Source organism: Malus sylvestris, chromosome 11, assembly GCF_916048215.2.
Source record: "Malus sylvestris chromosome 11, drMalSylv7.2, whole genome shotgun sequence".
Lineage (NCBI taxonomy): Eukaryota > Viridiplantae > Streptophyta > Magnoliopsida > Rosales > Rosaceae > Malus > Malus sylvestris.
Window position 1 is genome coordinate 33,225,640 of NC_062270.1, and position 70,798 is coordinate 33,296,437.

The window sequence follows — 70,798 nt, forward strand, 5'->3', positions numbered from 1 at the left end:
TCCTGGTTTGCTGCTAAGGACAGAAGAACACGCACAGTATTAAGTTTGGCAACAGGAGTAAATGTCTCCTGATAGTCCACCCCATAGGTTTGAGTATAACCCTTAGCAACTAATCTAGCTTTATACCGGTCAATAAAACCATCTGCTTTGTTCTTAATAGTAAACACCCATCTACATCCAACGGCTTTTTTCCCGTTTGGTAAAAGAACCAAATCCCAGGTAGAATTCTTTTCCAAAGCTTCCATCTCAACTTGCATGGCATTAGCCCACTCAGGGTCAGACAAAGCATCTTGCAATTTTGTTGGAATTGATACACTAGATAGCTGACATATGTAAAATGCATATGGTTTATATAAACGATGAGTAGAAACATAATTGTTGATAGGATATTTGGCTTTGGCATGCATATCAGGCTCATACTGTACTTTAGGTTTTCCACGATTAGCTCGTGGAGGCAACTGATAAGTAGAAGAATCGTCAGAATTTACCTCATGTATGCCACCATCCTGTACCAAACTGTTAGAAGAATCATCACTGGACGAACCATCATCAGGCAACTCATTAGACATATCAGCAGCAGGCAACCGATCATTAGAAGGTAATTCGTCAGACATACTAACAGGCAACTCGCTGGGCACATCTGATATATCGTCAGTAGAAATAGTTCCGGGAATAACAGGTGACCGATCACTATCTGTAGTTGACTAATTAGAATCACGCAACATAATAGATTCTGTTCCCAACTCTGCCTGTAACACATCATCCATACCATCTCTTCGAATCTGCATTTCACTCCCCATCCCCCCCTGAAGTGGAGAGTCGGAAGAGGGCTTCACAAAATAAGAAATTTCCCCATGGAAGGTAACATCCATGGTAATATTGGTAATATAAGTTTTTTGAGTCGGAGGATGATAACACTTATAGCATTTTTTATTGTTAGCATACCCAATAAAGACACACCAAAGAGCACATGCATCAAGTTTACTCCGCTAATGAGAGTAGACATGCACATACGCAATACACCCAAACACTTTCGGAGGAAGCTTTGATACAGAAACAAGAGAAACATGTTTTTGTAGCACATCAAGCGGTGTTTGAAAATCAAGAACCTTACTTGGAACACGATTGATCAAATACACAGCAGCCAAAACAGCATGACCCCATAAATGATTAAGAATACATTTATCCAACATCAAGGAGCGAGCAACTTCCATTATTTGACTATTCTTCCGTTCGGACACACCATTTTGTTGGGGTGTAAACGGAGTAGTCGTCTGGTGAATAATACCATGATCACGAAAAAAAATGCCAAAGTGTGCTTCACATATTCTCCCCCGTTATCAGACCTGAAGACCTTAACTTTGGTCTGAAACGGAGTAGACACTATTATACAAAATTCTTGAAGAAGTAACGGAACATCACTCTTATTCTTCATCAAGAACACCCAAATTAACCGAGTACAGTCATCAATAAAAGTAACAAACCAACGAAATCCATTAAAAATAACTTTCGCTGGACCCCACACATCATAATGTATCAAATCAAATAGCAAATTAGCTTTAGAATCACTTACAGGAAATGAAGCACGATGACTCTTAGCCATGACACATGTTTCACACTTGAACTCTGAATCACTACAAGTGCGAAACAAAGAAGGAAATAGATGTTTCATATAACTGAATAATGGATGTCCTAATCGTTGATGCCACAACCAAATTTGATGTCTTTCATCCACTTTAGCACTTAAAACTTGATGATTATTTGAACCATAAACAACAGTATCCTTCATAGTCAAGATGTACAAACCCCCTATTCTTTTACCATGACTAATTATCTTCTGAGTTTGAATATCTTGAAAATAACAATACGTAGGGTAGAAGTGAGCAGAACAATATAAGGTATCAAGAAGTTTTCCTACCGACAAAAGATTGCACTTAAGATCAGGAACAAGTAAAGCACAGACCAATGATAAGGTTGGAGTAAGAGAGATAGTGCCTTCACCCTTCACAGGGAAATATGCTCCATTTGCACTAGTAACATACGGATCACGAACATAGTCACATAACTCATCAAACACTCTAGGGTCACTAGTCACATAATCAGTGGCCCCAGTATCTATTATCCATTTATTTGTTCCACCAAGATGCATAACAACACTATGATTATATTGAGTCATTGAACAAAAATCACGAACAATAAAGGCACAAAAGATACGCAGTGGAATGAAAACAATTTACCAGAGACTGTAACAGAGCACTGTTTACGGCACTGTAGCAGCAGACTATTCATGGCACTGTAGCAATCACTGTTCACGTACTGTAGAAGACCACTGTTCACGCACTGTATTGTAGTGCGCCACTATTCACTTTTTTTTTTTTTTACGAAGGAAATCACGAAAAATGTGGGCACAAAATTAAAGCACACATGTCACCAAGAGCGAACTGCTCTGATGCCATATTGAACTAAACATGGTAAATACCAATATTAAACTAAACATGGTAAATACCAAAAATATATATGACAATATTTGGGAATTTCTTATATATTCATTAATCTCCAAAGTGGAGTATATATAGGAGTTACAATTGGTATTACATATGTACTTCACCAATGTGGGACAATAAACTACTATTTACACTCTAACTAATATATAACTCGCAACAATCAAAACGTTGACCCGTGGGTGAGGATTGGCTGCAGGCAACCTCTAATGATGAGGACGCCGTGGAAGACATCGAGGTTTTTGGGTTTGAACCTGGAGCCCATGGCTTTGATGGTCTCGCAGATTAGCGCAGCCACACAAGATGCAAGCCTACTGCTGGTGGCTCGACACGGCATGGCTTGAAAGCCAGCGGTTCAGGGTGTAGGATGGTGACAGGATAGGTTTTGATAAACCCTAATTTTAATAATTTTTTTTTAATTTCCAGATTGTAAATTAATTCAATTTCATGCATATTCAACATATAATTTAATGCATGGACAGATATATGATGCAATTCATGGCAATATCAATTTACATAATTCAATAATTATGGATATAATGCATACACAATTTATGTAGAATCTAAAATTCGAAAAAAATTAAAGTTGAGTCATGCATTATGGTGAATGTTCATGCTATCAGAGCTGCAAAAATATTGAGATAAAAACCGTTGTTTTGAAAGAACCTGATTGCGTGATGATATTGGTGAACTGGTTTGATGCAAAAAACTTTCACGTCAGATTCCTAAGCGTAGCGGTAGGAGCGTGCTGATAACGTGTTGTGGCCTATATTTAACTGACAAGGAGAATGGGGCCGGCGGCATAGAGCAAATATAGAGAGAGATGTGTTTGTAGAGTTGTGTAGAGGATGTGTTATTAGCCCCTTTATTTATAGTAATAAGGGGGGTCCAAGGAATACAAATCCTAATAGGGAAGAATAATTAAAATCAAATCTAATATAAAATTTACACAATTACACTTAAATAAAAAGTTTATAACAGATCCCAAATAGTAAGGATAAAATATGGGGATGTTTAGTCACTACTTTGTCTGGTCGATCAGGTGTCGGAGATTGGTACCCCGTACCATCAAGTCACTCCCCGTTAAAAATCAACATATATATACGTATGTTTAATTTCTAGTAATTTTCTGGAAGCTCACAGAAACCATAAGTTCTCTCAATATTTATCAGTATAATTAAGCATTCAGCATGCAACGACAGAAATTATAGCTGCCCCAATTTTTTAAATTTTGAGCCAGCAGGAAATTAATGTACCCTGATGATTTTTTTTGCAGATTTTGTTTAGTGTGGTCCAATCTCTTTGCACCTAAGTTCTATTCTCTTTTTATAATTTGGATAAATTTAGCATTGTGATCATAGAATAAAAGACATGCTTTCATTCTTACATACCCTTGTGGACTGGAAGTTTACTTTGCGTTTTCTTTTTTTGCCTCCATAAAATCTTGTGTAGCAATCAGAATGTGTCATTTTTCGATGGAACTCCTAATATTTGTTAGCATGGCATGTCACGTTAGTCATAAGAAATCACAGCTGGATCTGATTTGCACAATAATTTATTTTCGTCATTTGGCTTTCAGTAGGAGAGAGACAGCACGATATAGGCCATTGTCATTACAGCTAATTTCATGTATATATTGTATTAATGTTTATACGTCATACTTTAACACATATATCAATAGCATCACACTTGGAGAATACAAATCAATGATTGTGGCCATTGACATATAGCCCCTCAAGGTCATGACTGGCTATTCTGATTAAAGATTGGATTTGGGGCAAAGTTGTTCTTTTTAAGTAGTGAATGTACATGCTAATCTAATGCTTGAAAAAAGTGTCAAAATTTGTGTTAAAAATGTGGTGTTACGAATCCATTCTTTTATATGTACATTTTTTCTTTCGGATCCTTAGCTAGCTTAAATAAACTTATTTTAGGGATGGTCCAATAAGATTGGATCGTCGAAATTTATTGTAAATTAATATACAACAGATTTTGATGAACCAACCATTGAATGTTCATCTCTTAATTCATAGATTGTACTTGAAAAAAAATTCATCAAAATCCCCCAAAAAGTATCCTCAAACAAAGTTATTTGAGAGATCACGGAAGGGGAGTACTGTATATATTATAAGTAATAACTTTATGTGTGTCAAAATAATATTCACATTTACAAATCCTATGTATTGACAATATGATGCGTCTTGTGACGTGTTTAAATAAATGAAAGTTTTAGCTAAGTTCTTTAAAACTCGATTTCGATCCCATTTTGCCTTCTGAAATTGAAAAGTCGTCACTTTGCTTCCGGAAACTCGATTTCAATCCTAATTTGCCAAACTCAAAATTCACCACTCAAACTCAATATCACTCCACTTTGGCTTGTTTATATATGTATTAAGTTTACTTATATGGCATAATTAGGATACACTTATGGCTGACATGGCACTAGTCTAAAGCTCACACATCCAATCAAATGGTGCTACATGGATTGAAACACAAAAAGAAAAAAAAATTCAAACACTATACAACATATTACGAAAAAGGAAAATTAAGAAAAGTGGTTCTTAATAGAGCTGGTTGGTGAAGAGAGAAGATAGTTCATACATTCACCCCTACTTAAACCCCCCCCCCCCCCTTCTCTCTCTCTCTAATCGTTGTTCATGCATTCATCACTTCCCTTCATCTTCTATCTCCAACCACCTTATCATTAGTTCCATTGATTTCGTTACTTCTTCTTATGTTCTTAATGGAGGTGATTGGTAAAGAGAGAAGTTTTTTTTTTTTTTTTTTTATGGTTCTTTTTTACAATGCATTTCGCATATTACCAATTATATATTTTGAACGGATGAGTACTTATTCAAAAACACAGTGTAAAGCAAATTTTGAGTTTTAAGAAATAAAGTTGCGAGTTTTGAGATTTAAGAGCAAAGTGGGATCAAAATCGAGTTTTAAGGAGTAAAGCGGCGGTTTTTGAGTTTCAGAGGGCAAGATGAGATCAAAATCGAGTTCCAGAAAATAAAGTGGCCAATTTTGAGTTTCAGAGAACAAAGTGGGATAGAAATCAAATTCTAAAATCCTTGTCGCTTCATAATTTGCAGCAAAACCCTGGGGTCCTCAATAAATGAAATTCTTCATTCTGAATAGCTCTCACACTAATGCATCTCCATCCAGTTGCTTCTGGTCGTACCCTTGCGATGAAGCTAGAAGAAACCCTCTCCTAGCTGCCAAAGCTTCAATCTGACGAGGAGAAACAAAAGAGAGAAGGATATGCATATTGTCCAAAAAAAAATAACCTGCACGTAAAGACTTCATCTTCTATTAAGTAGTGTCTTTATAAAGACCTAATTATGAACAAACGGGAAAGCAATTGCAAACCCCAATAAATAATAGAAAATCACACAATACTTGCTAAATACTAAAAATACTCAAACATAAAAACTAATTTAATTACTAATTTACTAACTTTTCCAACAATGTATATATATTTCACATATGGAGGGTGTGTGCGGTAATAAGTTTTTTTTTTTTTTAAATTACTATAATTAAGAGTAGAGATGGGAGAGTTCAATAATATTACAATAATTTAGGAGAGGGAGAGTTTCAAACCTATAAGTAGAAATCTAACACTTTATTCACTAGGATATTAGACCAATGATATGTGTGGTAATAAGTAAAGAAGTATAGGTTAATTAGCAAAACTAATCAAGGCGGTGTTGGTAGCCGGATCTTGCTTAGCCTCATACATAGTATGAGACAGATTACGAGGTTGCTTTCCCTAATTGTCGGTTTTTAAGTCAAATTAGAAATATTTGTTGCATAGTCCAATCACTGCCAAATTCTGTAATGAGGACAACATAATAGCCCACTTTCTTGAGCAAAGATGGTAAGATCAAATAGATGAAAAGCGTCTCCACGTTGAACGCCATCGATGTACCTTTCAAGCTGACCATAAATGTTGTCTTGTTGTTTAGGCAATAAAAATTCGTCCAATTGACAGAAACCTCCAATAAAACTGAATATGACTTGGTTTTTCGGTTGATGAGAGAGACCTTATCTACCAATTGGCGATCTTCACTCCCGTTATTTCTTTCGAAATAATATTTTGTCATTTTTGTATCAAAATACGGGGTTCAACTTCCATGCTAAGTAGTTTTAAATGCTACGAGTATTGGATGGTCTGAATTCACCGATCGTAATAAGGAAATAACAAACCAATCTAGGTCATCCAAATACTTGTAGCATTTAATGCTACGTGGCATGGAAGAGCTTTTCAAAAATATAGTGAAATTATCGCTTATACTTGTCTACTCTTTGCCCTTGCGGCCCAAGCGTGTACACGTCCAAGAAGCTGAGGTTGACTGCTCTTAACCTTTTCCATCTTTTCAGTGGGCTAACGTAGGGATATAAATAAGCGGATCCATAATACTTGGCCCAAAAGGATATTAAGATGTAAGCATCAAGGCTTAGCCCACATAACAAGCCCTATTTATTAGGTTATGAAATAGTGTTGAAGTAATTGCAGGTGAACTCAGATGAATGTGGAGTTTTAATAGAAAACTTGGCAAAAACCCTTTTCTTAATTATAGAAATATGATATTTTACTAAAGCATGAAATTCGGTTATTTTCACTAGCTTAGAAATATTATAACAAGGTGGATATGGAGAAAGTGTCATCAACATGTTTATAAACACTAATGAATTGAAGTGCTTTCTAAATAAGCACTTTCAAACAAGTTCTTAAACTTTCAATTGAGCTTCTTAATGAAGGATTGTGCTTTTTGGAAACACACTTAAATTTTTAATAAAAATTTCTAGCATAAGCGTTAATAGACAAAAGTGTTTTTTGAATAAACTGTTGGAATTACAAAAGACCTCATGCCACCCTCTAGTCGTAGACTAATTATGTCTTGGTCGCCATTGATTTTTAAGGCAACAATTCTTGATACTCACACATAGTAAAATAAGATTTAGGATTTAAAATTTCACCTAACTCCAAAATCAATGTTCGACTCTATCACCAAAAATGTACTTATCCATCATGCAAATAAAGTGGTGGATTATCATTAGAGCCGGCCTTGAAGGTGTGTAAGTGGTGCCATCAGATATGCCCCTAGTTTGGGAGCTCCCCCCATTTACGATTTTATTTTACCTATATATAGAGTATATATATTTAAAGGTGCACCAATTAAACAAATTAAGCTTTTAGCATAAGTGTTCTCGAGCTTCATATCTATGTACCTCAAACTACATTCGAATACCTATTCTGGCACATCTTTTAACGTTTTATTTTAATTTTTTTAATTTAAAAGCAAGGAGTTTACTAAAAAACCATATGAAACACAGATAGGTACCTATTTGAGTCTCACACATAATGTATGCTTGCCTAAAAAGTAAATGAAATTGCAATAGAAACTAAAGCGAACAAAAATAATGTAATCATTTCATGATGAAGTCAAGATTACAAATGTTTACAAAAGTAAAATCTAGGCTAATGGCCGAACTACATGACTAGAAATGTAAACAAAACAATATAATTCTATCAAGATTCAAGCCATGAAAAACAAGATAATGTTAGATGAGTCCACAAAGATCACTGATGTCAGATTGGACGTAGTACAAAACATATGCCTCAGAGAAGAAATCAGGGTGGTTAGAATGACACATCAACTGAATCATACATTCATACCACATGTGGCAGAGCTGTAAAAGTTTTCGATCTCAAAGATCATAGGCAGTGTCTACTTTGTCTACTTCGAAGGAAGGATTTGAGATTGTAGTTGAAGAGCTAAAGATGTGCTGAAGAACAATTTGGTTGATTGAAAAATCACTCAAGGATTTTTTTTTTTTTATATCGTAAAGATTGAATTTGACGAAGGTAATCAATTTGAAGGCCTTATGCTCTATTTATAGGTAGTAGAGAATGAACAACCTCGATTATATTGCTAAGTTGAAGCAGGGGTAGATTGATCATTTGCATTGACAGTGAGTGTAATCCCAGGTATATGGCCTTTAGTGTCCTGTGGCATTCGCATGATTGTTATGGTGATGCCAGTGTGTTGGATGATGCATGCATATGCATTTAAGGAGGCAATATATTTCCAAGTTTGATCATCAGCGTGGTAGGCACTCTTAGAGGATAACCCTATCCGAGCCCCCAAACGGATTGAGATGAGGCGGTCGTCCGGGTCCTGGATAAAATCTCAAAGCGAGCTTCCAGGTTGATGGACTAGAATCGTACAACTTTGCATAAATAAAAATAAAGAAAAACTAATGAAAATGACTTCAAATTTTGAATCTTAACCAAAAACCATGTTGTAACTTTATTTAATGATTAGGATAAAGCCCAACAATAAACCAGTCTAATTTAAATAGCCCAAATATTGAGTTTCCGATTTTGCCCATGACTGCAAACTTTTGTCTGTTTAATATATTTTTTCATTTATAGATCTCTCTGCTATTTTGTCTCCCTCCCCCATTTCTTCCCGACATTCAAAACCTTCCATTTTTCTTTTTAATCTCGCATCGCAGTGTAAGGATATAGATATAGACAGTGGCTAGGATTATGCCATCTGTCACAGGGTTATAACTCTTAGTTAGTTAAGTTGTTAGAGACTGTGTTCTCTCTATAAAATACATCATTGTAATAGATTTGAGTTTTAAGCAAAAACAGAAATAATAAAGATTCAATAGTTTTCTCTCTCTAAATCTTTCCCTCTCTAGTTCTTGAAGCTCTGTTCTTTTCTCTTGATCTCTTCATTTTCTGTATTAACATGGTATCAATTGCCATTGTTGCTCACGCTATTTTCTTCGATTCTTCGGTTGCTTCCGCTTGATCTCTCGATTTCTCATCCTTTCTGTTTCTTGACGACGGTACATTGCTACGTCTTGGTTGCCTTCTGGTATTCTCTTCTGTGATTTCTAGGGTGTCTGGTTTTCTTGATCTGCTTTTTCCTGCAAATTCAAGATTGTGCACACCAGGTGTTTGTGATATTTCCTCTGTTGATTTTTCATCTCAAGTCTGCAATTATGGTTACTACTTCTCAATTACAACTCCTTCAATCACCTATTACTGGTCTTATCTCTACAATTTCTACATCTGTGAATGTTAAGCTTGATGATTCTAATTTCTTGAATTGGCAATTTCAAATGCAATTGTTGCTTGAGGGGCACGGTATTATGGGTTTTGTTGATGGCTCCACTCCTTGTCCATCTCGCTATCTTACTGGTTCGTCTAATGCTTCTGGTGTTGGTGCTGAGACATCCTCTACTCCATCTGAGAATGACGATTACATTGTTTGGAAGATGCACGATCGTGCTCTTATGCAATTGATTACTGCAACTTTGTCTCCTGTTGCGATCTCCTGTGCTATTGGAAGCACAAGTGCCTGTGATCTTTGGACCAGGTTAAAGGAACAATTATCTGCCGTATCTAAAACTAGTATATTTCAGCTCAAGTCGAATCTTCAAACCATTAAGAAAAGGGCTGATTCAATGTCTCGATATCTTCAAAGAATTAAGGAAGCTTGGGATTATCTCTCTGCTGCTTGAGTGATATTTGCAGATGAGGATATTGTTATTTTAGCACTTAATGGTCTTCCTCCTGAGTTTAATACTTTTCGAAGTGTTATTAGGGGTCGTGGGAGTGTTATTTCTCTCCAAGAATTTCGGGTGCAACTTCTTGCTGAAGAATTGATTGTTGACAGTAATGTGCCATCTCAGTTTATGTCTGCCATGGTGGCAAATGACTTTGGTGGTCCTAAATTCTCTACATCTCCACATCAATATGGGGGTTTTTCTCCTGGTGCTTCCGGACATAATTCTGGTTCCTCTGGTGGATATCGCTTTTTCTCCAATAATAAGAAGGGTAAAGGAAGATCTAATCAGGGATATAGGTATCCTCATCCTAATCCAAGACAGCAGCTTCCGGCTCATGGATCTCATCCCGCACCTGTATTCTCTGGGGTTCTTAGACCTTCTTCGGCTCAGTATCTTGGTCATTCCTCTACACAGCAAGTTCCTTGCCAATTGTGTAATCAACTTGGTCACACTGCTCCGTTTTGTCATTCAAAGTCGTTGGAACGACAGGGTTGTCAAATCTGTGGTAAGATGAATCATACTACCTGGTATTGCTTCTTCAATGACAAAGGTCCTAATTTTGGTGGTTCACACTATCCTCATATGTCCAGCAATGCTTCAGCTCCTTCCGCACCTACTTTCTCTCCTGAGTCCAATATTCAGGCTCTGCATACAGTCTCTTCTCAATCATCTTCAGCTACCACACCTCATCATCAACCACAAATTTGGCTCACTGACTCGGGGGCCACAAATCATATGACTACAGATTTCAGAAATTTGTCATTGGCCTCTCCTTATCCCTCTCATGAGACAGTGCAAACTGCTAATGGTGAAGGTTTGGCCATATCTCATATTGGTAGTTCTATTATTCAAACACCTGTGCAGCCCCTCAAATTGAACTCAATTCTCTATGTGCCTAAACTATCTCACAATTTGTTATCAGTTCATTGCCTTTGTCTTGATAACAATTGTTGGTTAGTGTTTGATGCTTTTTGTTTCTGGATCCAGGACAAAGCCACAGGGAGGATATTATACAAAGGACAATGTAGTAATGGACTCTATCCTATTCCTTCTCTTGTCAATCATCATTCTCTTCCTTCTCACGGCAATTCTAAAGACTTTTCATTGCTTGGACAGCTTGTTAGCTCTCATCTCTGGCACAATAGGTTAGGACACCTGTCCAATAATGTTGCTTCTCTTATGCTTCGTAGGTCACACATATCTTGTACCAAAGATTCTGCTCCTATGCTCTGTCATAGTTGTTTAGAGGGCAAGTTCACTAAATTGCCTTTTCAGTCTAGTGAACACAAATCTGTAATTCCATTTGAAATTGTACACAGTGACCTATGGGGTCCTTCTCCGTGTAATTCCATTGATGGATACAAGTACTATGTGACTCTTATTGATGAGTGCACTAGGTATTGTTGGTTGTTCCCTTTTGTTAATAAATCAGACTTCTTTGAGACTTTTGTTGTCTTCTACTCCTTTGTACACACTCAATTCTCTGTTTCTATTAAGATTTTACAAACTGATGGTGGTGGGGAATATAGCAGTAATAAACTTACCAACTTTCTTCACAGTAAAGGGATACTTCACCATAAGTCTTATCCACATACTCCAGAACAAAATGGCTTGGCTGAGAAAAAACATAGACATATTGTTGAAACTACTGTCACCTTATTACAATCTGCCAAATTACCTTCTTCCTTCTGGACTTTTGCTTGCCAAGTTGCTGTCTACCTTATAAATCGAATGCCTACCCCAGTTTTGAAACATTGCTCACCGTTTGAACAGCTTTTTGGGACTCCGCCTCTTTTAACACATCTTAAGGTGTTTGGATGTTCTTGTTTTCCTTTATTGCGACCTTATATTCAATCCAAGTTACAACCTAAAACCACAAAGTGTGTATTCCTTGGGTATGCATCCAAATACAAAGGTTTTATTTGCTTTGATGTGCTACAGGGTAGGTTCTACATTTCTAGGCATGTAGTGTTTGATGAATCAAGATTTCCCTACACTCATTTGTCTTTATTACCTAAGCACAACCCTGTACCATCTTCTTTCTCTAAGTCATTGTCATCTCTTCCATTCACAACTATGGATAATATCTTAGTTCCATCTCCAATAGCCTCATTATCACCACCATCAGACTCTTTATCTACTGAGATACTATCTTCACCCTCAGTTTCTTCTCAGTCCATTACTACTACTACATGTGATGCTCATCAACTCCCTGTGGACTCTGATTTTAGTCTTGATTTACTTCAAGTGGTGTTACCAATTGCTCCTCTTAATTTGCATCCTATGCAAACCCGAAGTAAGAATGACATTATCAAGAAGAAAGTGTTTTTGAGTCATGTTGCTGATTCAAGCAATGTTGATTTAACTTTGGTAGAACATGCAACCTATAAATCTGCAATGAAAGTCCCAGTTTGGTTTCAAGCTATGCAGGCAGAAATTGATGCATTGCATCATCAACACACTTGGAGTCTTGTACATTTGCCTCCTAATAAGAATCTTGTTGGCTGCAAATGGGTTTTCAAACTCAAAAAGAATTCAGATGGCACAGTGGCTCGACATAAAGCTCGACTTGTTGCAAATGGGTTTAGTCAAGAGCCTGGCTTGGATTATGGTGAAACCTTTAGTCCCGTGGTTAAACTAACCACTATGAGGTTAGTTCTAGCTTTGGCAGCTCATTTTAATTGGAATCTTCGACAATTGGATGTCAAGAATGCGTTTTTACATGGATTTTTAAATGAAGAAGTGTATATGGCCCAACCCCTGGTTTTGGAAATGATGCACATCCTGAATTAGTTTGTAAACTTCACAAGTCACTGTATGGGTTGAAACAGGCTCCTCGAGCCTGGAATGACAGATTTACAAGCTTTCTTCCCTCTCTTGGGTTTCAATCCACTTATTCCGATTCTTCTCTCTTTGTTAAGACAGTTGGTAGTGATATTGTGGTGCTTTTACTCTACGTTGATGATATCATTCTCACTGGTAGTTCTACTCCACTTATTCAACAGGTGATTCATTCTTTAACTGCTGAATTTGACATCAAGGACTTGGGTGTGCTTCATTATTTTCTAGGCATTCAAGTTACCAAAACTGCTCAGGGGTTATTTCTCTCCCAGTCTAAATATATTCAGGATTTGTTGCAGAAAGTTGAGATGATGGATTCTAAAGCTTGTGATACTCCTTGCTTACCTAATAATAGGTTACTTAAGGATGATGGTACTCCTTACAACAATCCCACAGTTTATCGCAGTATTGTTAGTGCCTTACAGTACCTCACGTTTACTCGCCCAGATATTGCATTCTCAGTTCATCAAGTTTGTCAATTTATGCAATCTCCAATGATGTCACATTTTACAGCTGTGAAGCGAATTTTGAGGTATCTCAAGGGGACATTATCTGTTGGCATGGCCTATACTCGGGGAGATTTGACACTGAAAGCATTCGGTGATGCAGATTGGGCTGGTGATCCCAATGATCGGAGGTCCACTACTGGTTTGGTTATCTTTTTGGGCAACAATCCTATTTCTTGGTCTTCCAAGAAACAAAACACTGTTTCTCGTTCTTCAACCGAAGCAGAATATAGAGCCATGTCTACTACATATGCCGAGCTGGATTGGATTCAACAGGTGCTAGGATTTATGCATGTCAAGTCTACTACTACTCCTGTTCTCTTCTGTGACAATCTTTCTGCCATAGCGTTGTCCTTTAATCCCGTTCAACACCAACGGACGAAACATATTGAGATTGATGTGCACTTTGTGCGTGAAAGGGTCGCTAAGAGGCAACTGGTTGTTCAGTTTGTATCCTCTCGAGAACAGTTTGCCGATATTCTGACTAAGGGTCTCAGTGCACCTCTCTTTCGGTCTCATTGTTTCAACCTCATGCTTGGATCATCCAATCATGCGTTTGAGGGGGCATGTAAGGATATAGATATAGACAGTTGCTAGGATTATGCCATCTGTCACAGGGTTATAACTCTTAGTTAGTTAAGTTGTTAGAGACTGTGTTCTCTCTATAAAATACATCATTGTAATAGATTTGAATTTTAAGCAAAAACAGAAATAATAAAGATTCAATAGTTTTCTCTCTCTAAATCTTTCCCTCTCTAGTTCTTGAAGCTCTGTTCTTTTCTCTTGATCTCTTCATTTTCTGTATTAACACGCAGTTCCATCTATGCACTATGCAAAAACTACAGATTTAAACCCCCAAACTTCATTTTAAGCTGTCTCCATCTCGACGGCGAGGCAGTACGGAGTGACCAACATTGATTATCGGGCCGACGGAAGTCAATATTCAGAGGACATTAAAGTTGGAGAAGGTTTGTGATATCGAATTTTAATCCATTCTAATCTAGGGCTCGTGGACATCTCCCGCCACAAAATTCAGAAATTCTAAGAAACACCTTAAACCAGACCTCGTTTGCGCCTTTGCTCAACGGTACTGTTTCATAGGCCCTCTCCCAACTACTTTATTGAAAGCCATTTTCTGGGGTTTTCTTTGCCGACATTACCAAGCTACAATTGCAGCAAATTTAATTGCTCATCAAATTTAATTGTATTATTGTTTGGGATAAAATCTGAACTTTGGGCCAGAGAGAAAGTCGGCCCAAACCCAAAGCCCAGAGGAAAACTTAGGAGGCAGGAAAGAGGCTTTCGGCTGGGCACAAGTTACAAAGGCCACCTGCTTACCTGCTCAAAGACCACAGGGGGTAGGTTATTCAGTCACTACACAGCCCAATAAAGTACTTTATTGGTGGCATTCATGTAAAAAAGCTAGTGAGTCATCACCAAACCGCATTCGGGCAACCTCTATTGCTACAGGAACCCAAGCTGAAGTCGTCTATAAAAGGAGGAAGAGAAGACAGAATTAAGGACACTCAAACAAACAAACAAAAGCCAAAACTCTGCTCAAGCTAGATTTGCCTTCAACGAAGCTGTAGTCAGCACAAGCCTTCATCCCATTCGGGATAAACCTTCCCAAACCCCTGTAATAGCTCTGCTACCTTGTTCATGGTGGTATCGATTCATTTTGTATCCTCTTCTCCCCCGTCAACCCCTCTAAAAGCTTTCAGACCTCTGACAGAGCCACAAAGATAGATTTTGTAAGAAGTTCAGCCTTGGCCGATAAGGTTCAAACTTACCCGACTATCTTTGCTCTGTCTTTGTCTTTTCTTTCTTTTAAAAGCACAATAACATGTTATATATTCCCAGTTATATACAAGTTATTTCTAGCAAAGTCATAATGAAAATGAGTCTTCAGCACTTGGATCCGATCTGAATCGTGTCAGAGTTCAAATCAGATCTAAGTCTTAAGCCCGGTGGGCGTGTAATTTAAAGATCAGTTTAAAAGTCCTTGGCCTCAAGGCATAAAAAAGAACTCTATGTGGACTCAACCCATCCACGACAATCCTTGATAAGCGAGAAGTCCGAAGTTACTTGGGGCGCAATTAATCAATCTATTTCTCCGTTTTGTTGCTATTATATCTTGATTCGTAGAAAATGCTTAAACAGGGAGTGAATTCTGATAGAAAGCCTCAAGGCCTACACCTAAGGCCCCACGAAGGCATCTATTTAGCTTCATTTCATGTTGTGGTCTAGTTGGTCCGAGTATAAGGATTAACTCTGATGGGAAGCCTCAAGGCCTATACCTAAGGCCCTACAAAGGCACTCATTTGGGTTCGTCCTACCTCTTGGATTCAGATAATCAAAAGTATAATAGTGATAAGACTCTGGCAACCATAAAAGACCAAATATGATACATCCAAGCGCTGGTTTAGTTTGACAGGAAGCCTCAAGGCCTATACCTAAGGCCTCACAAAGGCACCTGTTATATCTAAACTGGTTTCTCGGGCGTATACATATTCAATCAAAGCTTAACACCCATTCAACATCTGCCATACTGAAGATGGCAGTGGCACGCCTGAGCACGACAAAGTTAATCTTGATTGTGAGCCTTAAGGCCTACATCTAAGGCCCCACAAAGGCACCCTTTCAAATTAACTATGTCCTTCTCTTTCAGAACTGCCCGACGAGCCTTGCCCGAAGTGTGTCTTGCCCGACCAAGATCTGCCCGACAAAGGCTTGCCCGAGCGAGCCCGAGAAGAAAGCAGAAGTACGACAGATACTCTCAACCGACGCCATTCTCCCAGGGGAGCTGTGTGCTCGTCCGCCAGGAGATTCTTGCGACGAACATAGTTTTGGCACGCTCGGTGGGACAAGAAACAGCTACACTTCTAAGATCTTACATGTCCAAAAAGAGAAGCTATAAACTTGCCAAAAAAGAAGCCAAGAAGGATCTTTTCCAGATGACAGAACAATCAGAAAATCCTTTATCCCCATCCGGACAGGTGGTCTCAGGTAGTTCGACTACATCTGAGAAATCACAGGGGAAAGAGATTAATGAAGAACTGCAAGCTACAATGATCCAAGTGTTGAAAAGCATGGAAAGAATTTCCTTGGAGACTAAGGGAGAAGTAAGCAGACTCTGTATGCTTACAGGAAATCTACAAAGGAGGCTGGATTTGGAGTTCTCTACTCCAAAGGGTGCTCAAGGAAGTGGAATGAGTCCAGTTGTTATAAGAAGTGAGCCAATCATTCCTTTGTTTCCACTACTAGAAGAAGAAAATGATAGGGGAAAGAAGAAGGTGATACCTGAAGGAAGTCAAGCAGTGATGGAGTCAGCTTCAGAAAAGGAGTTTCTCAGCTTCCCATTATTATCATTTAATAATAGGAGGCAGAGCGAACAAGAAAGAATGAAGTTTGGACTGCCAGCCACGGCTGGAGAAACTAGCGGGAAAGAAACAACCATTACTACGTCAGATAAACCTCTACCTTATAGGCCACCCCCGATGGTCAACAAAGGTGGAGGATCTAACTGGAGAAAATCTGAAACCAGGAGGGAAGCAAACGCGGGCAATGACCGGAGTCCGAAGATTGAGTCAGCTATCCATGGCCAGAATGATAATTTAGCTACTCAGCAACTAAGAGAAGAATTGGCTGAGTTAAGAAGAACGGTGATTCAAAACGTCCAGCCTCGAGTTCGTCCAGTATTCAGGGTTACCTACCAGAAGCCATATCCTGAATATATCGATGAGTTAAATCCATTCCCTCTTAATTTCAAGATTCCCACATTCCCGATTTTCACAGGGGAAGATAGCAGTGTGTCCTCCAGAGATCATATTTTCAAATTTTCTAATCACTGTGTGGCGTATGAGGACAATCCAAACTACAAATTGAGGTTGTTTGGAAATTCACTAGCAGGATTGGCATCTCAATGGTATTCTCTATTACCCCCCAATTCCATTGCTAACTGGGGGCAAATGGAGATGGCTTTCCATGAACAGTTCTACAGGATAGAGCCAGAGCTCACCATTAATGATCTGGTAGAAGTGAAACAATATGATCATGAGTCCACCGAAGATTTTATGATGAGGTTCAGAAGGACAAGGATGAGATGTCAGTTCCCTGTCAACCAGGCACAGCTCATATCCATTGCTCAAAGGGCTTTAAAATTACCTTTGAGAAAAAGGTTCTATGATGCACAGTTTAATGAGCTACAAGAGTTGGTGATTGCTGCTACTAAGTATGAGAGGCTGTTACAGGAGGAACAGCAGGTAAAACATACTTCCAAAACTCCTCCGTTCTACAAAAATAAAGCTACTATTCACCATGTAGAGGTAGGGGAAGCCGGACCCGAATGCAAAGATGATCATGAGGAGAAGAGTATAGATGTGTGTGCTGCTGAGATGACCACACCCTTCAATCCATTGACGATCAAAGGGTTAGTCCAACCAGTCAAGGACCAGAAGATCGTGATGAATGATGGTGGGTTCGTACCCATGAAACCCCCAAAGTATCAAAGTTATTCTTTCGATCTAACCAAGGCGCCAGAAATCTATGAAGAACTTGTGCGGGCAAGAGTCATTTTGCCCGACAACACCAAAAAGATGCCCAAGCCCGAGGAACTCAGGGGGAAGAAGTATTGTAAGTTGCATTATACCTTCAACCACTCTATAGTCAATTGTGTCCAGTTTAGGGACTGGGTACAGGATCTTATAGTGAAGGGGAAGTTACTACTCGATTCACCTCAGGCTAGTATGATGGTGGATACTAACCCTTTCCCCAAAGCTCCTATTAGCATGATCGACCTCGTTTTCAAGGAGTCGGGGTTATCAACAGAGTAAAATGCCATTGAAAGGACCCGGGGGCAGGGGCTAAGATTGCCAACAATAAAGATGGAGGAGAAAAGCAGGTAGGCAAGAGGGCATAGATTTGCCTGAGGCCTATCCAAATGGAGCAGAACAGGAGGAATGTTACATATCCATTCTAAAACAAAAAGAGATTACAAAGTAATTCTATTCCAAAAACTTTACATCTTCACATAAGGTGATTATTCTAGAATGGTATGTTCGCATGATGGTAAAAATCCTATTTGGTTCAGCCAAAACAGTATGGCTGTTTACAAGTTCAGACTTGGTTTGTTCTAACTCTGAAGTCGCTTTTTCCACCCCTTCGATCTGTTGCTCAAGGTTATCCAGAAGAGTTGTTTGCTCCGCCTTAAGGATCATCAGTTGTCTCTCCAACTTCTGAATTTCAGAAGAAACAACTTCAATCCGTTCTTTGGTCTGCATACTCTCTTCCATCAGCCGACTAACTTGGGTAGAGGAGCTCGATTCTCTCTCTATGAAGCATTTTGCCCGGTTAGCCAGCCGGTCTGCTCTCTGATGTTGCTCCCTGAGGGCCCTCAAGTTTTCAAAGAAAGAAAGGAAAGAATCATACTGAGGCTTGGATAAGCGATCGTTTTTAAAGAACTCAGTAATGACTCTCTCGAGGTCACAGAGAGCCTTGAGGCTAAATGATGCAGTGAATTCTTTTTTTGCCCATGTTTGAAAGATTTGTTGCTGCTCCGAAGACATATGTTTTGTTGAAGCCTACTTTGAAGACTTCAACCGCGTCTCAAGTCGCCCGAGTGCTTCGAAGAGTTTGGGCAACTTGGCAGGATCAGAGGAGGAAGGAGAAGGGTCCGGCATAACAGTTTCTTCTGGTGAGATAATGCCTATGGAAGGGGCAATTTCTGTTTGTTCAATTGGTTCATCTCTAGACAGGGAGGTGTCAACATCTCCAGAGGAAGAAGGAGGTTGAAAGCACCTTGGGTTACAGGCCATTGGAGGAGGGGGAGTTTCTTTTGGGGAAGCTCGCTACAAAACTTCAGGATCAGGACAAGATGAACTATGCACAAGTCAAAGCAAAAGAGGCTTTGGAGAGAAGAAAGTTACCTGACTTAACCCCGGGGTTTCACCAGAGAATGCACTAACGCCTTGTCGAGGTGAAGATTTTTCACCACCAGTGACAGATGGGAAAGTTGTGCCTGAACCCGTGCCTACATCCTGGTTGTATCCGAAGAAAGTAGTGATGATCAGCAAAAGGTCACCAGAGGAAGAAACAAGAAGAAAATATTCCAGCACCTGAGGTTGATTTTGAGGAGAAGAAGGAGGTTCATCGACCGTCTGGCGAGTAAGCGCTTGCGAAGTAGTTGTGTCTAAAGCTACAGGGATCTCAGGAACTATGGGTTCTTTATCCAAGGCCACTGACGGGGGAAGGGGTTCATATCCCGAAGATGGCTGCAAAGAACATGGATAGGAGTTACTTGGGTAGCAATGTGCAAAGTTGAAAAGAAAAGAGAGAGTAACTCACCAAAGTATCATCCTCATCCACAAAATGCAACATGATTCCTGTGGAAGGATCAAATTGAGAAGAAGGGGTTGCATCTAGGGTAGGTTGCGGAGAAAGACTTTCTTTCCTTGTAGCCTAAGCCAAATTATTCAAAATTCAGAAAGGTTTGAAAATAAGAAAGTATAAAGATAGAAGTCATACCTCTTTAGGCGTAGCAGCCCTTCGTGATTCCTTCTTAGAAGCAAGGGTTGACCTTTTAGAAGTTTGAGGTCCTGTTGAGTGATAAAGGGATAATCAGATAAGGGAGAAAGGTAGCCATTTGATCCAGAAGAGGAGAGACTCACTGGAAGATTGTTCTGTCTCTTTACCCGCTTCAGAAACAGGAGCAGATGGGGCTGCTGGTTTAGGAGGCACGGTGACTCTTGCCCGCTTACTCTTTCGGGTAAGAATTGGTCGTGTGGTTGCTGAAGGAAGTGCCGGATCGGAGATTGTGGTTTTAGTTATGGCCACCCTCTTTCGTTTAGATGCTTTGATCGTATCCTTGGCTATTTCTTTAATTGTTTCTTCGGCTCCTGAATCCCCAAGAGATTCTGAGACGTCTGTCCCTTCCCCGGCTTCCCGCCTTTCAGCTTCTGCTGCAGCACCATGGAGAACTGCGGCATCAGCAGAATCATTCTCTGATTCGATGGCTTCGGATTCAATATCAACTGAAGCTGCAGAAACAGGTAAGAGTGAGGAAAGTAAACAACAAGGAAAGTAAAATCGGATGGGAAGAAAGTCACCTATTAGGAGTAATCGGTTTTTCTCTTGGATCATATCTTTCCAATTTGCAAGCTCGCCCGAGCTAGGATATGATTTAAGAGAAAGCTGGCTAAAAATGCGATCGTGGTTCACTTTCAAATCTCCTCCGTATTTTCTAGTCCACCTTTCCTCCCACCAAGAGGAAAACAGCGAGGTACATTCGAAATTAAGAACAACGGAATGTCGGGCTGCTTGGCTCATCACGTCCAAACTACGGCGGGCAGCTCGAAATATTGCTTCAGAAGGAGTCTGTAACCGAAATGAAGTGCCACAATGGATGGAGTCGAAGAATGGGACAGGTATGGATTGCCTAAATCCTAGTTGCCTGCTGCAGAAGTTAGGATGATACACCTCCAAGCCTCGATCATACCGATTTCCCCGGACCCTCCAGGCCAAGTCTCTTGGCTGAATACAGCTGATAAACTTTTCCCTGCAGAAGGGAGCAGCATCCTCACCAGGGGCATCTTGGAAGGCTTGGTCAGAAAACCAAGGATATCTCCTCAAGACCGATGCACCCCATTCCAAGTCTGATCGAGTCCTGCAGACTCGGAAAAAGTAGAAGCATGCAAAGGTGGAATGATCTACAGGAGGAGCTTCAGCCAGGATTCGGGCAGGAGCCACACCCTCTGGAAACTCTAGATTAATAGCCCGAAATTCTGGAAAATACCATTGTAGCCAAATCTGTATCATCCAGATGGGGCCGTTCAAATTGGTCTCAAAGGGCTCATCCCGGGTCATGTCAAAAAGAAGGTGATAGAGATGGGAGAGAAGGAATGGACCTGTGGCAACGTCATCAAAATTATGAAGAACCTCTACCAAGGGGATCCATTCTACCCGTACCCCCTTGGATTTGTTGGGGAAGACGTGCTTGTTAAGCCAGTAAAGAAGAAAGTACATATGCTCTTGATCTTTGTCGGTTTGAGGAGAGCCTGCCCCGAAGTTCTTCTTGACAAAAGGGATGAATCCTTTAAAGGAGGTCCCATAACTTTTGAAAGTAACTGAGTTATAGCTGAGAGGAAGGAAGTAGGTGGAAGAACTTGAGCCTCCGGTGGTAGAGGATGGAATCCAATCTTGAGTAACATCTATCACCCTGCCCGATGGCCTCAACCCGAAGACTTGGGCCATATCAAGAATGGTGGGAGACATGGGACCCATACGGAAATCGAAGGTGTTTGTGCCCGTATTCCAAAAGAGGAGGGCAGAAGTAAGCAATTCGGGCTTAGGAGTAATTGAAATCTTCGAAAGCATAATCAGTTCGTAGATGCCGTTACTCATCCATTTCTGCTTGAAGGAAGGTTCCAATTCGTCAATCCATTGGGCCCAGGCAGGATCATTCATCAAGGGAAAGCCTCGACGATGAAAAGACCACTTAGAAGAAGAAATGCCCGAGTCGGCCAAATAAGGATTTGGGGTAAACCAGTTTCCCCTAGGCATATTACTTTCTACTACTGAGGGAACCCGAGAAATCCAGGCAGGACCCAAAGATTGAACCCCATGCATCTCAAAGAAGAGTTCAAAATGCAGACCTGCCCGCGGACGATGCAGCCCGTTGAGCAGACGGCGTAGAGTGGCAATTCCTTCACCAGACTCGTAGGATGGTAGGGTTTGGCCGGATCCTGAGGCCATTTAATGAAGGCCGTGGGGAAGAAAAACAAGAAGAACGGTAAAGATGCAACCTCGTCGGACAACGAGAAAGAAATGATGGAAGAATTGAGGAAGTTTTGTTGTATCAGAGAAGGTTTTCTTTTTACGAAACACAGAGAACGGAGAAGTTCACTCACAAGGGTTTTAAGAGTTCTAAGGGTTTAAAACAGGGGTCTCTTTCAATTAATGTTGGCGCTTGGGATCCCAACCTTAACATCAATTGAAGGGGGCACTGTTTGGGATAAAATCTGAACTTTGGGCCAGAGAGAAAGTCGGCCCAAACCCAAAGCCCAGAGGAAAACTTAGGAGGCAGGAAAGAGGCTTTCGGCTGGGCACAAGTTACAAAGGCCACCTGCTTACCTGCTCAAAGACCACAGGGGGTAGGTTATTCAGTCACTACACAGCCCAATAAAGTACTTTATTGGTGGCATTCATGTAAAAAAGCTAGTGAGTCATCACCAAACCGCATTCGGGCAACCTCTATTGCTACAGGAACCCAAGCTGAAGTCGTCTATAAAAGGAGGAAGAGAAGACAGAATTAAGGACACTCAAACAAACAAACAAAAGCCAAAACTCTGCTCAAGCTAGATTTGCCTTCAACGAAGCTGTAGTCAGCACAAGCCTTCATCCCATTCGGGATAAACCTTCCCAAACCCCTGTAATAGCTATGCTACCTTGTTCATGGTGGTATCGATTCATTTTGTATCCTCTTCTCCCCCGTCAACCCCTCTAAAAGCTTTCAGACCTCTGACAGAGCCACAAAGATAGATTTTGTAAGAAGTTCAGCCTTGGCCGATAAGGTTCAAACTTACCCGACTATCTTTGCTCTGTCTTTGTCTTTTCTTTCTTTTAAAAGCACAATAACATGTTATATATTCCCAGTTATATACAAGTTATTTCTAGCAAAGTCATAATGAAAATGAGTCTTCAGCACTTGGATCCGATCTGAATCGTGTCAGAGTTCAAATCAGATCTAAGTCTTAAGCCCGGCGGGCGTGTAATTTAAAGATCAGTTTAAAAGTCATTGGCCTCAAGGCATAAAAAAGAACTCTATGTGGACTCAACCCATCCACGACAATCCTTGATAAGCGAGAAGTCCGAAGTTACTTGGGGCGCAATTAATCAATCTATTTCTCCGTTTTGTTGCTATTATATCTTGATTCGTAGAAAATGCTTAAACAGGGAGTGAATTCTGATAGAAAGCCTCAAGGCCTACACCTAAGGCCCCACGAAGGCATCTATTTAGCTTCATTTCATGTTGTGGTCTAGTTGGTCCGAGTATAAGGATTAACTCTGATGGGAAGCCTCAAGGCCTATACCTAAGGCCCTACAAAGGCACTCATTTGGGTTCGTCCTACCTCTTGGATTCAGATAATCAAAAGTATAATAGTGATAAGACTCTGGCAACCATAAAAGACCAAATATGATACATCCAAGCGCTGGTTTAGTTTGACAGGAAGCCTCAAGGCCTATACCTAAGGCCTCACAAAGGCACCTGTTATATCTAAACTGGTTTCTCGGGCGTATACATATTCAATCAAAGCTTAACACCCATTCAACATCTGCCATACTGAAGATGGCAGTGGCACGCCTGAGCACGACAAAGTTAATCTTGATTGTGAGCCTTAAGGCCTACATCTAAGGCCCCACAAAGGCACCCTTTCAAATTAACTCTGTCCTTCTCTTTCAGAACTGCCCGACGAGCCTTGCCCGAAGTGTGTCTTGCCCGACCAAGATCTGCCCGACAAAGGCTTGCCCGAGCGAGCCCGAGAAGAAAGCAGAAGTATGACAGATACTCTCAACCGACGCCATTCTCCCAGGGGAGCTGTGTGCTCGTCCGCCAGGAGATTCTTGCGACGAACAATTATGTTTTTTTTTTTTGGGGGGGGGGGGAGTGATTCTTGTTTTGCAGAGACAAGGTGTTCGAGCTACACAAATTTTAGTATCCTTTCAATTTCCCTCTTTCATTTTGATTAATTAATGTGATTTTTTTTTTTTTTTAAATTCGACAATCTGGATATGCAATCCCATTTGGTGATTTTTGGTTGTTGAAGGTGTTTTCTTGACTTTTATTTAAATTAAAGCTCGGATTTGCGGAAGAACGTATAGAATTTGGAGAAAAATAGTGTGGCCAGTCTTAGGACTTTGGTTAATCTTGGCTCTGAAGTTCATGTAAGAGTATAACTTGAACTCATTAAATCATTTAATGTTCTTGTTTTACGACTACGGCTGAAGAAGATGTGGCATATGGACCTGAAAGTTGTAGACTATGTAGTCCTTTGATCTTGAAAAATTATAGTTGTACACCCATGGATATATTTCGTATGGATCAATTCTACTTTCATTGACACGGTTAAACATAATCTTGCTTTTCACATTCAGTAAAATTGAATGATGGAATGTCACTACATTGTTATTTATTTTAACACACTCCTACTTCCATTGACATGGCTAAACATAATCTCACTTTTCACATTCTGTACAATTGAATGATGGAATAATCACTACATTGTTCTTTATATTAACACATACATAGGATGATTAGATGATCACCGTATTAAGATGCTTGTAAATGGATAGATCGAAACAAATAATTCTCACGGTCATGCCGCATGTTGCTTGTTTAGATAGGGTTTTCATATTCTTTTTGTCTGATGCACCACGTATGATGTAACATGCCTTTTCAAAAGGATGAGAAACATGTATGAATATATATGCAAAGTTGCAAACAAAATTGCAACTTCGTCTGCTAAGGTATAGCCTTCAAACAAATTGATGACTCTCTGGATCTATAATGATTTTCTTCAGCCAAACTGAAGAGTCATCAAATGGTGTAGCACCATTAAATTTCATAAACAGGTGTAGTATCTTTAAGTTTCATAAACAGTGTAGTAAGTTTCATAAATAGTGTTGTAATTTTTCATAAACAGTGTAGTACGTTTCATAAACAGTGTCGTAAGTTTTATAAATAGTGTAATAAGTTTCATAAATAGTGCCTAGTTCTTGGTCATGTTTTATAAATAGTGCGTAGTTATTGGATCCAGTTTCATAAATAGTGTAGTACAGTTTCATAAATAGTGTCTAGTTCTTGATCATGTTTCATAAATAGTGAATAGTTCTTAGTCTAGTTTCATAAAGAGTGTATAGTTTCATAAACAATGTATGTGATGGACGCACGGGTCCAGCACGTGTCAGATCTTTTTTTTTTTTTAATTTGTTTATATTAAAATTGTGCCATTTTTATTAAAATTTAAGTTCTTTTTTCTTTTTATTAAAATTTAAGGGTTTTTCATTAATATTTAAATTTTTTTCATTAAATAAAGTTATAGCATGATTTTTGGTTAAAATAGACTTAGTCCAAGTCCTTTTCATAAAAGAGTAAAACAACACTGTAAATGAAATGAATCAAAATAACCCACACTGTGTTTGGAAGGTGACAAAATAAACATTATTTCTAGAATTGCAGCAAAATAATCAACATTATTTAAAATAACTCTTACTATTTTTGGAACTACAACAAAAAAACTCACTATTTATGAAACCGAACCAAAATAGCTCATACTATTTCTGGAATTACAACAAAAAACTATCACTATTTATGAAATTGAACTAAAATAGCTCATACTATTTTTGGAACTACAACAAAAATCTCACACTATTTATGAAACCGAACCAAAGTAACACATTGTTTATGTAAGGAGCAAAATAAACACTATTTCTTGAACTATAACAAAATAACTCACACTATTTTTGCAAGTGAACCACTATTTCTTGACTACAACAAAATAACCCACATTATTTTTTAAAGTAAACCATAATAACCCATACTATTTTTGGAAATACAACATTTTAACCTACACTATTTCTGAAAGTGAACCAAAATAACTCACACTATTTCTAGAACTAAAACACAATAACACATACTATTTCTGAAAGTAATCCAAAATAACTCACACTAGTTATGAAAAATAACAAATTAAACACTATTTTTGTAACTAGAACAAAATAACTCACACTAATTCTGGATTTGAACCAAAGGTAATGCATACTTTGATGGAACTATTACAAAATTATACACTATTTATGAAAGTGAAGAAAACACACATTATTTCTTATAGTTCTAAAAGACTCTAGGCGCAATGTAGAAGAAATTTCTAAATAAATTTGGAAACTTCCAAACATGGCATTCAGAAAAATACAATATTTGGTAAATATCTCTTTTGCCCTCCCTCGTAGGTGGAGCCGCTGAGTTTATGTTTGTTCAACCAATAACAATGTGTATGTATGTATAAATCAAGCAATCCTAATGATTGAGTACACAACAAGGCACAAGAAATTCAATTCAGCAAATTAAATAGTTTAATAAATTATCATTAAAATTTTCAAAATCAATGGCAGACCAACATTTCAATTTCCAATTCCAATAAAAAGAAAGAACAAGTAACACTATGTTTGGATGAGGGAAATAAGCTTGGAATTTTGGTAAAAGTCATAATTTATAAATTAACATGCATCAATTTCCTTGTTTGGATTCATAAACATGGAAATTTAGAATTTCCGCGTAGAAAAAAAACTTGGAATTTGAGACCTTCAATTCCCAAGTTCAAATTCTATGTAAATATGTGTCATTTCCTAATTTCTATGATTTAGAGGTTAAAAATAACAAATTCAGTATTCAATTCCATTGTTCTTTTAGATTAACCAAACAAGAAAATTTACAAATTCTTGAAAATAAAATCTTGTCATTTCAATTTCTGTCATTTTAAAATTCCTTAGTAATCTTAAACTTCTTCATTCAAACATAGTGTAAAAGTGGATTTGATCTGTAAATGAAGGAAATGAAGCTTAACTTGGCTTATAGGAGACGGACTTGATCTCCATGACGAGGTGCACGGACACCGAGTTCTCGTAGGTGCCCTTGATCTGGATGATGGTTGGGTGCTCGGAGAGGTGGTGCATGATCTGAATCTCCCTCTAGATGTCGTCGTAGTCCCCCTGGCAGAGGAGCTTGCGCTTGGGGATGGACATGCAGTCGAATTGGGTGTCGGTGAACTTGTGGCTGTAGAAGTAGGTGGTGCCGAATTGCCTTGGCCCAATTTTTTGCTGAAGAGGTAATGGTCTCTGAATCACGGCGTTTCGTACGACAATACGGCCATATTGCGTGACTTTTTTGAAGCTTCCTTGCTTGGGAATGCGATCTTCCAATTCGATTTGATTCTCTAATGCCGATGAATTTCTTCTGATTTTTTATTTGTTTTTATTTTTATTTCTGAGTTGTGATTCATTCCTTTCCATCCTTATCATTCGCTCTATGAAACTGTTATTGTTTCTCTCTCTCTCTCTCTTTCTCTCTCTCTCTCTCCATGTGCGTTTGTAGATTTTGGTTGGTCACTACTATGACCATTATTATTTATTTCTGATAGAATGATATTTAGGTTTTGATGAGGTAGTGGCATGCTTGTAAATAAAGGAAAGTTTATTTAACGGAATTGGACTGACTGAATGAAGTTTCTGTCAGGGGCATGGCTGTAAAAAAAAAAAATTATTGCACGTTGGGCTTTTTAATTTAGCCCGCATATTTTACTGTTTGTAGGGCCTAATATAAGTTAGTTTGTCCTTATGATAATATATGAAATCTTTTTGGTTAAATAATAGTTTAGGATGATTTTTTTGTTAAGTTAAATTTAATCCAAATCCTTTTCATTAAAGCTTCCTAAAAATAATTTAGCTTTATAACAGATTTATTTATTTATTTTTATTTAGGCCCACACAAAAAGCATATGCATACATTGCATTTTTTTTAAACTTTTTTGTTTTTGTTTTGTTTATTTGTAAGATACATGGAGAGCAAAACCAGGTCCCAGTCATTTTTTCCATGCAACAGACAAACACGCCATCAAGTTCCTCTATATTGTAGAAACTTGCACGATTAAAATTGTTCTACTTATAGGTTTGAATCAAAAGCATTAAAAGGAAGACGACAGATAGAAATGTCAAGGTGTCACGTTGACCACACGTGCAAGCAAAGAATCAAGGAATCAACGGTCAAATGGTCAATACAAATATAAAGTGGACACCTTTTTATCGGATGAGGATATTGGCAGGCATCTGATTAGCATCTGATGAGAATTATCCTAAAGTAATTAAGAACAGCCACTCTTGGAAAATATCCAATCTTTCAAAGTAACCAAGGACTTAGCCGTGCCGTAGAACTTGACGAATTCCTTGATTAATCATCGCTTTCATGCTGTTTCCTTTTTATCATTACCTTCAATGGAGTTGAAAACATATGTCAAGATAGATAGAGGGTACTCCATGATTTCACAAGTTAGTCCATCTTTGTTCAGTGGTAGGCAAACATGATTCGATGAGTCACATAAATAAAATCTTGCTCCAATAATATAGGCAATCGAATAGGCAAACTTTGTCTACTCTTCCTTGCCTACTTTGAAGTGAATTGTATATCGAACTCACGTTTTCTATTTTAAATAAAATGTTCTATATGATTCTTCAATGACGTTAGGTGGACAAAGAAGCCTACTGGTGCAGAAAGTTCACAAAGCATAGCTGAGTTCTTGAGTTTGTGCCATTTTTTGCACCCGAAAGAAACTACATCGTTAAAAATCCTTTATATTAGAAAACGTTGACAATCCCTCCTCATTTTGGTCTCTCAATTTCGACCAATGTCATTCATCAACTTAACAACCATGCATTAATATTGTCCTTCAGTTTGAATTCCATCAAAATCTTTAGTTTGCTAATGTAGCTCATGAGTGGCGCCGACTAATCCAATTTGTTTTCCCCACGTAGATTATAAGGAAAAAACCAGTTTTTAATTTATGAGGACTAGAGGAAGAAGAGATCGGGGTGGGCGTAAAAGGGTTCGAAAGGTAACAGGTCGAAGGTTCGAAGGGTTGATGAGGAGGGTCGACTAGTCGAACGATCGATGGTGTGGCTTCCTGACTGGTGGCTCGGATCTGGAGAACAGGTAGTGTCTGTGCTGCTTGGCACTTGGGTTTGGGTGGGTAAAATGATGCCCGAGTTTGGTAAAGAATAACGCACTGCGAAAAGTTGTATCTTTCTTCTGCTGATTAGGAACTCTTGCCCTACAAGTTACCCTCATTCAATGAGGAGGTGGGCCCCCAAGTCTCAACGTGGCAAGTTAAACCAGAGGCAACTAGAGGGCTCACTTGGCTTTCTTATTGCTGCTACACGTGTTACCTTTGCTAAGCACCAAGAAGTTTGATTGGAATGCCACCTGTATGTAACTTGCATGTCCGGTCCACCGCATGGAAGAAAAACATCACACTACGACAGTAACGAAGCTTTAGTTTTACTTTTGAGGGAAAGCGGCAGATTTCCAGAAGAAAGCCAAGTCGGCAAAAGAGGTTATCAGAGGCGTGAACATTTACGTGCAAAAATATATGGAGATATTGTTGGAATTTATTAAGTTTATTTAGGAAGTTAATTAGAGATTTGGTTTGATTTTGTAGTAGGGTATTTTTGGCATTTACGCATTAGGGTTTCTTAGGTTTATTGCTCTATAAATAGAGCTTGTAATTTAGTTTGAGAATTAAAATTATTCACAATGTAGTCTCTTAGGGTTTTGTAGCCGTTTCGGCATTCTCGGTTGTTTAATAATATTTCTATTATTTTGTTAGTCTCGTTCATTGCGCACTCTGATATTCAATTTGGTATCAGAGCGGGTTCGATCCTTAGGGTTCAATCCGTTCTCGTTGGTATCAATTTGTTTGTATCAGTTTTGTTTCCGTCATCTTCCGCTGTTTGTGTTTTCGTTTTAGATTTGTTATTTGGTATTGATTGTTTGCACAGAAGAAAAAAAAAGGAAAACAGAAAGATTCTGTTTGTTCGCATGAAAGAAGAAGGAAAGAATAATGGGAAGGAAGGTAGAAAAAAAAAAGCAAAAAGAGAAGGAAAAAGAAAAACAATTGTTTGCTGTTAGTTTAAGGTCCACACGGGCAACAAGAAAAAAATGGTTAAGTTTGTTTTTAGGTTCACACGAGTTGTTGGCCTATACGGGATTGTTTTGTGACCGTCATTCGAGTACTTGGAATTGTGACCACTCGAGTGATAGTTGTGTTTGTTCGTTCGTTACTACAATTGAGATATGGAAATCTCGTCCGTTTAGTGATGGGTTCTTTCCATACTCTCAACACTAGATAGTCAAGAATCAAGAACCAGTTTGCCAGTTTGCCATCAAGAATCAAGAATCAAGTCAAGTCAAGTTTGCATACCTGCCTGTCTGTCTGTCTGTCTGTCTGTCCGCGTTGCGGAGCCTGTCTGTCTGTCCGCGTTGCGGAGCCTGTCTGTCTGTCCACGTTGCGGAGCCTGTCTGTTTGTCCGCGTTACGGAGCCTGTCTGTCTGTCTATCCGCCTAACGGAGCCTATCCACATCTGCTTGTTGGCAACCTCATGACGTGTACCGCCATGAGTTTGACGGGTGGTGTTGGAATTTATTAAGTTTATTTAGGATGTTAATTAGAGATTTGGTTTGATTTTGTAGTAGGGTATTTTTGGCATTTACGCATTAGGGTTTCTTAGGTTTATTGCTCTATAAATAGAGCTTGTAATTTAGTTTGAGAATTAAAATTATTCACAATGTAGTCTCTTAGGGTTTTGTAGCCGTTTCGGCATTCTCGGTTGTTTAATAATATTTCTATTATTTTGTTAGTCTCGTTCATTGCGCACTCTGATATTCAACTTATATGATACTGCAGTGCACTCGGAAATTCATCTAAATTACGGGGAAAAAAAAATTTAACTTTAGGTAAATTAAAATAAAGCACACTACTTTAACTACACTAAACACAACTATGCGAATACATTAAACCGCTAAAGTTGCTCTAATTGGAAATCAGAATGCAGAGATACCTATAAACAAAACAACTGATAAGGATGAAAATGCATTAAAAAGTTCAATCCACATTATGTTTCAAAGCTTGTTTTAATTGCATTATGCATAGTCCTTTTTTAAGGTATTGTTTAATCCATAGTATTGTCCTCATTTGACATTTATAAAGGATCTAATTTGTTCACAGATACGAGATAAGGCTCATCTAATCTAACTGCCTCGAATTTTTGTATAAATTTACTCAAGTTTTAGGTTCTAAACGTAGCTCCAACTCTTGAACTAAATATGAGTTTTAACCCAAGCCTCATTTTGAGGCAAATTTAATCCTGAATTCCATTCTAAGTTAGTGGGTTGGGCCACCAATGTGTACTTTTTTTTAATTTTATATTTATAAATTCACTAAATCTAACGGCTAAAATATAATATGATCAAATCTAGCAATATAAAAATAAAATCTAACGGTCCAAATTTAAACCGAATGGTTAAAATAATTAAAAAAATAATTTCATGTGTTTTCTATTTTACAGTGTTCCAAGAGTTTCATAATGGTAGCGTTGTAACTTAAATATTTATTGAAATCTAATGAGTGATGATAGACCCACCCCATTGTCCTATTTCTACACCCACATTATAATTAATTTCACCCACCATAAAAATTAAAAAAATTAAAAAATTATCTATCCACCCACCATTATTCTTAAAATAACCTCTAATGTCTAATTTTTTAAAGAATAATATTAATATGTATTAAAAAAAAAAAACTTCATTCTTCCTAAATTGCCACTACCCTAGCCGCACTAGAAGCTCCTCCCAACCCCATCAAAAACCAAAACCTTTGACCCTGCTTGGCGGCATCTCCTTTGGAAAGATAGAGAAACCAAAGGGGAAGGAACAGAGCGGGGGAGTTTTCCAATACATAGGCAGATTGCTCTAAATCGATTTATTCCAACTAGAATTGGGTCTTCTTTGATTTTAAAATTTGGATTGTCGTCGTTGTTCGTTAATGAGGAAAAAGAGAAGAGGATGGAGGTGCTAGTACCAGAATTGAAAGCGAGAGTAGGGTGGTGTTTGTTGCCGGGGAGGGTAATGGATGATTAGGGACTTAGTAGTGGTCGGTCCATCATGAATGATTTGGGGGGAGGATGGATTTATTTTTACTTTTGTTAATTTTAGTTTTTCTTTATTCTCTTTTAGTTTATTTAATTAAAGTTATAACGAATTCATAAAGGGAAATTTTATTTGAACCCATGCAACCTCTTTCTACACCCAGCTTAAATTTTAAATGAGAAGTGTCTTTTTTACCCTATTGCATTATTACCATAAAATACAAAATGAATTTAACAATAAAACAAAATTGTATCAACGAACCCAAAACCCAATAATCAAACTCTTACCATGATACAACCAAAAAACAAGCAAGATCCATGGTGAAAATAGCAACAAATGAAAGGAAAGCAGAAGAAAATATTTACTTTGCTGGGTACACAGAATCATAGGATAATAGTTGGTAACGACGCTTATGCATAAATCCTTTCTCTTATCCCACGAGTAGGGACTGTCTTCCGTCTGGTCCTCGTGAAAATTGAAGGCCATTGCTGTCAAAGAAACACTCATTTTTTGGTTCTTCAGGTGCAAATCTCAGCCTGCTCTTTTATTTGTTACATGATCAATATTTGTTGCTGCATCATGCTCCACGAAAAAGAAAGGAGCAGATGAGATTTCATTTGCTTACTCCATTCTTGTAAGCTTAGGGGAGCAGATTCTAAGAGATGACGAAGCTCCAATATTAAATGAAGAGGAGAAAGCAAGAGGAGAGAGGGAGAAAGGGGACTTCGTCGTCACCGCAATCAGAAAACTCGGAAAGAACCCAAATTTAGTAAGTTAATATCATGGGTGCAAAGATAAATTTACATATTGAATTGAGTTTGTGAGGGTAGTTTAGGTAATAAATTTGGATTTAAAAAGATATTGATAGTTTAATTAAAAATAATATGGGTGTAGTGAGTAAACTGGATGTAAAGATAGGTTACATGAGTTCAAATAAAATTTTTCATTCATAAATGTGGATTTAAAATTTTTTTACAAAAAGGATAATTATGTGATTAACATTTTTATTAAAAGGTGAATAGGAAAATAAGACAATGGGGTGATTTTAGTTGCACTCAATCTAATTATTTTTAAATTAAATTCAGATAGTTACATAATTGAAAAGTTACTTTAAAAAAATTAAATTAAATTCATTCTTCAATAATGCTTAAATTTAAAATTTCAGCCAAAAAAATTAGAGCATTACTCTATTTGGTGAGAATAATCACTATTAGAATTTGACTTTTCAATATTATTTCACACGAATGGCATTCTATCTCTGACAACTGGAAATGACATTCTATCTTAGATTAAGTTGTTGTACAACGGATCTAACTTTTGCGTTCATTGAATCTGCGGCCGAAACCGGCAAAAAGGTCGACAAATCTCCATCCACCTTTTTCACGCTACCCTTCCCAGACTACTTTTTTGTTATCCAACCCCAACAAGTTAGCCCAAAGAATCCCAGGTATTTACAGAAATGCACTCCTGCTTCATTTCTCAACCGAAATGCACTCCCTCTCCACTACCCGTTTGACTTTTCACTTTTTACTTTTCACTGCCAAAGCCCGAACCCGCCGGGCCGAACCGGGTTACAAAAGTTTTGAGAGTTCTGCTGGATGAATCCCGAGTTGTCCACCCGCTGGGTTCTGAGTCCGCTCTGCACCTCCTCCTCCGCCGTCTTCCCAACCCTCTCCGGCCGGGATTCCACGTGGCAGAGAGATGGGATTGAAGGGACAAACATGTCATTGTCATTGTAATTCAAATTCACCTGTCCCTGACCTTGCTGAGTCTGATTATTGAGACCGAGTTCAGCCGCCGAGTTGAGCCCAGCGAGACTTGCCCAGTCGAAATTCCCGGAACCCGTATTCTGAAAATTAAGCTTGCTGTCCTGCTGCTGCAGCGTCTTGAGCGAGTTTATCCGGGGCAGGGTGAAGAACCGGTCATCGATATCCGGCAACCACTCGAGCCCGTCGTCGAGCTGAGAAGAGCATGGCGACGACGAGCCGTTGCTGTGCTCTTTGCCCGAAACGCTCGTTACGGACTTCTGTGCTGCCGCCGCTGCTGCTGAGCTGGTGCTCTTCTTGTAAATACGACACAAAACCCATTCATCCAACTGTAACCCAAAATTCGAATTCAATTAAATATCGCTCGAATAAATTAAATAAAAAACAAAACGGGGATTGAATCATCAACAAATTATTTACCTTGGAGCTGCCATTTTTGCGAGAGGGCTCGATGAGGCGATACTCGTGCATAATCCAATTGGTCTTGATGCCTTTGGGGGCTTTGCCCACATAGAAAACAAGGGCTTTTTTAATACCAACTTTTTTACCTTCAGTTGTTATGACCTTATCAGTTCCAGTGGCCTTCCAGTACCCAGTGCCGGCAACCCGATTGGGTCGCGACCCATTTGGGTATTTCCGGTCCCTCGGACTGAAAAAGTACCATTCTTTTTCACCAAATATAGCTTTGCCTGCAAAACCGACATCAAATTCCGTTCAAATTAGCACCAAATTAATCAATTCAAGAAATGGTTGGTGTGATAAAACAGTAATATAAAAAAAAAAGAGGGTTTTGGTTCTTACTTGGTAAAACCCATGGATCGAACTTGTAGAGATCGATTTCAGCAATTATTTGCAGATTGAATTGGTACCCAGCAACCTTGCGGCAGAGGTACTGAACCAGAAGCTCCTCGTCCGTCGGATAGAATCGAAACCCCGGCGGCAGGCTCAGCTGAGACAGTGGGTCGGTTTCCGGCACACCCATTTTTCTGGTCACAAATTTCAGAGCTCGAAACTGAATCGGGAAGATTTTAGAGAGAGAGAGAAAGAAACAGAAGAGAGAGGAATTTGAAATAAAACTGGAGGAGAGAGGAGAGAGAGTAAATGTATCAGAGCTCCAAATTCCCAAAATATTTTTTTTTTCAGTTTCCGAGATATGGCGGTTTTATATAGCAGAGCACGGAAGGGGTGATATGTACGGTCGTTCTGTCGTGCTGCGGATGATTGGGGCCCACTGGAGTACTCACCCGTTTAGAAACTGCCACGCGCCCCTCTGAAGTTCGACGTAATCGTGGATTCGTGCATCGACCTTATCCGATAACGAGTAGCCCTGGGGGGTTCGGTGCATGAACCGTCACGAATATTACCGCGGTGACTCATCCCGTAACCGGACACGTGTCGGGCGTAAACGAAATCTTCCGGAACCTTTTTTTGGCGCGAAAAGGCGGGGGCCCAGGGTCGCAGCTTTTCTAGGGTGTGTGAGGCGTTTTCCACGCGTGGCTTTAACCCACGTCGGCCAGAAAAACATGGGACTCGCGCTAACACGTGGACAGATCGGAGGGGAGTTAGGCTGGTATTTTGTCAAAAGATGGGAGGGTTGATGGGGAAAGACAAGGAAAAAGAGGTGTGGCGGTGTCGAGGTGGCATGAGAAATAAGGGTTACATAATTTTGGCATAAAATTTGAGGAAAAATAATGAAAAGGTTTAAAAATTTTGAGTTTTAATGATACGGATAAAATAAAGTAAAAAAATGAATAGTATCAGGTTTGATTTTTAGTGTAAAAATATGATTTTTTGTTAAAGTGAACAGTACCGTGGATTTTTCATTAAAACTTCCTAAAATTTAACCTTAACTGTAAGGTATGACAGAAAATTTATAGAGGGGTCATTTAGCATTTCTCTTTATAGTATACTACTACCAAATTTTTGAACACTAAATCATTAGTCATAACATATAACGAAATTTAACCGTTAAAACATTGAGAGCTTTTGCTTGTTAATTCACCATTCATAATTATAGACGAAAATTTAACGATAAAACATTGAAATGATAGACACTTTGAAGTATCATAACATTTGTTATAACAAGGAATTTTTAAGTGCACTCCAAAGTATGTTACACTATAGAATTTTTTTATAGTTATATCATCTTTTGAAAAACGATATCCTTCATTTCCAAATTCCACATCTCAACACTGCCAATGTTTTCATTAATCTGCTAATGTTGAAAATCCAATCTGTGTGGGCATTGAAAAATCTACCAAGGTTTTCAATATCACTGTGAGCATTCACTACCCCACCAACATTTTCAACATATGTATGATTATTGGCAATTTGTTAAAACTGATGATGTGGGTTGGTCTAGATTTGAGGGGTGGAGAGGACTGGATTGTTCTTCATCTTTGGTATTTTATAGTGATCGCAAACGTGGCCATATAACAACATATATTTGGGCACGTAGAGGAGGTTTAAGATTATTATATGACATGTGGTTTATGTGAGGATGGAGTTTTGAAAAGTAGAAGAGATGATGTTTTGTCTCTTACATATATTTACAATTTTTTTTTGTTAACTTTTTATAATGATTTCTATGATTTATTTGATTCGATGATCGAAAATTAAAAAAAAAAGTAATACTAAGGAAACTAAATGTATGTTAAATTTTATAAATGAAATAATATGAAAATTGACGATTAACGTGCTTATTTCTTATTAGTGATACATTACTTAGTTTGCAAATTTAGTCTATAAATTTGGGAGCATTTTTAATCACTTCCTAGACTTCAGTGTATGCTCACTATATACCTAATCATCTGCTGGTGTCCTTTCACTTAATATTGGTTAGCTATTTTTAAAATTGAAAAAGAAACATTTAATGCAAAAGTGAATTAGATTTGGATTAATTAGATAAAAGTGCCCTCGTTCTACATCTTGTTAATTAAACATTTGTGGGTTTTCAAATCTTTAATAAAACGCTAATTAAAACGCTTTGAATTTTGATTAAGATGCTTCCATCTTTATCCATGTCATTTTCTAATTTCCAACTCATCATTTTAAGTAAATTTTAAGAAAATAAAAAAAATGAAAATAAGAGTTTTTTATATTGAAACTCATCCGATCTAAAATCCCTAAATTTGGGTGTTTTGATATAAGCGCCTCAATTTTGAAATTTTTAGATTATACATCCATAACTTTTAGACTTTTGATCAAGTATTCTTAATCTAATTTTTAATAACAAAAATTACATATATTTGGTTTACCAATCAAATGACAAATTAATATCACCTAAATCCTAAAATCTAGGAGATATATTATACCATAATTCATTTCAAACGACACTTTTCATTACTCAAATAGAAGATTTCATCAAAATTCTAAAATCCCTAAATTCGTGGAAGAAAATAAGTTTGAAAATTTTAATTGAGTCATTATCCCAATAATTGAGTAATGAAAAGTGTTGTTTGAAATGAATTATGGTATAATATATCTCCTAGACTTTAGGATTTAGGTGATATTAATTTGTCATTTGGTTGGTAAACCAAATATATGTAATTTTTGTTATTAAGAATGTTTGATCAAAAGTTTAAAAGCTATGGATGTCTGATCTAAAAATTTCAAAATTGAGACGCCTATATCAAAACGTCCCTTAGATTTAAATGAAATGACACATGACAAAATATTTGAGACAATATAGTAAACATATAATATAACTATAATAGTGAGTAAATATGCACCTTACAAATTATCTAACTAGCATTAGTAAAAAAAAAATGTGGGTCATCTGTTTCTGCCACGTGCAAGAAAGTATAGTGCTTAGATGGCGGCAGTTGAATGGCTTTGTGTGGCGTTTAAATTTTGGACGGTTTTGGCTTTTGAAAAAAGGCATGAAACTTGTCACGCGAAACAAAGATTCGGTACCTACTTTTTAGTTTTGCTGCAAGACACGACCTTGAGCTTGAACTTTGAATCACAATACTTAATAATTGTTCGTTTCAATGTTTAGTTTTGATAGATTTGACCAAGCCTTCTGGTTTGCAGCATATTCCAATCTTATGTTGTGAAACTGACGTACCTGAAAGTCACACATGAGGTGTAAATAGAAATATTTTAGAGTAAACGTGAACGCAACACAAATTATCATTATGATTCGTCATTTGAAATGATGAACTTTAACTTCAAGCCTCTACAACCATATTTAATTATATATTATTTGAGTTTAATAATACTTATTCAATATGATGATAGGAAGTAAGAAGAAATGTGTAAAAAATTAAAGAATTGAGATTTATGAAAACCTTTATCAAGCATTATCTCAATAGTTCTTTTTCCTTTTATGTTATTGAAACGTGTGTCATATGTGATTTCAAAAGAAGAATAAAAAAAGTGAGTCGTATATTCTTTACCAAATTTAGTTATTTGGCTTGATTCATAGATACGAAAACTGTATGGTCCTTAGCCAATACAAAATGTACAAATACACACGAGTAGATATAAGGATTAAAGCATAGTAAGATGTGACAAACAGTCCAATACATGATTGCCATATGTTAATTGTCAAAAATGGTATTTTATAGAATCCAGACTCCATACTAATGCTTGGAAAAATATCATCATTGGCTATTGAGCTAAAATCATCTCTGAGATTGATATAACTCCTCACTTTGGTTCTGAGATTAAAAATCGATAGAAATAGTCTTTGAATTTGTCCATTGAAAATCTTATTGATCTTTCTATAAAAAAATATGTCAACAACATCGTTAAATTGTCACGTAAGCGACCACGTGACCACCTTTTGAAGGTTATTATTATTATTATTATTATTATTATTATTATTATTATTATTATTATTATTATTATTATTATCAACCCCTCCTTTTAGCCAAAACCGTTTATGAGGTTGACATAATTTTTTACTTTGGTCTCTGATAATGAAAATTGATAACAATAAACAATAGTCCCTAAGTTTATTCATCATAAATTGTTTGGGTCATTCCTTATATCTACGTATTGCATGCTCTGATTCTTTTATCTTTTGGATCCTTTGGATATTAATCGAAAGTTTAAGACTTTGGTAAGTGCAGTAGTAAATTGTCTAACTAATTTCAATCAGTCTCATTTGAAAGGTTATCTATTTCAACCCATCTTCTATACCAAAAGAGTCTATAGCATGCAATCAATTTTAGGGTTATTTGTGACGGAGTTCAAAATACTGTCCCAACCAAACTTACCGTGATGATTCAAATTAATAGAGTTGAACTAAGATTCCCATCATTAAAGGAGAAAAAGAAAAGAAAAATTGTTCAATTAGTACGTACTTTCGCTTGAATAATCAATCTAAAAAAACTTAAACCAGATTAGCCATAGAGTTTCACATTGCCTTGTGAATTCATTGACATTCGAAGTTCAAATCCAGACAAATGACACAATTTCGGCGAAAATATTATCAGTAAATGAGCATACATACAATGTTAGACTTTTTTTTTTAGCCAATCTTATCAGTTTTCTAGCTACATGCATCCTTTAACACCAACATTTTGACACTCAAATTCAGCTTTGTAATAATAACAACAAGAGAGTTTTAACAAAACACTCCCGGTACTGTTCATTTTTAACAAAAAATCACATTTTTACTTTTAATTGGCACTATTTACTATACCTTTACAAATGACTTTTCGTTAAAAAAGAAGTTTTTTTTTTTACTTTTCGTTAATTTTCCTTAACAATAATGGGAATATTTGTAAATATTTTAATTTGACGATTTTCTTAGTTTTCAAATTGACCATTAATTGGCGATTACATTGTTGCTTAACTCTACAGTCTCAGTCATGCATGTAACTGAAGATTTTCAACTCCATATGCGAATGCAAGCTACCACATGTTAACTACATTGAAATATTTGAGAATCGAATAGAAAATGGAGAAGAAAGAGTAACTGAGAAAGATGAACTAGAGAGAATTTAGAGAGAGAAATATTATACTTGTATATTGACTTAAAAGAATGATGATTACACACTCTGTTTTTATAATAGAAAGCCTAATAACTCTAACCAAATACTAACAAACTTGCTAACTGTATTGTTGACATGTACAACTATTTAACTAATTATCTTACGAATAATGTGGAACCCTTAATACCCCCCTTGATCTGCATCACTTCATTTCGCTGCTTAACATGAATATTAACATAGAAAATAGCCACTTTCAATTTGACAATAGCTCTACCTGCCTTCGTTTTCAATTAATTTTTTGGTATTTTGTATGTGGGTTATCTTTCGTTTGCACTGGAAATATTTTTTTTTATAATTTTTGGATCTGGTGCATAAGTAAATCACAACATTGACTCGTTTTTATAAAAAAGGCATCATCTTTTGAGGATTAAGTTTTTTTATTTTTTATTTTTAAGAAATGATATTTCATTAGATAATTCTTAATTATACATCAAGACATCTATAGACATCTAAGATATACCAAATAATACTCAAAAGAGAAACATGTAAACATTCCAGGAAAGCCTATAACACTAAACCTTGACTGCCACCGCGAATCAAATCCACTTCCTCATATAACTTATCGTCTCTCGTCATAAAGAATATGTGGAACAATTGACGGATCTGTGATCTCAAATTTGGTTTTCAATGCTCCAACTGCACATAAAAGCAAACATAAGTCTTGATTGACTTAGATAAAAACCATATTAGCAAACTGCAACGGAGCCCTTCAAATCGGTGATAGATTGAGCGTTTAGTCAAATTAAGATATACTGAAGGCATGATATCAAGTGTGGACTGTTGAAGTATAAGTCTATAGCTGATTAGAAATAAGTTGTGATGTTAATATGTGTATGCACTTATGTTAAATACTAAGTGAGAGGGTATATAGATATAAAGGCCATGAGTGCCATGTGTGATGATCTTAGCTATTAGCTAAATGAGTGGCTGAGATCTGTTTTGATTGTATTGATCCAGCTCAGTTTTGTAAAGCTTTATATCTCTCCTTGCACGTTGTGTGCGAGTGAGAGAGGCAATTAATGAAAAAAAATTATTCCTCTGTGTCTCTGCAGAAGAAGAAAACAACCACGTTCTTCTCTCCCTGTTCTTTCTTTCTAAACAATTCATCTTCTCTTCTTCCTTCGAATTAACTCTATAAAACACTAACATGGCCTCAGAGCCGGTTTCGATCAACTGAGTCTGGGCGTGAAGTTGTGAAGTCACTGAGCTAAATCAAAGCTCGGTGAAGGTCGCTTGAGTTCCATATGAGGAGAGAAATCAACAGTTGGACCAAGATGTCTGGATCTGGAAGCTCAAAGGTGAGAACTCCAATTTTCTCCGGTGAGAACTATGAGTTCTGGAGGATTAAGATGGTAACGATCTTCAAATCGCTTGGGTTATGGAATCTGGTGAAGAAAAGGATTACAACCCCTGACTCGAAGAAGAGGAAGGAAGTTGAAGGGTCATCAGATGATGCAGTCGATGAAGAAATGACTGCTGTGTTCATGAAGGATGCGAAGGCTTTAGGAATCATTCAAAATGCAGTATCTGATCAGATCTTCCCTTGGATTGCTAACACTGATTCAGCTAAGATGGCATGGGATCTCTTGTTTGGCGAATATCATGGTGGTGATCAGGTTAGATCTGTAAAACTTCAAAATCTTAGACGAGAATTTGAGTATGCTAGAATGCGAAATGATGAGTCTCTATCTAGTTATCTTACAAGACTGAATGAACTAATTAATCAGATGAGAACATTTGGTGAATCTCTTTCTAATGAGAGACTTGTGCATAAGGTTCTAATTAGTCTGAGTAAACCATATGATTCTATTTGTTTGGTTATAGAAAACACAAAGTGTCTAGAGACTGTAGAATTGCAGGAAGTAGTTGCAATCTTGAAGAGTCAAGAACAACGATTCGATTTACATAATGTTGATACCAATGAGAAGGCATTTACATCATTCTCAGTGAGTCCAAAAGGGCAAAATAGGAATGAGACTAAATCTGGTCCATCGAAATTTAAGAAGAATTGGAGTTCTAAGAAGAAGAAATGGGATTCAAAGCCTCGGTTTCAACAAAAATCTTTCAATAGTCCAGCATCAAATTCATACCAGTCATAGTCAATGGGTCAGGAGGGTACCAAACCACAGTGTAGAGTATGCTCTAAATTTCATTTTGGTGAGTGTAGATATAATGGGAAGCCAAAATGCTATAATTGTGATAAGTTTGGTCACTGGGCTAGAGAATGCACTGCAGGAAAGATGGTGTAAAAGGCAAATTCTGTAAATCAGGTGGAAGTGACAGGGAATTTGTTTTATGCTAATAGTGCAATTTCAGAGACAAATGTCAATGGTAACTGGTACATAGACAGTGGGTGTAGCAATCATATGACAGAGAATGATGATCTTCTTGTTGATATAATGACAAATGTTGTTGGAAAGGTACAAATGCCCACTGTGCATTAGTAAATGTTACTGGAATGGGTTCTTTGGAAATTGACACTAACAAAGGGAAGAAGTACATTAAGGAGGTCATGCACTTGCCAGGATTGAAAGAAAATTTGCTCAGTGTGGGACAAATGGATGAGCATGGATACTATCTCTTGTTTGGAAGAGGCATGTGTAGTATATTTGATGGACCCTCCCTTGATAATCTTGTTATCAAAGTTAAGAAGAAGGAAAATAGATGTTATCCTCTTTCTCTGTGGAAAAACAGTCAACTTGTTTTGAAAGCTAGCATTGATGCAAGTTCTACCTGGATTTGGCACAAGAGATTAGGACATCTAAATCTCAGAAGCTTTAAACAACTAAGAGAGAATGAAATGGTGCATGGTCTTCCACATCTTGAAAATATTGATGGTGTATGTAATGGATGCCAGTTTGGGAAACAACATCGTGATTGGTTTCCAAAAGAGAAAGCTTAAAGAACAAGTAGTCATCTGGAGCTTGTGCACACTGATTTATGTGGTCATATGCAAAATGAATCAATTGCTGGGAATAAGTACTTCATGCTTCTAGTTGATGATTGTACAAGAATGTCATGGGTTTATTTCCTAAGACAGAAATCTGAGGCTCTAACTTGTTTCAAGAAGTTTAGAGCAATGGTAGAAATATAGAGTGGTTTCAAAGTAAAGTCCTTAAGAAGTGACAAATGAGGTGAGTTTGTATCAAATGAATTTAACCAATTCTTATAGACTGAAGGAATACAAAGACAAATGTCTATGGCTTATACTCCACAGCAAAATGGAGTAGTGGAGAGGAATAATAGAACAGTTGTAGAAATGGCCAAGGCAACGCTTCATGATAAAAGCTTGCCATACTTTCTGTGGGCAAAAGTAGTACACACAACAGTGTACATTCTAAACAGATCACTTACAAAAGCACTTGATAATCTAACACCATTTGAGGCCTACCGTGGCAGAAAACCAGGAATTGGTCATCTAAAAGTGTTTGGATCAATCTGTTATGTGCATATACCATCTGAGATAAGACAAAAGCTAGATGTTAAGAGTGTCAAATGTGTGTTTGTTGGATATGCTACATGTGATAAGGGATACAAAGTGTTTGATCCATGCACTAAGAAGTTAATCTTGTCAAGAGATGTGTTATTTGATGAAACTATGACCTGGAATTGGAAGGAAAATTCAGAGAATCCTGTTGTTGTGACCTACATTCAGAATTCACATGAATTGAGTGAGATTGAAGGTAGTGCCTCCAGTTCCTCTATTCCCTATGATACTGAAGAACAAGAAAGCAGCATTCATGAATCTATAAAGATCTCTCAGCCTTATGATCATACTCTAGTGAAATGGAGAAGCATAAATGACATTATGGCACAGTGCAACCTTTGTATTGTGGAACCTGAGAAATATGAAGAAGCTGCACAAGACAAGGCTTGGGTAAAAGCAATGGAAGAAGAATTGTCAATGATTGAGAATAATAGAACTTGGGAGCTTGTAGATAGACCAAGTGATAAACATGTCATTGGAGTGAAATGGGTGTTCAAAACCAAGTTGAATCTATTTGGCTCATATTTGTCTTGGAGGATTTTGGAGAGCTATAAACAGAAGCAACTCCTCTGCAGTGTGACAATACATCTGCAATTTTAATCACTAGGAATCCAGTGTTTCATCAGCGGACAAAACACATCGATAGAAGGTACCATTTCATCAAAGATGCTCTGCAGCAAGGAATAATCGATTTGATCTATTATCCTACCAAAGAGCAAGTGGCAGACATCTTTACCAAAGCTTTACCAAAATAGAGGTTTAACTATCTCAGAGACAAGCTAGGAGTCATATCAACTTTAGACTTAAATGGGAGTGTTGAAGCATAAGTCTATAGTTGATTAGAAATAAGTTGTGATGTTAATATGTGTATGCACTTATGTTAAATACTAAGTGAGAGGGTATATAGATATAAAGGCCATGAGTGCCATGTGTGATGATCTTAGCTATTAGCTAAATGAATGGTTGAGATCTGTTTTGATTTTATGGATCCAGCTCAGTTTTGTAAAGCTTTATATCTCTCCTTGCACGTTGTGTGCAAGTGAGAGAGTCAATTAATGAAAACTAATTATTCCTTTGTGTCTCTGCAGAAGAAGAAAACAACTACGTTCTTCTCTCCCTGTTCTTTCTTTCTAAACAATTCATATTCTCATCTTCCTTCAAATTAACTCTATAAAACACTAACACTTGGCATGAAGAATGAGCATAAAAGCATAGATAAGTAACTCAGATCTCTTTTACATGCAACTATTTCTATCGGCTTATTCAAAGGTCTGACTATTTTTTTTATAACCCCATGGCTAAATTTAAAGGGCTGCAAGAAAATCACAACAACAAAAATCACCGGAGGGAATATTATTCAACCTAGGGAGAAAGGCACAAATCCTTTGCAGCTCGTTTTCTTTCACCTTTGAGGATTAAGCTTTATTGCATTATTCTAAGACTAAGGTCAACTCCAATGGTTAATCCCAAATTTAGCCCCCATTCCTAAATAACCACACCAAAAATAGTGTTGGACTATAATTTTTTATGAATGCTGCTAAAGCCACCCAACTCTATCTCTAACCACCCGAAGTGATAACTGACTCCCGCATAAATTATTTACTAATAAATCTCACACATTTTTTTTGGAAACTAATCTCACACATTGCAAGGGCATCACTTTTGGGATGATGGAAATCAGCATATATGAAAGGTTTGTGGTTTCATATAAAATCAATTGACAATATAGAAAATAGATCAACTACTTATAAGCTCATATAAGGTATTTTCTCATGAATGTTGTTGATGCACAAAATTAGTGAGGACTTTGGTACAACAGAAAGTGTTAAGTTTGTGACCTTCGCTAGATTGCTCCGGTCATTAGTGTGGATAAGTATGTAAATGGATAGAGACAAGGAAGCAAACACAAGATGTACGTGGTTCACCCAAATTTGCTACGTCCACGGAGTAGAGGAGTTCTCATTAATTGAGAAGGGTTTACACAAGTACATAGGTTCAAGCTCTCTTTTAGTGAGTACAAGTGAATGATTTAGTACAAATGACATTCAGAAATATTGTGAGAGAATGAACTTTTTATAGAAGAGAGTTTCTAGTTTCATTCTGACATTGACACGTGTCGTGTTGTGATAATGATCTCTATTTATAGAAGAGAGTTTCTAGTTTCATTCTGACATTGACACGTGTTGTGTTATGATTAGCTTCTGATGTTGACACGTGTTGCGCTATGATTGGCTTTTGATGTCGACACATGTCGTGCTGTGATTAGCCTCCTGGTTGAAGGGAAACTCTTCTGGGTCCTTGACGGTATAACGTTGACCGGTGCTCAGTAGTTTCAGGATTGATCAAGTATGGTACAAATAGTGCTCCCCTAAGTTCCCGAGTAAGGGAAGCTCATCGGTTGGGGACTTGCAAGATCCAAGCCACTGAGTAATCACAAAACTTCTAAGTACCGAAGTGTGGTATCATTTTCACTTGCCTTATCTGTCTCATATGTAGATGTGGCATCTTCTTTGGAAGTACTTTTCCTCTATCCAGGGGTGGTATCTTTAACCAATGAAGATGTACAAGGTAATGTATCAATTTCACTTGAAGCTTACTTGTAGTTTCGGGCTTGGTCAAGTGCAATACAAACCCTATAGTAGGAGTCCCCCAAGTCGCCGGGTTAGGAGATTTGCCGAAGAAGGTAACAGACAAGGTAAGCAATCAAACTTCCAAGCAAGCAACCTGGATCAGAGGTTCGACTTCGGCTTCTGGTTGATTGTTCTCCTTCTCCTTGTGTCGTAAACAACAACAAGGATAAGGAGAAGCAAATGGAGAATATATGATATGAGATACTTTTGCTTTTGAAGAAGTAACTTTCCACAGACTTATTCTTGAACTGGGCTGGAGGGTTTTATGGTTTCCTCCAGAGTATAAGGCCGACTCAAGAATTTAATGGTCAAAACAAGTCCATCAAATCTAGAGTACGTTCGACCTTGATGAAATGGGATACTTTTGCTGTTGACAAAGTAGTGGATGTATTGACACGTGTTCTGTTATGCTTGTCTCCACGTGCTTCCTTGTATCTTTCTCACTTGCCCTATATGTTCCTCAGGCAGATGTGGTATCTTCTTTGGAAGCATAAGATGTTGTAGATGAGTACTCGAGAGCAATGTTAGGTAAGTAATCAGGCAAGGGGTTCCAGGCAGTCAGTTCCTGATTGGAAGCTAGATTCCAAGTGCTGACTGATTGCTCTATTTCTCCTTGTCTTGCAGGTAAGAACAATGCCAAAGGAAAAGACAGGAAAAAAGCATGATATGCGATACTCTTGCTTTTAACCCTAATGATATGAGATGCTCTTGCTTTGGTGTAGCTTGTTTGCAAAGGTATTATCGGGAGGAAAAGAAGCTGAGTATTTCGAGAGACTCTGCTAAGAATGCCCTCTCGGATGTGAAGAAAAGTTAAGCTTTTTTTTTTTTTTATATTTGCAGGTCTGCCTAGTTATGGAGGATGAAGGTCGACATATATAAGAGTCTCCCTAATAACAAGTAGTAGTGCTATTCCTTTACCCTTTTTGGTCATCGCAATGTAGTGGGAGCTGCAAGCTTGACGTGTTTTAACTTTATCAGAGCACTTTGAAAAAGTGGTCTATGGTATCTGGAAAGCTGATGTTGCGTGTGAAGATTGCAGACAAGCTTTATCCAAGGAAATCTGACTCTCGAAGTTCGGAGAGCGGTGCCTCTTCGGTTTTCGAACAAGCAATCTTGTCAGGGATCTGGCTCTTGAGATTCAGAGAACAGTGCCTCTTCGATTTTTAAGAAAACAATCCTGTTGGGAGTCTGACTTTTAAGATTCGGATAGCAGTGTCTTTTTGATTTTGGAGAAAGTAATCCTGTTGGGAGTCTGGCTCTCGAGATTCAGAGGGCGGTGCCTCTTCGATTTTTGAGCACGTAACCTTGTTGGGAGTTTGGTTCTCGAGATTCGGAGAGCGATGCTTCTTCGATTTTTGAGCAAGCAATCTTGTTGGGAGTGTTTTCTCGAATGTGAGTAAAGGTTGGACATTTTTGCCAGTCTGCCTTGCCACAGAGCACGAAGGTTGACACACATAGAGACTTTCTAGTTATCAAGCTGTGGTGTTGTTCCTTTACCCTTGTGGGTAATAGTAGTGTAGTTGGACCTTCAAAATTTATGTGTCTAAACTTTGTCAGAGATCTTTGATAAAGTTATCTGTGGTACTCGAGAAGCTGATGTTGCGTGTGGAAAGTGGTGCCTCTTCGATTTTTAAACCAACGGCCCTGTTGTCATTTCTTTTATAAGGGCACCAATTGTGTGCAAGAAGTACATTTAGAGACTTATTGCTTGTAGGAATTTTCCCCTTACTTCAGAGATTTATTGCACCTCATTTCTCCTTCATCATTTCTAAGAATGTCTGGCCCATCCGACCGTCGTTTTGACTTGAACTTTGGTGAAGAGGCAACCATGCTTTCTCAAGACAACATATGGCGCACATCCTTCTTATCCCCTACTGGTCATCTTACCGTTAGGGATTCTGTGATGAAGAATGATATGACCGCTGCGGTGGTGGCCAGGAACCTTCTCACTCCCAAAGATAACAGACTATTTTCCAAACGGTCTAATGAGTTGGCTGTTAAGGATTTTCTTGCTCTCAATGTTTAGTGTGCAGGTTCTGTGTCTAATATGGCCCAACTCCTATTTGCTTGAACTCGCCAAGTTGAATCATTGGCGGCTGAAGTGATAAGTCTCAAACAGGAGATCAGAAGGCTCAAGCATGAGAATAAACAGTTGCACAGGCTTGCACATGATTATGCTACAAACATGAAGAAGAAGCTCGACCAGCTGCAGGAATCTGATGGTCAGATTTTACTTGATCATCAGAGGTTTGTGGGTTTGTTCCAAAGACATTTATTGCCTTTATCTTCTGGGGCTGTACTGCGTAATGAAGCTCCAAATGATCAACCTTTGGTGCCTTCTCCTTTTGGGGTTCTGCCTAATACTAAGGCTCCGAATAATCACCCTCTGGTGCCTCATCTTTCTAGGGCTCTGCCCACTGCTGAGACTTCTCCTAAGCAACCTTTGTGAAGGCTCCCTCTTGTTTGTTTATTTTGATTCATGTATATGTACATATTTGTAACTTATCGGAGATATCAATAAACAAGCTTTGCTTCATTTCAACGTATTGTGTTAAATACACCAAGGCCTTCGTCATTAAGTTCTTTGAATTTTTCCTTTTGTTGAATCTTGTATGTTGAAGCTTTGTGAGTGAAGCATGTAGGTTGAGGTAGTGCTCCCTTAATTTCTCGAGTGAGGAAAACTTCTAGGTTGAAGACTTGAAAAAAATCCAAGTCACTGAGTGGTCGTGAGACTTCCGAGTATCAAGGTGCAGTAGCATATGGTAGGAGTCCCCCAAGTCTCCGGTCGAGTGAATTGACGAATGAGGTGTCTTGCTAGTAGCAAAGTTTCCAAAGTAACAAAACTTCACCATTTTCCTTTCTAAGTGGTAGCCCAAAACTCTTCCTTCATATATATTTGTTATGAAAGTTGTTAGGCTCAAAGAAGAGGAGGCCAAGACAATTTTTTTTTTTTTGAATTTTTTAATTTCCGAATTTCTGAATTTTTGAATTTACGAATTTTTGAATTTTCGAATATCTGAAAATATATATATATATATTTTAAGCTTTATAGGTGAAGCTTTGTAGGTGAAGCTTTGAGGTTGAAACTTTGTTGAGTACCATGAATTGATTTTGCTTCACACTGTCTTGATCAAGATAGTGTGAAGATTTTGTAGGTGAAGCTTTTGTAGGTGAAACTTTTGTGTTGAAGCTTTTGTGGTGAGTGAAGCTTTTGTGGTGGGGGAAGCTTTTGTGGCTGAAGCTTTTGTGGTGGGGGAAGCTTTTATGGGTGAAGCTTTTATGGGTGAAACTTTTGTGGTGGGTGAAGCTTTTGTTGTGGGTGAAGCTTTTGTTGGTAAAGCTTTTATGGGTGAAGCTTTTGTAGGTGAAGCTTTTGTGGTGGGTGAAGCTTTTGTGGTGGGTAAAGCTTTTGTTGGTGAGGCTTTTATGGGTGAAGCTTTTGTAAGTGAAGCTATTGTGGGTGAAGCTTTTGTAGGTGAAGCTTTTGTGGTGGGTGAAGCTTTTGTAGGTGAAGCTTTTGTGGTGGGTGAAGCTTTTATGGGTGAAGCTTTTGTAGGTGAAGCTTTTGTGATGGGTGAAGCTTTTATGGGTGAAGCTATTATGGGTGAAGCTTTTGTAGGTGAAGCTTTGTAGGTGAAGCTTTGGAGTTGAAGCTTTTGTTGGGTACCATGAATTGATTTTGCTTTACACTATCTTGATCAAGATAGTGTGAAGCTTTTGAGAATTTGTAGTTGTCCTCCATTGATGAAGCTTTTGTTGGTGGAGCTTTGTTGGGTATCACGAATTGATTTTGCTTCACACTATCTTGATCAAGATAGTGTGAAGCTTTTGAGAATTTATAGTTGTCCTCCATTGATGAAGCTTTGTTGAATTTCCTTCTTTTTTTTTTTTTTTTTTGGGAAACTGGAAATTTGAAAATGTGGGAGAGACAACATATACAAATTTTGCTTCCACACTATTGAGCAAGAGATTATGATGCAAGCCACACCTTGTAGTAGTTGAAGGTTTGGATGAACCATATAAATTGAATTTGCTCCGAACAGTCTTGAATTTGCCTCGAAGGTTTGAGAATTGTAGTTGCCCTCCATTGATGAAGGTTTTGTTGGCACCATAAATTGGTTTTGCTTCACACTGTCTTGATCAAGACTGTGTGAAGCTTTTGAGGATTGTGGTTGCTCTCCATTGATGAAGCTCTTATTGGCACCATAAATTGGTTTTGCTTCACACTGTCTTGATCAAGACTGTGTGAAGCTTTTGAGAATTGTGGTTGAACTCATTTGATGAAGCTTTTGTTAGCACCATAAATTGGTTTTGCTTCACACTGTCTTGATCAAGACTGTGTGAAGCTTTTGAGAATTGTGGTTGCCCTCCATTGATGAAGCTCTTATTGGCACCATAAATTGGTTTTGCTTCACACTGTCTTGATCAAGACTGTGTGAAGCTTTTGAGAATTATGGTTGAACTCATTTGATAATGCTTTTGTTAGTACCATAAAATTGGTTTTGCTTCACACTGTCTTGATCAAGAGTGTGTGAAGCTTTTGAGAATTGTGGTTGTCCTCAATTGATGAAGCTCTTGATAGCACCATAAATTGGTTTTGCTTCACATTGTCTTGATCAACAGTGTGTGAAGCTTTTGAGAATTGTGGTTGCCCTTCATTGATGAAGCTCTTATTGGCATTATAAATTGGTTTTACTTCACATTGTCTTGATCAAGAGTGTGTAAAGGTTTTGAGAATTGTGGTTGAACTCCTTTGATGAAGCTTTTGTAGGCACCATAAATTGGTTTTGCTTCACAGTGTCTTGATCAAGAGTGTGAAACTTTCTACGAGTTATAGTGTTTGCATTGTTACAGAGGGGAAATGTCTGAAGCAGATGTAATAGGGCTGAATAGTTTGATCTTCGTATGCCATGCACTGAAGTTGTTGTTGGCTTACAATAAGACTTTGTTGGTGACTATAACTCTTGTTGGGCATAAGTGCTCCCCTAGTTGAGTTGTCAAGCTTGAGGGTTTTTGATTATTTGTGAATGCTAGGAGTTCACATGTACAAGTTGTACCACTCGTCTTCTGATAGGTGGAATGAATGGTGAGTTGCTTTCATCACTTGGTTGGTGGTACGAAGGTGAGTTCCTTCATCACCTTTCATCACATTTCATCACCTGTTTGGTGGCACGAGGATGAGTTCATTCTTCACCTGGTTGGTAGCATGAATGACAAGTTGCCAAATGATATTAGAGTACGGGTTGTACATTTCATCACCTGGTTGGTGGCATGAAAGAGAGTACGGGTTGTACATTTCATCACCTGGTTGGTGGCATGAGTGGCAAGTTACCAAATGATATTAGAGTACTGGTTGTACATTTCATCACCTAGTTAATGGCATGAATGAGAGTACGGGTTATACATTTCATCACCTGGTTTGTGGCATGAAGGAGAGTACGGGTTGTACATTTCATCACCTGGTTAGTGGCACGAAGATGAGTTCTTTCTTCACCTAGTTAGTGGCATGAGTGACAAGTTGCCAAATGATATTAGAGTATGGGTTGTACATTTCATCACCTAGTTGGTGGCATGAATGAAAGTACGGGTTGTACATTTCATCACCTGGTTGGTGGCATGAAGATGAGTTCCTTCTTCGCATTTCATCACCTGGTTGGTGAGAATAAGGGCAAGGTGTTGAGGCACATTGTAGCAAGTGTCGAAGACACAAAGTATGTTGAACCTTTTCGAAGCACAGTTAGCTTATGTATGGATGTGTTGGAATGTATGATGTTTATGTATGAATGTGTTGGAATGTATAATGTTTATGTTGATTGATATAAATGATGCTTATGAATGTTTTGCTATACATGAAGGGATCCATGCTTTTGATACGTGAACCATGTTGGTTGTAACACTTAGTATCACATACTTTGTGTCAAAGTACGCATGTTGAAGCTCTGAGTTAGAATATAAAGGTAGGTCAGTGTAGACCAAGTGTTCCAGTGCTAGGAACGTAAAAGACTCAAAAGAAGTTGTCTGAATTCCCTCATCTTTAAATATTTGCCGAATGGCTTGTGTGACAAAAGATCTCAAGCGGTTGAGAGTCAAAACATTTGTAATGTGTATGCCTTCTTATAATAGCACTTCCTTCAGTACCTAGTCCTCCACTTTGAAAGAGTGAGGCTTGGCCCCATAGTCATAATAGTCAATGGTACATTCACCCCTGGTTGTCTTGATACGAACTTTTATCCCTCTTGTTGTAATGGGCTTGCTGAGAGTGAAAATCTTTCCTCTTACCAAGAGACAGATACGTTTGGTGACTTAGCGAGTAGCTAAATGAGGTAGAAGATTATGCAATGGGTGTCTGAATGGTCAATATCTCCTCACTTGGTAGAACTTGACTTCTATTTTCTACTTATTGATAGGGGTTAACCATATGAGGGTTCCCTTGGTATATCATTGCTTCGGCGGAGGCATGGTTGTAAGCCTGTGCCATCACCTCAGAGTAAGTCTTCCAAGTGTTGGCATTGATCATGTACTTGAAGAAACCGTGAAGGCTTTAAGGGCGGTCTTATGATCTACCTCAGTGCAGCGAGAATACTTATGGCTGAAGCGATCGGCATACTCTCGTAATGAACTCTCGTAATGACTCGTCCAGTTTCTGGCGAATAGTGTACAAATCATCTGCAGAATGCAAATGATCTGTCTGGAAGATGTGCTGAGAGACAAACAGTTTCCTCAATTCCTCAAATGAGTCTACTGTCTCAGGTGGAAGACGACAATACCAGTTTAGAGCTCTGCTAAAGAGGGTGGAGGGGAAGCGAAGACATCGCTCTACGTCGTTGTGCATCCAATATGCCATGGTGGACTCAAAGAGGTTAAGATGTTCAATTGGGTCTTCCCTTCCAGTATAGAGTTGTAAACCAAGCTTTTGTTTTTGTCTTCGCTTGAAGGAGGTGTCGAGAATCCTTCTTGTAAGAGGGCCAGGCCTGGGTTGGTTCCAGTCAGGTATCTTGGCCTGACGTTCGGCCTTTAACTTGTTTACTTCTTTAAGGAGCTATAGGACAAGAGGGTCCTGAGTGGAGTCATGTGCCACTGGAATTTTCTTTCGTAAGTCTCCATCGCCTCTTGGAAGTAGGAAAGTTTGAGCAAGGGTGTGTGGTTTTTTCTTGGACTCGCGGTATTGACTTCTAGGGCGAGTCTGTCAGAATACCTCAGAGTCCCTTGTACCTTCATGTTCCTCTGGGACCTGTCGTTCCTTCCCTAGATTGGCAGCTGGCCTGGGTCGTAGGAAGGGACCGAGTCTTTCAGAAACCCTTGAGTCATTAATCTTCGAGCATATGTGGAGGAGATTCTCTCGACGTTGCTTTAGGAAATCTCGGCAGTCACGATAAACAGCTTTCGATCATTCCAACCCTTCTGCAAGGAGGTGTTTTCCTTCATTTCTTGTACTTCGGGTCGAAGCATCTGGGTTGAGAGAAGTCTCATGTTGATCAATGTTTTAATGATTAGCTAGTTCCTCATCAGTGATGCCCATGTCGAAGGGAGGTGACCCTCCGTGTTGGGGGGCACCCAGATGATGGTCGATGTCCACAGGGGCAACGAGCTCGCGTGTTTGAGTACGCCTAGTTTCGTGGAGTGTCTCAAAGAGCTTTTCATACTGCTCTTGGGGGACCTCATTCTTCATTGTTATCTTGTTGTTCTAAGCTTCTAGCTCATTGACTTTAGCTTGAAGAGCAACCCTCTTTCCTTCCTTCTTTCGTTGCTATGCACTAGGTGCAAGAAGAGTGTCATTCTGTGTGCTGTGGCTTCCTTCGCTCCCCATGTTGGAGAGGGATGCCTAGTCAAAATAGAGTGTACGAATGGTGGAAACCAGCTTGGCAAAGCTGAACAGAGTGGGAATAAGTGTCGTTCCCACAGACGACACCAAATGTTGATGCACAAGTCAGCGAGGACTTTGGTACAACAGAAAGTGTTAAGTTTGTGACCTTCGCTAGATTGCTCTGGTCATTAGTGTGGATAAAATGTAAATGGATAGAGACAAGGAAGCAAACACAAGATGCACGTGGTTCACCCAGATTGTCTACATCCACGGAGTAGAGGAGTTCTCATTAATTGTGAAGGGTTTACACAAGTACATAGGTTCAAGCTCTCCTTTAGTGAGTACAAGTGAATGATTTAGTACAAATGACATTCGGAAATATTGTGAGAGAATGATCTCTATTTATAGAAGAGAGTTTCTAGTTTCATTCTGACATTGACACGTGTCGTATTGTGATTGGCTTTTGATGTTGACACATGTCGCGCTATGATTGGCTTCTGATGTCGACACGTGTCGCGCTGTGATTGGCCTCCTGGTTGAACGGAAACTCTTCTGGGTCCTTGATGGTATAACGTTGACCGGTGCTCAGTAGTTTCGGGATTGATTAAGTATGGTACAAACAAATGTGAAATTCATCTCAACACGTCTCCTCACGTGTAGTAAATTTTCAAACCTAACATGTAGACAACATAAATTTAGTGAACTGGAGCACGTCTGACCATTTGGCTTTACTCATGAGACTTGCTCTAATACCATTAAAGAGTTGAGGTTTCAATATAAAATCAATGGGGCAATATGAGAAGTAATTCAACCACATATATAAGACCATGTAAGATCCATTTTCCCATCAATGTAGGATTCATTTTCAACTGACCATGTATCCTATTGTGATATAAGTTTAAGGTACTTCTTTTTGGGGTTTATGATTCTTTATTTACCTCCAATGGAGCAGTGATAGCAAATGAAATTATGTATTCCTTCTAATCTCTATTAGGATCATTTACCTTTCACTCGTGACAAGTTGAAGACTGAAGTGGATCCATCAACTGCACCTGAAATGGATGGTATGTATCTTATTGTCTATTAAAAGTATACAGACATTGTTGGTTATGTCTTGATACACATTATGGGAGGGGATATTTTTAACTGTACAATGGACGCCTTATTTCCAATACTGTTCGCTTATGCGTACGAGTTTAGGCTAATCGGGTTCTTTACTGTCAATAGGCTCAAGAGAGTGCTTCTGTATGTCATCTCTGAGTTCCAGAGTACATTCATCTCTAACAAAAGGACTTTATTAGACAATGTTCTTGCAGCATTTTAGTCGGTTTATTGTTTGAAAATGAAAGGTAAATCTGGAAGAAAAAAATTGGTTTTGAAGCTGGATATGGTGAAGGCTTATGAAATATTTGAATGGTCTTTTTTTTGAGAAAATGATGCAACTTATAGGGTTCGCGTTACAAAATCAACAGGTGGCTTTAGAGGTGGTTAGAGACCATATCGGAGCTTTTAGAGGTGTTGTACCAATGAGAGTTCCAAGTCTGATCTCTGTCTTAGCTATTGAACTTTACGTGATGGTTGGAATTTGCAATAGATATGCTTCATTTATGCCTCTGATCGTCGAATTGGATTCAGCTATAGCTATGCAAATGTAATCTGGAAAATGAGTGTTTTGCTGCAAAAGGGGTGTATGAGGACGAAGTTTGTCGTACGTTGCATTCTACAACAACACATTCTTGTGAGTCATATATCTAGAGGGGAAGTAGGGCTTCTCATTCTGAATGGATGTCGACCCTCTAAGGCTTATGGATAGTGTAGTGAAGGATTCCATTGTGGTGCATGAAGCCATAAGTTTTGTATTATTGTTCTCATTTGCATGAGTGTGCTTTGTTCTCTTTACTGAAATATTTTCCGATTCTTTATTGTTAAGTACAATGTGGGATAACATATATATATATATATATATATATATATATATATATATATATATATATTCAGAGTTTAGGGCTGACATACTAGTGGGGAACAACAATTAAGTATCAAACAATGTACTTCCCATGCATACTAAACAAACTGGAACTAAAATGAAGTAATACATAGTTATTCACAACCATGGATCGCGGTGAAAATTTTGGAGCATGAAACTTGGAGCCCAAACAAACTCACGAATAATAGGGATGGAAGTTATGATACACTATTTGAATAAGGAATTATTTTATTGCAAGTAGCAAGGAAAGATGGTATCTTGCTTCTGTAGATGGACAAAAGAATATTAACTAGAGGATACGGAAATTTTCTACAACAGTTGATTTATAGTATGTTTACTAAGTCTAGAATACAGATATTTAACTGAGGGATACTGTTAGGGAGACCAAATTTTTATACCAAATGATGTGGTTGAAGTGTTGATTATTAACGTGCTTATTTCATATTGATGACCCATTATTTGGTTTGTAAATTTGGTTTAAAATTTTGTCTTCCTAACATTATCCTTAACTGAGTCATAAATGAATAAACAGTTTCAGCATTTCAAAAAACAAGGCTTGTAACTGGCCCGAAAATACTATTGTCACAATATTATTCATAGATGTAATGTCAGAGCACACCAAATGTCTACATGATCTCTACCCTGCTATTGAAAAACTCACACAAACTGCGTATCTCACATATGTCTCTCTTATAACTTGGGAAGAAAATATCTACCCAAAAGATCAAGAACTGCATATATAATCTACAAGTACTAATCATTTGTGAACCTCTCTTCTGTCTTCCCTACAAACCAAACTAGCTTATTATCTTTAATATATAATTAACTAAGAATCTAAGGGTGCTTCTTCTTTGTAATTCCAATCCTCATGAGAGCTAAATAACTGATGAACCTGTAACCCATAACCATAATGACCAAAGCAACCACAGCACTCGATTGTCCATCGAGCCCAGCAGATTTTATAGTTGGGAATTCTCCAACTGAGCAAACCCTACCATCACATGGGTAGGTCTCACTTTTCTTGTACTGAGAACCCAGAAGGAGCCTGTAGGAGTAGTTGCTTAGTGATATGTATTTGATCCAAGAGATAAAAGCAGGAACATGTTGAACATAGTAGCCACCAGCTAGAAGAAATGACAACATGATGACTGATGCGAGAACCGTCGCCTTTTTCTGGTCCATCACCAAAGCCCCAAGAGCAAGCCCCATGCCTTGAGCTACTAAAACACTGAGGAGCAGAGCGAACAAGGTGTGGAAAAAGTTTGCAGCCGACGGTTTGAGGCCTGCCATCCAGTATGTTATTGTGACAAATAGGGTTGGAAGGACAAGTTCCATTGGGAGGTCAGCAACAATCCTCGACATGAAATAGGAGGAGAGTCTGTATGTGCCTGAAGCTCTTTCCTTTTCAAGCATCTTGCGCTCTGGTGGAAAGGTGAAGATTGCTTGGAAGAGAGGGAAGAAACCCCAAAATCCAGACATAAAGAAGAGAAGCCCAATCTGCAAGTAAACACAGCCACAAAAGATTATCAAGTTGCTAAAAAATGGTTATAATTGAGAAGCTTAAGCATTGCTTTAATTAAGTGATAAATTATGTCGTGCTATGTGCATAAACCCAATTTTCAAATTTATTGACATGTCTACAAATCAAGTTAGTAGTAGAGATTTAGTACTATTTTTGTTTGGGTTTAATGTGCAACCTATATTTTCCACTATTGTCCCAAACCCAGAAAAGGGACCACTTTTTTTTCTCTGAATAATATCAATCAAAGTGAAGGAAGAATGTTAGTAGATCACAGTAGCGGAACCATAGTTAATAAATCACATTACATTCGTGATCAAGTTAAGTTGACTCACCAACTGTTCATAATAATCGATGTAGTACACTGATGTGATCTAAAGATGTTTCACCGATATTACAAATGTGGTCTCCCTACTTTAAGTGGATCCTTATTAACACTAAAATCTTGACCTAAATTCCTTTGAAACTGGATATTGCAAATTCTTGAAAAAGGAAAGGATGGAATTTTTAGTACCTGATCCTGCAAGTGTGCAATATCAGATTGCCACCATAGTAGGCCAACAAGAAGAGCCACAGCCAACACCTGACCAATCTTGAGACCAGAGAAGGCCTCATGCTTCCTCTCTTTCATTCCTCTCCTCAGCAACACAGAGAATTGCTGCCACCAAGTTGTGGGCCATTTCCCAAACTTCTTGTTTTGTGCAGATCCATCTTGAAATTGACTGGAGTTATTGGTTTCTTGAAGTTCAGTTTTCAATCTATCTAAAAGGTTATTCTTGTAGGCCAAGGCCAGATTCTGCTTCACCTTGCTCTTATTGTCAACTGATCCATCAGGTGCCAGACCTGCAGAAAATGTAACGTTTATTACTTTCACAAAATTTCACAAACATCGGATGTCCACTTGCAAACACTCTTGGCCAAAATATAAGAGCAACTTTTATGACACAAGTATCTAGACTATCGTGGCTTTTAGTGTTTATAAAATGCTACGTACGTAGGACTATAAATTACACATTGCGTTGTATGATTGACACGAATTGCAACACTGTATACCTGTACCATTTAAATCTTTCTCCAAAAACCTACATGTATAGTTTGTAAACTTGCACACGTGCATGACAGGCGTCTATTGCATTTGTAACATGTACACTTGCATGCATGTCCACTTGTAGAGTTGCAAGCAAGAGATTAACTTATGGAGATGACAATAAATGTTTTTTTCTCATGAATTTTAATAATCAAAATTTGTTCCCCAAGCATATCTGCTGACAATGTAACAGATATTTCCAAGACATTCTATAGGTTTTATGAGGGTCTCACCGATCGATCCTAATGGACCGAGAAATTTACCCTAATTTGGAAGTTCAAGCAATTACTTGACTGCTGAAATAAGTAATTAAACAGATAATTCGTTAAATTTGAAACATACCATTAGCAAGGTCCAACAGAAAATCTGCAGGATTCATAGCGATCAAAGGAACATAGCCAATGCCCGAAAAATAATCCATAACCTCTGACGCCTTCCCAAAATACAAACAGTTTCCTTCCGATAACAACATCACCTTATGAAACAAGTAAAACAGCCTACTTGAAGGTTGATGTATTGTCATCACGATCGTCCTCCCACCACTTGCCAAATCCCACAGTGCCGAGACAATCCGCTGAGCCGTCGTTGAATCGAGCCCCGACGTCGGTTCATCCAGGAAGAGCAAGCTGGGATTTACGAGTAATTCTTGTCCTATACTAACCCGTCTTCTCTCCCCGCCCGAAATACCCCTCATGAACTGATCACCAACGGCACTGTTCTTGCATTTGGTTAATTCGAGCTGTGTAATCACTGCATTGGCTTGCATAACCTTGTCTCTCTTGGATAGCGTGTTGGGCAAGCGAAGAAGTGCCGTGAAGACTAGGGTTTCTGTCACCGTTAAATGCGGGTAGAGAAAATCGTCTTGCGTTACAAAGCCGGTGTTTCTTTTCATTGTGTTTGTGAAGGTTTTGTTGTTGTAGGTTATGGAACCTCCTAGTCGGCCTCCAAGTCTGCCTCCGAGTGCGGATAGGAGGGTTGTTTTGCCACTTCCGGAGGGGCCGAGCATGGCTAAGATTTCGCCGGGTTGAACTAGGCCGTTGACGCTGTTTAAGATCACTTTCTCTTCGGACTTGGTGCTCTTCTTAGCTTTGATTTTGTAAACCACGTCTTCAAACTGTGATTTTGATCGAAATTTGAAAACCCATTAGCTTAATTATGTAAATGGTATTAGGCTTTTTCAATAAAAAAAAAATGAAAATCGGATCCTGATCATCAATCTCGAGCTATTCAAATAAAAAATAAATAAAATGCTTAATTAATTTTTTAGTCCCAACCCATTTCCCCTATATATATTTACCTTCACTGTGACGGGTCGAATGGCATTCTTGAAGATACCGGGGGTTTCACTGTCTGGTCTTCTATCAGCCTGAGACTCTAAATCCACCACCATCCCTTGCTCCATGGTTGTTTAACTTAAGATCAACGAGCTTTCTCCCTCTCTAAAACCCTAATCAAACCACTAGATTTTTTTTCTTTCTGGTTTTTTGGGAGTTACGAAATGAAAGAGAAGATCCAATCAATAGCAGCTGGTTGATCTCTCTCTTTCTGTCTCCCTCTTCGAAACTATAAATTTCTGGGCAAGCTATACAGAGAGTGCATATATAATTAATATATGGAAAGAAAGAAAGAAGGAGAAAACTAATTAAATTAAGAGAGTCGATCAAGTCATGCAAGAGAGATGAGAAATAACAGACGAGCCAGGCGGGGCCAGTTTGATGGGTTCGCTTCTTCAAATTCTTGTTTAGTTTCCGTGATCACAGCTACGTACTCTATTGTTTTCTGTTACACTGAGCCAGCACGTGTTTATATATTGCATTAGATACCAGGCCAATCTCAACAATCCCACTACGACTCTACTTCTTATACCTTTACGACTTCTATTTATCATTTTATTTCCCCAGAACATATAGTCGAAAATTTACCAATGAGTACTTCACAATAATGCCAAATTTAACCACAATGGTTAACAAAAAAACCTATCGTCTTATGACAGTTTTGAATGGTTGGCTTGTGAAGTTTTCGTACATGCTTGTCTGAAATTTTCTGTTGTATCGAATGAATTGATAAAAAAATAAAGGGTAAAGTACAAAAAACTACCTCAACTATTGGTGTCACGACACTTTCATACCTCATCTTTTAAAATTGACAATGTCATACCGCATCTTACGAATTTATGACAATGTAATACCTCCATCAGTTTTTCTAGGGGTGCGGCATGGCCCAACATGTGTCCCACTCACTAATCCAGCTGGATAAAAAAATAATTAAATATATTTTTAATAATTAAGTATTAAAAAATTAAGAATAAAAAAACAAAACAAAAAAATTTCCTAGGGGTGCGGCATCCCTTTTCCTTCTCTCCACCAATTTCAATTTTTTTTTGTTCTTCTCTCTCCTCCTTCTTCTTCCTCTTCTTCTTCTTCTTCTTCTTCTCCTGGGCCGAAATTGGATTTGTCACTTTTTTTTTTTTTCGTTCTTCTCTCTCCTTCTTCTTCTTCTTGGGCCGAAACTGGGTATGAATTTTTTTTTTCTTTTTGTTTTTTGTTTTTTTTTTTGTTTATGGGTTGCAGGTAGAGGGAAAAGGGGATGAAGATGAAGATGGGGAGGAGACAGAGAGGGTTCTTCTTCTTCTTGGGCCGAAACTGGGTTCGAATTTTTTTATTTTTTTTTGGTTTCTGGGTTGCAGGTAGAGGGAAAAGAGGAAGAAGATGAAGATGGGGGAGGAGAGATGAGTGCGCGTTGGGTTGGGGGGGGACGAACTGGGTTGGGTTGGGCTTTTTTCTTTTTTTTTTTCTTTTCTCCTTCTTCTTCTTCCGCACCCCCTTCTTCCTTCTTCCTTCTTCCTTCTTCTGGGTTCCAGTTTGGGTTTTTTTTTTTTTTTTTTCTCCTCCTCCTCCTCTTCTTTCTCTTCGCCTCCTTCTTCTTCTTCCGTGGGCGGGCCGAGAGGGGGGTTGAGTTGATGGGTTTTCTTCATCCTCTTCCTCCTTCTTCTTCTCCTTCTTCTTCTGTTTTTTTTTCTTTTTTCCGGGTTGCAGTTTCCATTTTTTTTTTCCTCCTCCTTCTTCCTTCTTCTTCTTCTTCGGTTCTTCCTCCTTCTCTTGGGGGGGTGGGGTTAAGGGGCGGGGTTGGGTTTTCATTTTTTTTTTTTTGGTGTTAAAGATTAAGCAGGGAAGATCTGAGAGGGAGGGGGAAGGGACAACCAAGGTTTTTTTTTTTTTTTTTCAATTTTTTTTTTACTTTTATTTATTATTTTAATATTTAAAAAATATTAAATATTTTTTTTAGTTTTTAATAATATTTTATTAATTTTTTAATAGGAAGTGGGCTCCGAATCAAGCCACGTCAGCACTTAACAGAAAAACTAATAGAAAAATTGACAGAGGTATAACATTGTTACAAATTCGTAAGATGCGGTATGATATTGTCAATTTTAAAAGATGATGTATGAAACTGTCGTGACCTCAATAGTTGAGGTAGTTTTTTGTAATTTACCCAAAAATAAATGAACAAAATTAGTTGAGTGGAAATATTCTCCCTCTGTGGTAATTAATTAAGTGGAAAAATAAAAAAATTATAGCGACTTGTGTGGAGCAAAAAGGAAAGGGATCCTCTCCGGATCTCTTCCTCCTAATCCACCAAGTCCAGGGATCCAGACCGTTGAAATTTGATCCAATGACTAAAGTTATTATAACTTTTAAAGTGAGCCCTTGCTTGTAGCCGCCGTTGGATTAAATTTCAACCGCGCAAATCCCCGAACTTGATGGATTAGGAGGAAGGGATCCTGAGAGGATTCCTTTCCAAGCAAAAAGACGCTAGGCTAAAAGAATGGTATGTATTTTATATATGTGTGCATGTGTGTGTGACCACTTTTGCGTAGAATATTCTTCAAATTAACTGGATTTCGGATTTCCTGGTTACTTCAAGAAGGAATTTACTGGATTTTCCTGGTTAGTTCAAGAAGTGGATCAATTACCGTTGTTTTTCAGCCTTTTCTTCTTCACTGAGTATATTAACATTGCCCACATTCAAATTAATACTTCAAGATACTTCCACCATTGAACTTTTATCAAACTTTATAGTTAGATAAATCACTTTTTTTTCTTTGACAAATGATATTATCTACACTAAAAGGGTGGGGAAATGGCTAAGCCTCACAATGTGTTAGTAATAATGTGGTTCAAATTCACTATTGACGAGAGTCGAATATAAGATTTCTCACATACAAATGGAGGAATATCATTAGACTGTAGTACTAAGTGACAGATAAATCACTTACAAATCAAAAACAAAATTAGTTGGAGACGATTTGGTATGCGTTAAATAAAAGCAAATATGATTTCAATTTGGATAGTAACTAACTAAAACCCATTAATATTAGCAAGATTTCCTTATACTCATTAATTTAGTTAATGAAGTGTTTGTTATTATATATAATCAGATACTAGCCTCAATTAATTGGCATGTGAAAATTTATATATATATATATAGGAAATTTAGGCTGGTAATTCCTGACACGACCCGATAACCCGACACGACACAACACGAAATTAACAGGTGTTCGGGTCAACATGATAACGAATTGGATCGTTATCGGGTAACCCGATAAGCACCTATTAAGATAACGGGTTGATTCGGGTATACACGTGGGTAACACGATACACAATAAGCAGAATATTAATTTTATAATTTTATAACCCTAAAAAAGTACTATAATAATAATAATAATAATTATATATACTATAATAATTATACCCCCAAAATATTAACTATAATAATTATATATATATATATATATTAAATTTTATAAAAACTATAATAATTATTAATTAATATGCAACCATTGATTCCATAATTCCATTCCATTCATGCCACGTCCTTTGAAGAAAAAGGGAGGGAAAATGAAAATTATAAGAAAAGCTGAAAAGGAAACAAAAAAGAGAGGGAAAGATGGGTAGGTTGCCGCCCTTTGAAGAAAAAGAAGGGAGGGAAAAATGAAAATTAATAAAAGTGGTGAGAAATTTTTTTTTTTTAAGTATATTAACTTTTTATCACATATATCCCAGTATTTTTATAATGACACGTGATGTACTACTCCGTGTGCCGGTCAATTATACGTACAAAATAAATAGATTTAAATCTACTTAATAAATAAATAAATAAATATATATACCATTGAACTTGATGGGATACGAATTATACGAAACTAATTTCAACGATCCAACCGTCAAATTTGTTTGTATATTCTTCGAGATCGTATCAACAAAAAATCGTAAAAAACAAACATTCAGAGATCAAGTAACCGAACAAAACTTTTCGATGGTTATAAAATGAAAAATCACGATTTAACGGTTATTTTAACTCCAATTTTGATTATTTTTTATAGCTACACTCCTTAATCCTATATGAATACAATGAATGAATTCGATCTTCAATTTAAAATATTTACACTACTGGATACCACAAAATCTTATGTTATACTTAATGAAAGTATGAATAAACTCTTAAGTATTAGTGAATCTATTGTTTTGATGGGATACTCATTCTACGAAACTAGTTTCAATGATCCAACCGTCAAATATGTTTGTATATACTTCAAGATCGCATACGCCAAAAATTGCAAAAAACAAACATTCAGAGATCAAGTAACGGGACAAAGCTTTTTTATGGTTATAAACGAAAAATCACAATTTAACGGTTATTTTAACTCCGATTTTGTTGATTTTTACAGCTACACTCCTTGACCCTATATGAATAGAATGAATGAATTCGATCTTCAATTTAAAATATTTACACTAGTGGATAACACAAAATCTTATGTTATACTTAATGAAAGTATGAATAAACTCTTACGTATTGGTGAATCTATTCTTTTGATGGGATACTCATTCTACAAAACTAGTTTCAATGATCCAATCGTCAAACATGTTTGTATATACTTCGACATCGCATATGCCAAAAATTGCAAAAAACAAACATGCAGAAATCAAGTAACGGGACAAAACTTTTCGACAGTTATAAAAAGAAAAATCACGATTTAACGGTCATTGTAACTCCGATTTTGATGATTTTTTGCAACTACACTCCTTGACCCTATATGAATACAATGATTGAATTCGATCTTCAATTTAAAATATTTACACTAGTGGATACCACAAAATCTTATGTTATACTTAATGAAAGTATGAATAAACTTTTAAGTGTTAATGAATCTATTGTTTTGATGAGATACACGCATTCTACGAAACTAGTTTCAACGATCCAACCATCAAACATGTTTGTATATACTTCGAGATCGCATACGCCAAAAATTGCAAAAAAAAACATTCAAAGATCAAGTAACGGGACAAAACTTTTCGACAGTTATAAAACGAAAAATCACGAGACCCCACGCGGACACGGCGCCTCACCCTCCTCACGGGCCTCACCTCAGTGACCTCACCGGCTCACTCTCCTCGTCGTCCTTGAGTCTCGACCTCACCCAGACTGTCACCCTCACTCAGTCTCTTCACTCCTCACCAATTCGCCCACTGTCCATACCAGTACCACCCAAATCCGGCTCCTGAATCGAGCTCTCGGTCACATTCCGCACTCCTCCTCACTGAACAAGGTAAGAAATTCCTACAATAAACTCAAGGGTTTCTGAATTAGGGCTTTTCGAATTAAGAATTTCTAAAATTAGGGTTTCTAAATTAGGGCTTTTGGAATTAGGAATTTCTGAAATTCAGGTTTTTGAATTAGGGATTTTGAATAGGGACTCTGAATTAGGACTTTTGGAATTCGGAATTTCTGAAATTCATGTTTCTGAATTATGGATTTTGAATGGGGATTCTAAATTAGGGCTTTTGGGATTTTGAATAGGGACTCTGGATTTTGAATAGAGATTTTCTTTATGTTCTTTCCTTCTTTGTTCTTTTTCATTTTAATGGTTTAAGATAGAAAAAGGAGAATGATGAAATTAAACATTTTATGAAGATGTATTTATTCGGATGGAAATTAAGTCAATCAAATTTCTTAATATACAAGCCTACAATCAAGATGATGATGAAAAGTTCACAAAACTACAACTTTCGAATATTCTTGTGTGCTGTTAATTAATTGGTATTTTTTCAGAAAAATTATGTTTTTTTTTTATACAGTTTCTGCATATTTTTAAATAGTATTCTGCAACTATTCATTTTGATGGAAATTGCGATTGTATGCTCTCATGATTATGCACATGAGGTCTTAAACAGAGGGTTACCCCAATAAGGCAACTTCTAGCTATATTTGAATTGTTTTATAAAAAATGATATTTATGAATTTGAAGTTTGAGATTATGGCTATAAATGATAAAAACTCTTATATATGATATGAAGATGCTTACTGTTTGGCGTTTGCCAGTGCAATTGATATGGAATTATGGATATGGGAAATTTGCTTACTGTTTACTTACTATTTGAGTGCAATTATATATGTGAAATTGAAATGGATATGTGAATTTGAAATGGATATGGTATGAAATTGGTATGAGCAAGATTTTACAATTTTGTTTTTTTTTTCTTGAAGCAATGGATGCTGTAGAGCAAGATTTTACAAACCTTAGTGATGGAGGGTCGGTGGAAGTGACAATGGGAATGCAACCTGATCATGGAAGTGAAAATACAGAAGATACAAATACAAGTCCGGCAAAGAAAAAGGCTAGAGTGATCAAATTAGGTAAGCGAACACTCAGGTCTCCTGTTTGAAAAACTTTCAACAAATTGACTACTATTTTTGAAGATGGTAAAAGTCGTGCTCAATGTAACGATTGTAAGAAACTGGTAATAGATGATAGTCATCATGTGACGGGTAATATGAATAGACATTTGAAAACATGCCCTGGACAGATTGGTGGATTATTGTCGGTGTCTGAATTCTGTTCCCAAAACTTTGATCATGTGGCATTCCGTGGCTTATTGGTAGAGGCCATCATCAAGCATAATCTTTTAGTTTTTCTAAATATGAGGGAATTAGGGCTTTGTTTGCATATATATCTCTTGATATTAAGTGACCATGTAGAAATACAATTAAAGCTTGTGTGTTGAGGATGTTCAAAAATGAAAAACAAAGCTTCATAATTTGTTAGGCTCAGTTGAAGGTAGAATTTGTATGACATCGGACTTATGGACCTCGCAATGCACTGATGGGTATCTTGCTCTTACTGCTCACTTTGTAGACAAAGATTGGAAATTGCATAAGAGAATTTTAAGTTTTTGTCACATGCCTCCTCCTCATACTGGTGTTGCATTATCTGAGAAAATTAATGCATTGGTGACTGAGTGGGGAATTGAGAAGAAGTTATTTTCTATTACTTTGGATAATGCTTCTTCAAATATTTCTTTTGTTAGCATTTTGAAGAATCAATTGAATCTTAGAAGTCTTCTCGTGATGAATGGTGACTTCTTTCATGTGCGTTGTTGTGTTCATGTCTTGAATTTGATAGTTCAAGATGGACTTAAAGAAATTGATTCTTCGATGATAAAAATTCGTGAATGCATCAAGTATATAAAGGGCTCTAAGGCTAGGAAACTAAAGTTTTATGAATGTGTTTGACAAGTAGGGATATTGGATAATATGAGAGGTTTGAGAAAAGATGTCCCTACTAGATGGAACTCAACCTATATTATGCTAGATAATGCAATTTTCTATCGATACGCTTTGATTCATTTAGGGTTGAGTGATTCCAATTTTACTAGTTGTCCATCTTTTGAAGAGTGAGATAAAATAATGAAGATTTCCAAGTTTTTGGGATACTTTTATGAGGTTACCTGCTTATTCTCTTGGACAAAGTACCCCACATCAAATTTGTTCTTCCCTAAGGTGTTCGTAATCCAACTTCAAATTAAGGCAGCCATGAAAGACTCTGAAAGTTTCATGAAGAAGGTGGAGACTTACATGTACATGAAGTTTGAGAAGTATTAGTCTGAGTACAGTTTGATTTTGGCAATTGCAGTCATCTTAGACCCTCGTTATAAATTGCATTTTGTGGATTGGGCTTACACAAAGCTTTATGGCGTGAATTCGGTTGAATTTACAAAGGTTAATGACAAATTGAATGATCTTTTTGGTGTGTACTTGGAAAAACTTCCGCAACTTGATAATTCAAATACTGCAGTGAATTCAGTGCCTATTCATCAAACAGAATCTGTAGATGTTCTCTTTGAGGTAACCTAAGTTTGTTTTTATTTACTTTATATATTTGTAGATTGTAGTATTAGTACTATAAAAAGTACTGATATTATATTTGAAATTGACATGATGCATGATTTTTTATGATGTAGGATTTTGATAATAATTACGATGGTTCACGTTCGATTGAAAAAAATGAATTGCAAAAGTATTTGGAGGATACAAGAATAGATAGAAAAGTAGACATAGATGTTCTTTCTTGGTGGCAAATGAAGCGTTTTCATTATCCAATACTTTCTCAGTTAGCACGAAATGTGTTAACAATTCCCATTTCAACTGTTGCATCGGAATATGGATTTAGTATTGGGGGTAGAGTACTAGATCAATATCGTAGTTCATTGTTACCAGAAACAGTTCAAGCTTTGTTGTGCACAGAGATTGGCTATTTGGAAAAGGAGGTAATATATTTTTATATGGTATAGTACTATTGTTTTATTTCTTTTCATAATTATTTTGGTAAACTTCTCATAATTTGAATGATTTTTAATGTTTGGTTTTTCTATACTTAGTTTATGCAGAATAGAGTTATGACGTGGAAAACATTACTGAAAACATCATCAACATAACTCTTAAAGGCAATAGATCAAGCCAAAGTTCCAATATAATTTCATGATGATCGATGTAAATCGAGGATTTTGTAAATTGAGGTTTAAACTTTTGAGAAAGACTTCACAACCTTGAAAACAAAAACTCTTTCATTTTGCATATCCTTGCACATTTAATATTTGTAATAGATTAGTAGTGTATGTATTATTTTTTTATTAGACTCTTATTTTTGAGTGTTGATGTAGTACTTAAACGACAAATGTATTTTAGGCCATGTTTGGTACATCGGATAGGACACCGAATAGGACTAATAATACGAAGTACGGTGTTTGGTGTCCGTTCGTATTAGATAGTCACCGGATTAAATAATTCGAGCCTACCAACTTAATACGCTTGTTACCCGACTGCTTATACCGTCCAAAACCTTGGTACAATTTAGTCGGAGCGCCTCTCGCCGTCTCCTTCCTCTCCAGACGCACTGTCCAGACGCAGTGTCCTCTCGCGCTCGGTCGTGGTCCTCTCCAGACGCTCTCCTCTCGCGCTTGTTCTCTCGGCTGAAGTCCAGGTTCGTCTTCGTCTTCTTCTTCGTTTGAATCCCACCAGTTTTCTTCTTCTTCCCAGGTTGTGCCCGTCTCTCTGTTTTTCCCCCTTCTTCCATTTTTCTTGCAATTTTCTTTCAATTGATGAATCTAGTCATTGTTTTCTCTGTAATTATGCAATTAATTATGTAATTTTGTGTTTTAATTACAAATTTCGAATTTTAGGGTTTGTTGTTGGGGTCGAATTGTAGATTTGCCAGACCCTCTTTCTGCCTCTTACGCTTGCTCTCTTGGCTGAAGTCCAAGTTCGTCTTCTTAACATGAAGCTCCCAAGCTATTCAAGCAAGGTTTCTTCGAATTTCCATCTTTTTATAGCAGATCATACAACAATCTCGGGGTATTTGTAGCTACACCCCTAAATATATTTCTATATTTTGGCGGTTTTCAGTTGGATTTTCTTGAACATTATTGTCATTGTTTGCAAAACATCAAATTTTCTTAACTTGAAGCTCCCAAGCTATTCAAGCAAGGTTTCTTCCAATTTTCCAAATCCCATCGTCCATAATCATCATATAAGTTAGTATCTACGTAGTCTCTCATGCCGTGAATTGCAAAACATCCAAGATATTCAAACATGTCCAAGATTACCAGTTTCCCTGTCTCTTCTATCTTCTTCTTCTTGTTATTCTTTAGGATTTTCTTAGCCATGGCACAAAACACAACGATCCCAGTGAATGTGGGGATCATCCTTGACTTTGATTCCTTGTTTGGGAAGGTGGGGATGAGCTGCATTGACATGGCTGATGTAGTGAATAAGGAGTTTATTCAATGGGGCTTTTGGTATTTTGGTGTTCATCCATTCCGTTAATTATTAATTTGAGAATTTGATGTATGAAATTTACTATTTTTCTTTGTTATTTGAAAATTTGTGTGGTTTTCAATAGGTATAAATATGAGAAAAGTTCAACAAACAAACAAAGTTTCATCAAAAAATTTTTTCCCTTGTCCTATCCGGTTCATTACCAAACACAGTATAAATAATACGATCATTTGTTTGATACTGCACTAAACGCCCGACTAATTTAGTCAGTACTATCCGGTGGCTATTTATCCTATCCGACAGAAATAGTCTGTACAGTCTGAGCTGTCAAACGAGGCCTTAATGTTTTGAAGTAATATTTATGTGACAATGTGTGGTATGTGCAAATTTATTAAAAAAAAATATTTTTCATAACGAGTCATAACAGGTCGGGTCATTTTACCCGTAGGGTAAAGTGACCCGACCTGTTAAGGACTCGTTAAGATAACAGGTGTGACACGACATGATCCGTTAAGATAATAGTGTTACACGAAAACGACACGAACACAACAGATACGACCCGTTTGCCAGGCCTAAGCAAATCTTTAAGGGGAAGGATCCTCATTTTTTTTTATAAAAATAGGGATTAGTTGTGGTGTCCATACTACATCGAACTTTAGCGATTCAAACCGTATATTTTTCAAGTTGCACCTCATAGATCATCTTTGCAAAATATTGGCCAAATCGGAAATGTTTAAGATACCTAATTAGGTTCAAAGAAGTTAACAAATACTTTGTTATATAAGAAATAATGAAATTTTATTTTGATAATTAAATAGGCAAATGGTTTTGGATTGAATTGAAGTTTTGCAAGGATGATCTATGAATCGAGACTTACAAAATAGATGGGTCGGATCATTGAAATTCGATGTGGAGTGAGCCCCACACCTAATCCCTATTTTTTGGAATATATATATAGGAAGCCTTTAAGGGAAGAAATCTCCATTTTTGTTAAATGAGGATTAGTTGTGGGGTCCACACCACATCGAATTTTAACGATATGAACCGTCTATTTTTCAAGTTACATCTCATAGATCATCCTTGCAAAATATTAGCCAAATCGGAAATATTTAAGACATCTAATTGGTTCAAAAAATTAACGAATACTTTGTTATATAAGAAACAATGAAATTTTATCTTGATAATAAAATGGGCAAATGATTTTGGATTGAATTG

At 37.6% G+C, this 70,798-nt stretch overlaps 5 protein-coding genes and 4 long non-coding RNA genes across 11 annotated transcripts; 4 read left to right on the forward strand and 5 right to left on the reverse strand.

Moving 5' to 3' along the window:
• Positions 1-9,073: 9,073 nt before the first annotated feature.
• LOC126588580 (uncharacterized) lies at positions 9,074-20,025 on the reverse strand. 3 transcript variants are annotated; one of them, XM_050253688.1, is made up of 4 exons: positions 19,784-20,025; positions 19,555-19,710; positions 19,366-19,476; positions 9,074-9,449 (listed from the first exon to the last, which is right to left on the reverse strand). In XM_050253688.1, the coding sequence occupies exons 1-4, from the start codon at positions 19,814-19,816 to the stop codon at positions 9,417-9,419; spliced, it is 333 nt and encodes a 110-aa protein (XP_050109645.1). In that variant the 5' UTR covers positions 19,817-20,025; the 3' UTR covers positions 9,074-9,416. The 3 variants fall into 3 exon arrangements, with proteins under 3 accessions (XP_050109645.1, XP_050109644.1, XP_050109643.1); XM_050253687.1 differs by lacking the exon at positions 9,074-9,449 and having other exon boundaries at positions 19,044-19,476; XM_050253686.1 differs by lacking the exon at positions 9,074-9,449 and having other exon boundaries at positions 19,044-19,710.
• On the forward strand, positions 10,282-11,122 carry LOC126588579 (uncharacterized). The gene is made up of 3 exons (XM_050253685.1): positions 10,282-10,599; positions 10,725-10,908; positions 11,082-11,122. Exons 1-3 carry the CDS (start codon positions 10,282-10,284, stop codon positions 11,120-11,122), a joined length of 543 nt encoding a protein of 180 aa, XP_050109642.1.
• Positions 19,776-22,789, reverse strand: LOC126588578 (uncharacterized). The gene is made up of 2 exons (XM_050253684.1): positions 19,964-22,789; positions 19,776-19,897 (listed from the first exon to the last, which is right to left on the reverse strand). The coding sequence occupies exon 1, from the start codon at positions 22,187-22,189 to the stop codon at positions 20,057-20,059; it is 2,133 nt and encodes a 710-aa protein (XP_050109641.1). The 5' UTR covers positions 22,190-22,789; the 3' UTR covers positions 19,776-19,897; positions 19,964-20,056.
• A 1,267-nt stretch (positions 22,790-24,056) lies between these two features.
• Positions 24,057-24,428, forward strand: LOC126588590 (uncharacterized). The gene is made up of 2 exons (XR_007611531.1): positions 24,057-24,149; positions 24,292-24,428. It is a non-coding gene; the product is annotated as an uncharacterized LOC126588590 (long non-coding RNA).
• On the reverse strand, positions 24,072-26,423 carry LOC126588591 (uncharacterized). The gene is made up of 2 exons (XR_007611532.1): positions 24,637-26,423; positions 24,072-24,542 (listed from the first exon to the last, which is right to left on the reverse strand). It is a non-coding gene; the product is annotated as an uncharacterized LOC126588591 (long non-coding RNA).
• A 16-nt stretch (positions 26,424-26,439) lies between these two features.
• Positions 26,440-27,878, forward strand: LOC126588589 (uncharacterized). Its single transcript, XR_007611530.1, has 2 exons — positions 26,440-26,657; positions 27,043-27,878. It is a non-coding gene; the product is annotated as an uncharacterized LOC126588589 (long non-coding RNA).
• A 5,498-nt stretch (positions 27,879-33,376) lies between these two features.
• LOC126590755 (NAC domain-containing protein 72-like) lies at positions 33,377-35,098 on the reverse strand. The gene is made up of 3 exons (XM_050256259.1): positions 34,754-35,098; positions 34,373-34,641; positions 33,377-34,281 (listed from the first exon to the last, which is right to left on the reverse strand). Exons 1-3 carry the CDS (start codon positions 34,932-34,934, stop codon positions 33,721-33,723), a joined length of 1,011 nt encoding a protein of 336 aa, XP_050112216.1. The 5' UTR covers positions 34,935-35,098; the 3' UTR covers positions 33,377-33,720.
• Positions 35,099-56,428: 21,330 nt separating this feature from the next.
• LOC126590814 (ABC transporter G family member 9-like) lies at positions 56,429-60,195 on the reverse strand. The gene is made up of 4 exons (XM_050256323.1): positions 59,769-60,195; positions 58,814-59,585; positions 57,899-58,227; positions 56,429-57,362 (listed from the first exon to the last, which is right to left on the reverse strand). The coding sequence occupies exons 1-4, from the start codon at positions 59,871-59,873 to the stop codon at positions 56,700-56,702; spliced, it is 1,869 nt and encodes a 622-aa protein (XP_050112280.1). The 5' UTR covers positions 59,874-60,195; the 3' UTR covers positions 56,429-56,699.
• An 8,300-nt stretch (positions 60,196-68,495) lies between these two features.
• LOC126591097 (uncharacterized) lies at positions 68,496-69,292 on the forward strand. The gene is made up of 2 exons (XR_007612255.1): positions 68,496-68,789; positions 68,989-69,292. It is a non-coding gene; the product is annotated as an uncharacterized LOC126591097 (long non-coding RNA).
• Positions 69,293-70,798: the final 1,506 nt, after the last annotated feature.

What these genes read in the sequence shown, in the direction of transcription:
- LOC126588579 (XM_050253685.1), top strand. Translation starts at nt 10,282, where the DNA reads ATGGGGGTTTTTCTCCTGGTGCTTCCGGACATAATTCTGGTTCCTCTG. An exon ending in ACAGGGTTGTCAAATCTGTG is followed by an intron (nt 10,600 to 10,724) that starts GTAAGATGAATC and finishes TTCTCTCCTGAG; the next exon opens with TCCAATATTCAGGCTCTGCA. An exon ending in GCAAACTGCTAATGGTGAAG is followed by an intron (nt 10,909 to 11,081) that starts GTTTGGCCATAT and finishes TTCTGGATCCAG; the next exon opens with GACAAAGCCACAGGGAGGAT.
- LOC126590755 (XM_050256259.1), bottom strand. Translation starts at nt 34,934, where the DNA reads ATGGGTGTGCCGGAAACCGACCCACTGTCTCAGCTGAGCCTGCCGCCG. An exon ending in CGATCCATGGGTTTTACCAA is followed by an intron (nt 34,642 to 34,753) that starts GTAAGAACCAAA and finishes TCGGTTTTGCAG; the next exon opens with GCAAAGCTATATTTGGTGAA. An exon ending in GCAAAAATGGCAGCTCCAAG is followed by an intron (nt 34,282 to 34,372) that starts GTAAATAATTTG and finishes TTTGGGTTACAG; the next exon opens with TTGGATGAATGGGTTTTGTG.
- LOC126590814 (XM_050256323.1), bottom strand. Translation starts at nt 59,873, where the DNA reads ATGGAGCAAGGGATGGTGGTGGATTTAGAGTCTCAGGCTGATAGAAGA. An exon ending in TTCGACCCGTCACAGTGAAG is followed by an intron (nt 59,586 to 59,768) that starts GTAAATATATAT and finishes TCAAAATCACAG; the next exon opens with TTTGAAGACGTGGTTTACAA. An exon ending in TTGCACACTTGCAGGATCAG is followed by an intron (nt 57,363 to 57,898) that starts GTACTAAAAATT and finishes GTTTACTTGCAG; the next exon opens with ATTGGGCTTCTCTTCTTTAT.
- LOC126588578 (XM_050253684.1), bottom strand. Translation starts at nt 22,189, where the DNA reads ATGGCCTCAGGATCCGGCCAAACCCTACCATCCTACGAGTCTGGTGAA.
- LOC126588580 (XM_050253686.1), bottom strand. Translation starts at nt 19,816, where the DNA reads ATGTTGCATTTTGTGGATGAGGATGATACTTTG. An exon ending in TGGATGAGGATGATACTTTG is followed by an intron (nt 19,711 to 19,783) that starts GTGAGTTACTCT and finishes TGTTCTTTGCAG; the next exon opens with CCATCTTCGGGATATGAACC.